Source organism: the organism of the source record quoted next, unplaced genomic scaffold (assembly GCF_019419815.1).
Source record: "Pyrus x bretschneideri cultivar Hongxiangsu unplaced genomic scaffold, Pyrus_bretschneideri_v1 Contig38, whole genome shotgun sequence".
Taxonomy (NCBI): Eukaryota; Viridiplantae; Streptophyta; class Magnoliopsida; order Rosales; family Rosaceae; genus Pyrus; species Pyrus x bretschneideri.
In genome coordinates, this window is record NW_025999701.1 from 731717 (window position 1) to 803805 (window position 72089).

General features: G+C 38.5%; 5 protein-coding genes across 6 annotated transcripts in view; 2 read left to right on the plus strand and 3 right to left on the minus strand.

Moving 5' to 3' along the window:
• The first annotated feature begins 6160 nt into the window (after positions 1-6160).
• Positions 6161-8671, plus strand: LOC103941311 ((-)-alpha-pinene synthase-like). Its single transcript, XM_048564134.1, has 7 exons — positions 6161-6317; positions 6467-6743; positions 6836-7208; positions 7374-7592; positions 7688-7826; positions 7911-8159; positions 8246-8671. The coding sequence occupies exons 1-7, from the start codon at positions 6186-6188 to the stop codon at positions 8537-8539; spliced, it is 1683 nt and encodes a 560-aa protein (XP_048420091.1). The 5' UTR covers positions 6161-6185; the 3' UTR covers positions 8540-8671.
• Positions 8672-23943: 15272 nt separating this feature from the next.
• On the plus strand, positions 23944-33381 carry LOC103941313. Its single transcript, XM_048564085.1, is given in 19 exon segments — positions 23944-24575; positions 24577-25309; positions 25419-25538; positions 25906-26054; positions 26148-26358; positions 26496-26739; positions 26836-26983; positions 27070-27367; positions 27431-27494; positions 28414-28473; positions 28519-28687; positions 29087-29192; positions 29995-31380; positions 31511-31648; positions 31831-31988; positions 32081-32291; positions 32380-32623; positions 32701-32848; positions 32935-33381. Coding segments are annotated over 19 exon segments (5442 nt in total). The 5' UTR covers positions 23944-24023; the 3' UTR covers positions 33238-33381.
• Positions 33382-43203: 9822 nt separating this feature from the next.
• On the minus strand, positions 43204-50762 carry LOC103941310 (monooxygenase 2-like). The gene is made up of 6 exons (XM_048564126.1): positions 50481-50762; positions 45194-45474; positions 44854-44916; positions 44555-44735; positions 44201-44426; positions 43204-44106 (listed from the first exon to the last, which is right to left on the minus strand). The coding sequence occupies exons 2-6, from the start codon at positions 45415-45417 to the stop codon at positions 43580-43582; spliced, it is 1221 nt and encodes a 406-aa protein (XP_048420083.1). The 5' UTR covers positions 45418-45474; positions 50481-50762; the 3' UTR covers positions 43204-43579.
• Positions 50763-55992: 5230 nt separating this feature from the next.
• Positions 55993-62135, minus strand: LOC103946545 (monooxygenase 2). Of its 2 annotated transcripts, XM_048564128.1 has the most exons (7): positions 61869-62135; positions 58347-58405; positions 57882-58234; positions 57542-57604; positions 57243-57423; positions 56889-57114; positions 55993-56794 (listed from the first exon to the last, which is right to left on the minus strand). In XM_048564128.1, the coding sequence occupies exons 3-7, from the start codon at positions 58103-58105 to the stop codon at positions 56268-56270; spliced, it is 1221 nt and encodes a 406-aa protein (XP_048420085.1). In that variant the 5' UTR covers positions 58106-58234; positions 58347-58405; positions 61869-62135; the 3' UTR covers positions 55993-56267. The 2 variants fall into 2 exon arrangements, with proteins under 2 accessions (XP_048420085.1, XP_048420084.1); XM_048564127.1 differs by lacking the exon at positions 58347-58405.
• Positions 62136-70152: 8017 nt separating this feature from the next.
• Positions 70153-72089, minus strand: part of LOC103946544 (monooxygenase 2-like) — a 2317-nt gene continuing 380 nt past the window's right edge. The window contains exons 2-5 of the mRNA XM_009357261.3: positions 71763-71825; positions 71464-71644; positions 71110-71335; positions 70153-71015 (exon numbers count right to left, since the gene is read on the minus strand). Of these exons, the coding sequence (XP_009355536.2) occupies positions 70489-71015; positions 71110-71335; positions 71464-71644; positions 71763-71825 (997 nt within the window). The 3' untranslated portion in view covers positions 70153-70488. The remainder of the gene's footprint in view (positions 71016-71109; positions 71336-71463; positions 71645-71762; positions 71826-72089) is intronic.

Sequence of the window (72089 nt, forward strand, 5' to 3'; positions counted from 1 at the left end):
ATTCCCAATCCGTAAGTTTCTAATATCCTCAAATATTACGTACTATAACGTATTAAAGTTTGGTGACGATCCAACCGTTGGATTGTCGAATCATAAAATGGTCAAGTGACGTAGTATTCCATACTAGGTTCAAACTATCAAACTATAACAAACGGTTATCAAATTGACATCAGAACATTAAATTTAACTCAAAAAGCAGCGTCGGCCCACTGGCCATGCGCTGCCGCACGTGGCAGTCGGCCGCCTCGACTCACCGAAAAATTCAACTAATTTCAAAAATTCTCAAAATTTACAGGAATGAAGATCTAAACGAGTAGAGCAAGTTTTATACGTGTGGCCAAGTCTAATTTAGCCAGGATAAGCTTCAAATCACCACGAACGTGCTGGAACCCTAGAATGGGTGTTTCTTGATTCGTCCTCAAATCTAGTCAACCAATGATTAGGCATTGTTCCTGAGCTCAAGGGAAGTTGTTTGATGGTGGAGATCGACAATGGTGGCTTTAGAAATGGCAGATTGTCGCTGTAGAACCATCGCACCCATCGGTGCGATTCTTCACGGACCTGAGCCAAATTTTATAAGTCTTGGGGTGGAATAAGTAGAGGGAGGCTGTGGAATGATGTTGGGGTGTCAGATGGTGTCAAACTTGCTGGAAAACATCGGAATCATCACAGGAAGTCGGGTCGTTGAAAACGGATCACGAGTCAAGGGGAAAGGACTGAGTTCCTCTCCTTCTCTCTTCCCTCCTTTCCCTCATTTCTTCCCTCTCTGGTTGGTCATTCTCTCTTCTCTTCTTTTCCGATTGGTTGGTCTCTCCTCTGCTTTTCCCTTATTGGCAGCACCCTCACCTTTCTTCTTTCATTTCCTTCTGATTGGGCAGCCCCCAATCCCTCATCTTTCCTTTCTTCCTCCTCCCATCCATCTCTCTCACTCTCTGCACTCCTTATCCAAATGTCCATATGGCTCCCTAAAGCATGCCATGAAAATATCTTCCACATATGAAATTTGTCAATTTGTCCTCGGTATTCGATGTTTCGTAAAATTTTAACCATAACTTCGATTTTGATTCTGCTTAAATCTTCGTGTTCGTACTGACGAACACTACGAGGATTCACTAAAATAATATTTCGTATGTCTCACTATATGTTGGTTAAAGAAAGTCAATACCCTCGCCTCTAGGGCATTTTCGTCAAATCACTCTTTTAAAATTAATAAAAATGTAAAAATTAGGGATGGATTGTCATATATCGGATATGTGATGAAAACGACACGAACATGAAAAACACCATATAATGCCTAGTCTATCTGCCACGTCCAACATTATGCATATTTCACGTCAGGTAAGACCAGATCAACAATAATTAGTCCAAATGATAATGTTAATTATTGAATATATATCGTAAAGAACTTTAAGGGAATGAATCCTCATAGATCATCTTTGTAAAATGTTAGCCAAATCGAGAATATTTGAGACATCTAATTGAATTCAAAGAAATTGACAAACATTTTGTTATGTAAGAAATAATGAAATTTCATCGTTATAATTAAACAGGCAAATGATTTCATATTAAATTGAAATTTTAGAAGGATGAATTATGAATCAAGATTTACAAAATAGAAGGTTTGGATCGTTGAAGTTCGACGTGAAGTGGACCCTACTACTAGTACCCATCTTTACCCAAAAATGGGGATCTCTTTGGATAAAGGATAACTCTAGATATCACTATGTTTGTTCCTTCCCATATTGAGGGGGCATATTGCGATTATGAATTTTATATCGAGAAAATAAGGGACTTTGCATGTTGACAAGTGATGAATTATTTTCTATATTGCCATTGATTTTACGACAGAGCCTCAACTTTCTTCAAAGCGAGCATGCAACAATTAACCCGTTTTATAGAAGTTATTCTCCATTGCGTTCAAAAACATCACGTACTAGACTAATTGAAGGGCTAAAAGAAATTTTATTAGAACCCATATAACCTATTTCTACATCCAACTTATTCTCTACACGCATATTATTTTTAATTAAACAATCAATATCTCTTCAAACTCAAAATTTACCACCTAAACTACCCTCATAATCCCAATTCATTATATAAATTTTTTCTTAACCCATTTAGAAAACAAATGCATTAGCCTGTTGGTAGTAAATGGGAAAGTCAACATAGTTCTAACCTGTTTGAGTTGCAGGATTTTGTGAAAACAATGCTTGTAGCATGCAAAGCTCCATGGGAAATTCTTCTGAAATTACGTTATTATTCAATATAAAAAGGAAAAAAATTGAAAAAGTCCCCAACCGGGTCAGTGAGTCTGTTAACTTTGTGTTTCTTGAGATTCAACAACCATGTACTTTGGCACCTATAGAAGCTGAGAATAGATAGATTTAGAACCCAGAAGAAGCAACCATAATACCACCATCTGCCATTTCTTCACTGAGAAAATTGCCTGAAAGGAGTACCCCTAGACTTTTGAACCCATCAATATCTTCAATGCCCTGGTGGCACAGGTCAATCTGTTTTCAGAAAACGAGAGGAAGGCAACTATTTCAACAAAAAAATCTCAATATGTATTTGTCCCTCAAGATTATTTGCAGTCAGTCGAAGTGCTTTGATGGTTTGCATGAGTAAAGGTTTATTGGCAAGAGACCATCAAGGTGATTATTCATAAAATCGAGTTTACTCAATTGAGTAAGTTCAGAGAAATCAAGGCCCCAGATGTTACCTGACCTGTAGGAATGTGCATGTAGAATTAGTTGAATATGCATTTAAATTTTTTGTATAATTCAACGAACAAATGTAGAGATATGCATGTAGAATTGGTTGAATAGCAGTTACAAAGACCACACTCAACATTGATGCCTACACCTTTGAACTTTGAAAATCTAAGTTTGAATAAAAATCATGTAGCGAATCTGTTAGTAATTATGCTGTGGATTTGAAATGAAAAAACTTGTATATATCTATTCATATCTTGATGGATATAAAACTTTAAAATCATCATTCATTGGTTAAAAGAATTTGTCTTTCTCTACCAGACAATTTAAGGTTTTAGCTAGAATGATTGTAGGATAAGTTGCATAATGGTTGGGTTTGATGTGATGGTAATGTTGAATTATTAGGTGTGGGTTTATTGATAAATTTTAATTTTGTTGTTAATTTTATATTGTTCTTCATGGTAATTATGCAATAAAGTAAAATAATTATGCTAATTATAATGCTTTTAGCTTTAATAATGCACTAAAGTGGAAAAAGGACAAACTACTAAACACTCGCAGCAATGGCTTCATATGCCTTTTAATATCCAAGTATTACATGACACATGGCATGGCGAAGCTGTAAGGAGGTGAGGCCACGCATTTTCTCGCCGGAAATCAAGCACAGGAACGACGGATCCGACCCCGTCGGAAAACCTGCAAACCCGTGAGGCAATCCTTTTTTTATTCAAATTACCCAGGCCGACCTTGATCAAATCTTCGAACTCTGATGCAGTCGTAGCAGCGTGCGGCGTTATAAGTTTCTGGTTCGGAGGTGCGAAGAAGACGCTCTCAATTTTTTATCTTTGTTAAATCTAAATTCAAAGCGTGCGTTAAAATTATTTGTACTTTTTAAAAGTCAAAACGTGCGTTTTATCAAAAAGAGGCATATCCTATATATATCTTAAGTATATTACAGTTTTTTGTTTTGTCCTACCAATTTTTAGATTCTTCCCTCAAGAAAGTACAAATAAATCAATATAATCTTTTTTTCTGTTATTAAAACATTAATATAATTTTAGTCCTTTCATTTATTGTAATTATTTGTCATATGAATGATAAAGTATTTAGTCTCCACCTAATTATATTACGCTAATGTCTTTGTTTCCTCCCCTAATAAACTGCTAACATCTTCTTTCTATTATGGTAATTTTATATACGTACTGCGTTATTTTTCTACAAAATATATCATATCCTAAATTAATTACTAGATATTTCTGTGAAAATATATTTTTTTAAATAAACGATATTATTTACATTAATATAATCCAACCATTTGGGTTAAAACCTAAAACTTTTAATCGAGAAACATGTTTTTTGCTCCAACCCTTTTGAGTTCAATTTTTAGCCCTAAATCATTAAATAATGAAATTTAGATTTTTAAAATAACTTTTTTTAAAAAATTATGTTGAATATGCTAATTTAATTTTATGAACATTTGAATCTAAAAATAATTAGATTCCGATAAATATTTTAAAAAAATCACTAAACTGACGCTATGAAACTTGTGGAACACTATAAAAGAATATGAAAGACATGAAATTTTTTTTTTAATTATTTTGGCAGTTGGATTTAAATTTAGATAGTTAGATTTTTTCTTTACAGCTAAATTTGTTCAAATTAGATTTTAGCCATTGAATTCAATGAATTTATAAATATAAAACAAAAAAATATATATACATGATGGGCCAACCCACTAACCCGGGGAAAATTCTGGGCTAAATTTGCCCTAAAAAATGAATTTTGGGTTAAAACTCAAATTTGACACAAGGGTTGGAGCAAGTTGGGGTAAGTTTGAAACCTAAAATTTGAGTTTTACTCCAAGGGTTAGGCTTAGCTTCACAATGGCTTAGCAATAATGTGGTTCAAAATCACCTTTGGTGAGAATCAAAGTTAAGACCTCTCACTCACAACTGAAGACGAATACCACTAAACCGTAGCAATAATATGTTTCAAATTCGCATTTAAGATAAAAAAACGATATTTAAAACCTTAAGTTTCATACTTAGTTCAGTTTGAGCTCAGATTCATTTGATATGTTTTGTAAAAATTTCAAGAATTTGGGATGTGAGCTCAAACCAAACTTGATTGTTCTTCAACTGGCTCACACTCAATCAAAGTTTTAAAATACGCTAGGCGCTAGTCGGGTGGCGGGTTAGGGCCTAACTTCTAGGCGGCTAGGCAGACTAGGTAGATTTAAGTAAATGCATTATATTTCATGTAAATAAGTGTCTATTTATACTATATATATATATAATTTCATCATAAATTACAAAATAGAATGATATATATATTACGAAGTATTGGAACATAATGAAAAAATGGGGAACAAGCATATAATGTGTGTTCATTTAAGTATTCAACAAGTCTTTTACAATTCATTGAGAAAAATAAAATTCAAAATGAAAGTTATCTATTTTCTGTCTAAGTGAGTCACAACTCAGGTGGGTGTCGAGGTGAGTCTAAATGGACTAGGCGGTCCAGAGGGGCATTTTAAGTATTACCTATGAATTAAAGGCATCCCACTCAAAAAACGTGGGATATATATGAGGATATCCAAAACGTGGAAGGGACCAGATCCATTGCCATTCGCAAGTATTATTTACGAATTAAGGATAAAATTGAGATTATTGCATGCTTTACAGATATATCATGTGATTTAAGAATGTCCAGCTTCTGCTATGGTGAGTGTTATTAAATTCTATATTTGCTCGCCTACCTGCACTAACTTCCTTTCGAAAAGCTTTTACGCGGTTTTGAAGGGTCCTACTTTTGATTGACCCATTCAAGCCACGAGGGTAATTTATTGTTTTAAAAATTCTCGTCTAATGCCGTCTAGGTTCTATTTAGGTGATAAGCAGCAAGTCACTGTTCCAATTAATCCCTAAGCGTTTGAAAATTAATAAAGGACATCTGGAACTGCTTAGACATCTGGCTAGCCAGCTTAGGTCATAACTCTCACTTAGACAAAAAATTAATAAAATTTTAGTTTGCATTTTATTTTTTTCAATAAAATGTAATAGACCTGTTGAATACTTGGATAAATACTAATTATATGGTTCCCTGTGTTTTCAATATGTGCTAATGCTTTATAATCAATATGTTATTTTATTTTGTAATTTATGTATCCAGTACTATGATGTATTTTTTTTTTAAATATAAATAGTCATATACAATAAATTTACTTAAATCCGTCTAGGTAAGGCGTAAGTGCTAGGCCTGACTAGTGGCTAGCATCTTTTACAACATTGAGTTCATCCAAAATAATAATAAAAAAAAGCCACGAGAACATTGAGTTCATCCAAATAATAATTAAAAAAAAAAGCCACGAGGTTACCTTTTGGATTAAATTCTATATTTGCTTGCCTATAAATACATGATCGTCCACGCATTCTTCTTCATATACTGACTAAAATTCTCCAACAGGAAAGCATGGCATTAATCCAGGATTCAGCAGAAGCTCAATCACAAAATGCTAAGCCTGAAGTTGCCCGGCAGACGGCAAATTTTCACCCAAGCGTTTGGGGAGATCAGTTCATAAATTATGATGATTCCCAAGACATTGTAATACATATTATGAATGCATGCACGCACATTATCTTCTACAATATCACAGCAGTTTTTTGACATTATGAGTTATGATATAGTGTGTGGCTATTTTTAAATACGTAAAATTTACACTTTCTAATAGAAGCGGACTTTACCATTTGCAGATTACTCAAGCTCAAAGTCAACAACAGGTTGATGAACTCAAAGAAATTGTGAGGGAAGGATTCACAACTAGTGCAACTGATTTTTCACTTCAGCTAAAGTTGATTGATGCAATTCAGCGCCTTGGCTTGGCATACCATTTTGAAAGAGAAATCGGAGAAGCACTTGAACGTATGCATTCTACGTTTGATGATGACCATGGCAACGATGATGTTGATCTATACACTGTTGCTCTTGGTTTCCGGCTGCTAAGACAACATGGATATAATGTTTCATGTGGTAGGTGTAAACAAATTAACTTAATTAGTTAATTTCAGTTACTATTAAAACTTTCTTAATTCTTTTGTCCCCATTTTCTGAAAATCATGCAGCCATATTCAACAATTTCAAAGATGAAAGTAGTTACTTCAAGGAAAGCTTGATTGATGACATGTCTGGTATGCTAAGCTTTTATGAAGCAACACATCTGAGGGTGCATGGAGAAGACATATTAGAAGAGGCTCTAGTATTCACCACCACTCACCTTGAGTCAGCAGCAACCCGTGTAAGCAATCCACTAGCTACACAAATAACTCAAGCCCTAGAGAGACCTCTGCGAAAAAGTCTAGAGAGATTATCTGCGCGACGTTACATTTCAATCTACCAAGAAGAAGCTTCACATAATGAATCTCTTCTGAAACTTGCAAAGTTAGACTTCAATCTTGTCCAGCCTTTGCACAAAAAGGAGCTTCAAGAGATCACTAGGTAATTAAGCTGATCTTATTGGTTTGCAAGATGGCACCAAACACACACACACGCACGCACGCACGCACACACACACAAGATGGCACCAAACACACACACACACACACACACACACACACACAACTTTCAACTTCGAAGTAATTAATAGTTAAGTAATATGTTTAGGTGGTGGAGAGCACTAGACTTTGAAAGGAAACTGCCATTTGCAAGAGATAGGATGGTAGAGTTGTACTTTTGGATCGTCGGAGTGTATTTTGAACCCCAATACTCTGTTGGGAGAAAAATTATGACAAAAGTGAGTGTCTTGCTCACAATATTGGATGATATCTACGACGCATTTGGTACATTTGAAGAGCTCGTAGTCTTTACTGAAGCGATTGACAGGTTTGAGACATTTAAATAATAACTATCTGTTAAAAATTATCAAAAACTGCTACTTTATTCCAATGATTACGATGATGATTATGCTAGCGCTTCAGGTGGGATGTCAATTGCATTGATGAACTCCCGGAATATATGCAAACATTTTATCATGCACTTTTAAATCTCTACAATGATATTGAGGCAGAGATGGCCAAGGAAGGAAGAACATACCGAGTTCCATATGCAATACAAGCTGTATGTAGTACATAAACATATGCAGAACTTTCCTTTTAAACTTTTTTTCCTTCCTGGTAAATTAACATAGCCTTGGCTCGTCAGATGAAAGATCAAGCTCGATCCTATTTTAATGAGGCCCGATGGTTGCACGAGGGACGAGTTCCAAGCATGGAGGAGTATATGCGTGTTGCAACAGTTTCGATTAGTTACACCTTTCTTACAACCATATCTTTACTTGGCATGGGAGATGTTGCAACGAAGGAAGCATTTGAGTGGTTGTTCACGGACCCCAAAATTGTTAGAGCTGCAAATACAATTTTTAGGCTCATGGATGACATTGTTTCCACAGACGTACGTATAATTTATTAGCTTGTTGTGCGATTATTTCAAAGCAGTAAGATCCTAAGACAAATTAATTTTGGATTTAATTTTTGCAGTTTGAGAAAGAGAGAGGGCATGCTGCTTCTAGTGTTGACTGCTACATGAAGCAATATGGGGTGTCAAGGCAAGAGACAGTTGATGTTTTTCAGAAGCAAATTATGGGTTTGTGGAAGGATATAAACGAGGAGTTCCTTAGACCAACTTCTGTGCCAATGCCTATTCTTATGCGCGTTCTCAATTTAACAAGAGTAACTGATCTTCTTTACAAAGGGGAAGATGGATTCACACGTGTGGGAAAGGTGACAAGAGATAGTGTTACTTCAGTCTGTATCGATCCTGTGCCACTATGAGTTGGTTTCGTTGCTGTTAGAATATCGATGTTTTATGATGTTTCCTTGAATAAGGTGACCTATGTACTTTTTTATTTTGATGAAAGATCAACTCATAAAGCCCTTAGGCACAACAAGAATAAGGCCAATAAAAGCCCAAATAAAAAGCATAAACGATTGGCGTGAGTTAGTAGTTTGGTTACGAATATAATTATTATTATTGTATTTCCTAAATTTATTAGGGTCATTAACTATTACTTGGACTACAAGAGATGTGAGTATATGTATTACCTCCAAGATGGAGAAGAATATATAGAAGAATATTGGAGCCCTAGAATTATTTTTAATTGGCTATTAGAGGAGATTTCGACGTGTCTCTATAAACCCTAACCCTTGTTGCCGACTTGGAGATCTTGTGGGCTGGAAAAATAGCAACCTGCAGTAAAACCAAAGGTGATCTCGAAACAAGAGAATCACCTTGAACCTAAATCCTAGGAACCTAACCGCATCAGTAAAACCAAAGATGATGATATCGAAACAAGAGGATCGCCTTGAACCCAATCCTAGAAACGTAATCGCATAACTACACTACCGTTTCTTCTTTCAATGGCAGAAAGCCATGCAACAATTTCTACCATGGGGTGAACCATTGGGCTTGCTGTGCTGACACACAGTGTGGGCTGTTTTGGGCTTACGGAGCCTGGAGCCCACACTCCAAGCAAACTGAAGGCAGGTGCGATGGTGCCAATATTGTCAGCAGACTGGGCACAAGTACGCTTAGTCCACCAGCAATACTCAATGATGATGTACAATCGGACCCAGAAAATCTACGCCCGCAGCTTTCATTATTGAATTTGATTTCGTACCAAGAACAATCTGATGATCTAGGTAACACAAACATAGCTTTATTTGCATTTGCTAATCTAGATACATGTTGGATCATTGATTTAGGAGTCATTGATCATATGACTTATGATCGTACTCTTTTTAATTCGACAAGACCATCACTACGGGATAGTATTGTCACTACTAATGGTCGTATTTCCCCACTTAAGGGGACGGGTTCAATAGCACTCACTCCTACTCTTCTCTCTACACAACTACTTACTTGTTCCGTCACTCTCTAGCCATTTTTTATATTTGGGACAGGTCGCTAAGCAATTAGACTGTGTTGTGCTAATGTTTCCGTCTTACCGTTTACTTCAAAATATCCTAACTGAGGCAATCATTTGGGCATGTTACTAAGAGCATGGTGTTGTACTATGTTGATGATGTTGCACAAGGACGTGTACATCAAGTTCAAGGTTGTAATAATGAAAGGTTGAAGACTGTTCAGTTGTGGCATCGTAGGCTAGCTCATGCCTCTTTTGGTTATTTACGAAAATCATTTTTAGTAATATTTCAGTTTCTTCATTGAACTGTAATGTTTGCACGCTAAAAGCCATCAAGCCTCTTATTCTTCAAGTTTAAATCAAAGAACAAGGACGTGTACATCAAGTTCAAGGTTGTAATAATGAAAGGTTGAAGACTGTTCAGTTGTGGCATCGTAGGCTAGCTCATGCCTCTTTTGGTTATTTATGAAAATCTCTTTTAGTAATATTTCAGATTCTTCATTGAAGTGTAATGTTTGCACATTAGCTAAAAGCCATCAAGCCTCTTATTCTTCAAGATTAAATCAAAGAACAATTTTGTTTGAGTTAATTCATTTTGATGTGTGGGGCCATCTCTGGTTACTACTCAACACAGTTTGCGTTGGTTTCTAACATTTGTTAACGACTGCACTAGAATGACATGGTTGTACCTCATGAAAAATAAATGCGATGTGGTTGACATCTTTAAAAAATTATATCGCATGGTCAATACTCAACATTCATTCCTTGTTAAAGTGCTTTTGTCAGACAACGGTGGTGAGTATCTTAATCAAGATTTTTCTTAGTTTTTTTACAAAAAAAAGGGCATTCTTCATGAAACTATGTGTCCTCAAACCCCATAGCAAAATGGAGTTGCCAAACGAAAAAATAGGCATATATTTGAGATTGCTCGTGCTCTTCATATTGGTAGCTATGCACCTAAGACATATTAGGCTGATGTAGTCATCTATGCTATTGATCTCATTAACCGAAGCCATCACATGTTCTTTCTTTTAGAACACCCTTGACTATGTTGTCTGATCATGCTTTCCTCCCCTCCACCTTCCATCTTGAACCTCGGGTTTTTGGTTGTGCGGCATATGTTAATCTTCATAAAAATAAAAGAAGCAAGCTTGATCCATGTGTGATGCGGTGTGTGTTCCTTGGCTTTAGTCCTCAATAGAAGGGATATCAATGTTATCATCCATCCACTCGACATATGTATGTCACCATGGATATTACCTTCTCTGAAGGTGAATTATTTTTGCCTTCCCGCCATACTTCTCAGGAGGAGACAACCTTAATTAAAGATTATGGCGGATTTGGTGTGGTGGAGTAATACCACATGTTGACTTTGAGCCACCTACAAAACATGCTAGCCTAAGTGGGTCGACTGACCACCGAGTCAATGTAAAAGACATCATAGATGATGATGCATGTGCTGGAGAAAGTGGGTTGCAAGACAGCCCAAGTGGGCGAAATGGATTATCTTCTAATTATGAACAAGCTGGCGTCAAAAACCCATTTGGGCGCGATGATTATGCTGCACATGGTAGCTTTTAAAGCCCATTTAGGTCTAATGATAACGCTACACTTGGCTGTGGTGAAAGCCCATCTGGGTGTGAAGATGGCTTGATTAAGACCATGATAAGTGGGTTGTTTGATGTTGCCAGCCCACGTGGGCATTTCCCTGGACATGTTGGAATTGAGACAAAAGAATGCGGTGGGCCTTCTAATGATGATGACCACATTGAACCCATAACAAATAAGTCGGCTGATACTGCTAGCCCACTTGGGCTTCTCCCTGCTTTTGTAACCTGCCTAAATGGGCTATTTCGTACTTCTGCCATCTGCCCAAATAGGTCCACTACTATTTCCCCGAGTAACATCTCAAATGACAACTCCTATCACACTCTTCCAATACCAGTCAATGATTCAATGGATATCCTTGAGGTAAATACTCAATTAGAAATTCGTAAACCACTCTATTTGTCACCTCCTAGACAAAATCGAGGAAAGTCACCATATAGGTATTCTCTAGAAGAGAAGGTACGGTACTTTATTGCAAACTATGTCTCCATTCATCGACTCTAGCTGAAATACCATATGCTTGTTCAACAAATGGACACTATCAAAATACATACCAGAGCGGAAAAAGCCTTGAATGACACAAAATGGACATAAGTAATGCAAATTGAGATGGAGGCATTACAGAAAAATAATACATTAAGCGTGGTTACACTTCCCAAGGGAAAAAAAACCAGTGGGATGCAAATGGGTGTTCACTATCAAACATAAGGCCGACGGAACAATCGATAAGTACAAGGTGAGGATTGTGCCCAAATGATACACACAGACTTTTGGTGTTGACTATCAGGAAATGTTTGCTCCATTTTGATATGAAAAATGCATTTTTGCATGGGGATTTAGAGCAAAAGGTCTATATGGATTTTCCTCCAGGATATGGTATTGCAAACTCTGGTGGGAAAATGTGCAGACTTCGAAAGGTGTTGTATGGTCTCAAGCAGCCGCCTAGAGCATGGTTTGGGAGATTCACTTTAGCTACGAAAAAGTACAGATATTGATAAAGGAACTCATATCATACTTTATTCACAAAGCGCAGGGATGGTAAAGTTACTTTGCTCATTATATATGTGCATGATATAGTTGCAGGTGATCAGATGAATAAGCATCTGTTTTCGGAAGAAATCGAAGAATTTCTTGGATACGAAGGAAATTGAACAGCTACAGGGGTATTTGGCCTCCAACTTTGAGATGAAAGATCTAAGGGGACTTAAGTACTTCCTAGGTATTGAGGTTGTTAGGTCTCAAGAATGGATTTACTTGTCACAACGTAAGTATGTGTTGGACTTGTTATTCGAGACTGGTATGCTGGCATGTAAACAGACAGATACTCTAATTGTGCAGAATTATCATCTTGCAATTTATCAAGATCAAGTCCCGACAAATAAAGAAAAGTTTTAAAGATTAGTTGGAAGATTGATTTACTTGTCACTTACATGACTTGATATTGCCTATGTAGTAAATGTGGTATGTAAGTTCATACATGAATCTAATGAGGATCATATATGTGGATTCTTAATAACTTGAAAGGGCCTCCTGGAAAAGGGTTAATGTACAGAAAACATGGGCATACGAAGGTGAAAGGATATACCGATGCATATTGGGTTGGAAATAATACTGATTGGCAGTCTACGTCAGGATACTTTATGTTTGTGGCTAGTAATCATTTGACCTGGAGAAGTAAGAAGCAAAATGTGGTGGCAAGGTCTTCGGCCGAGGCTAAGTATAAAGGAATGACACATGGTAATTTTGAGCTTATATGGCTTCGGATTCTACTCACTGAGGTAGGGTTCAAATCTGATGCAGCATGATAGGACCAAACATGTTGAGGTAGATAGACATTTCATAAAAGAAAAGCTAGATGTTAAGTTGGTTGACATTCTGCTCATGAAGATAGAAGAATATTGGAGCTCTAGAATTAATTTTGACTTAAAGTACAATGGACAGTGATGACGATACAAACTAGGAAAAATAAAAGTCTACCTAGAAACAGACAAAAGCTATTAACACTCTAAATGGTGACCAAAAGAAGGGGAGGCTAATAGAACTTAGTTATTTGATTGCATGAAAATAATTACTTGATATTAGAATAATTAGGCTTGGCATGAGAGCTTGAGGTGCAAAATGGTGTGCCTTAGGCGGTAGTCGGGTAGTGGGGAGGGCTAGCATTTAAGGGCCTATGCGGGATCCTAAGCGTATTTTGTATTTTTATTTAATTTGTTATATATTATAAGTTATATGTGTACAATTTAAAACTCTTGCCCATAACTTTTGTTGGACCTTTTATTCTCATTAAATAAATGAAAGGTTGGGTCTTATATTCCTAGTTTTAATAGAAATTTTACCTGCTTAAAATAAAAAGCCAAACCAAAGCTTGTTAAAGTTGCTAAGTTAATGTCGTCGTCAGCCATCTCTGTAATTGCAGAGCCATAACTTCTCTTCTACAACTTTCTCGTCTTGTAGACTATCGACAAGTCCTCTTTTATTACATGCAGAGGGGGATGATGGAATCAGTGAGACGCAGACTTCTTTCTTTGTGAGTCGTGAGTTATGAGTCTCGTGATAGATTGTTTTTCCCAAGTTGCAATGGCCGCCCAATGTCCGCCTTACACCGCCTATTACCCTTGCTGATTTCATAAACGATATCAGGTTAATCACGACGGAGCACCGCCGCCTAGGCTCTAGGCAGCTGCATAAACCACTTTTCAGAACACTAGTCACGACGGAACAACGATGCTTGATTAGTCTGACGGGGAAACATGTTTTGATGCAGGAATAAATTCACTAGAAGACGTGTCTTGGTGCAGGAATAGAGGTCCACGGTATACTATGTCTTCATGAACTCCTAGACTTTTTAGAGACAATTATCATGCACTTTTGAATCTTTTGATTAAAGAGCAGAGGACTAAACCTCTTCTTCTCGAAAGATAATGGCAATGAATCATAACCAACACCAAAACCCGCAAAGCCATTCACGTTTGTTGGATGTTCAAAACGTCCTTCTCTGTTTTCCGTGTTGCTGTTGGAACAAAATTTTTTTTTTGGGGGGGGGGGGGGGGGGGGGGGGTGTGGGTGGGGAGTGGAGGAGGTTGTGTCTCTATTTCATAGGAGAAGTAGCCAAAAATGTATTTCATCAAACAATTGGAGGGCAATGGTTGTCGGTTTGAGCGGTGTCTGCAGGTTGAAGACGGTGTTAGGATTGGCTTCGTGAATATGGTGACTTTTCTCTCAAAAACGCCTCTTTTCTCCCTGGAATGCCGGTCATCCATTCTTCCTCCCCTCACTCCCTCCTCTCTCCCACTTACCATTATCGCCCCCACACTTGCCATTATCGCCCCAACTCCCAACTCGGAAAAACATACTAACCCAAACCAAATCCAGAAAATCATACCATCTCATCCTAAACTTAGAAAATAAAATCATACCACATCCCCACCTTCTCTCGTCTCTTCCACCTATCCTCTCCAGCCAATTCCACCATCCTCACCTCACTCTCTTAGTCCCAAATCTTATCGGATTGTCATGCTCATTTCCGTTGAAAATGACTTCTGTCGATTTTACAATCAAAACAACTATCGAAACTACTTAATCACCAGGAAAGGTGATGAACTCCGACGACAAGCTTAGAGGGTGACGGGGGTGGAGCGTAGAGGTTGGGGACAACCATATCATCGACATTTTCAACTCCAGATTCGGTGAGATTCAACCGGAATCTCACATTCAAATAGTTGGGGATAATTTCCTTGGTGTCAGTGGATTGTCTGTCGCTAATCAATGGAGAGACTACTTCCAACGTGTCTATGGGCGACCGAGAACATAAGGAAAACTGAAAATGCTAACGGCACCCAAGTGGCACAAATTTGAGAAGGATCGTCTTTGACGGGGTTGGGAGCACGGAGCGAGGGAGAGAGAGAGAGAGAGAGAAAGAAGAAAAAAGGGCTAGAGATTGAATTATGGTGGGTTTTCAGTGATGAAAGGTGAGATTCGAGGTCGGTTTTGGGTGTGGATACAACTAGGTTGGATCAGCGAGTGGCCCGTCGAGTGCGACCCATGTATGATGCAATCTTGATGGAAGACGTGGTTGGACTTGATAAGTCGACGATAGAGTAGATGATGAAGAGAAGAGGGATAGAGATGCGAGGAGAGAGGTGGTCGAGTTTAGGAAGCTGACGACAGAGTAACGAGGGAGAGAAGATGGAGATAGACGCGATGAGAGAGGATAGGGTTTATTAATAATTTTTGTTTTTAGATTAAAAATCTTAACTTATTAATATTTAATTGATTTTAAAATTCAGTTGTGTCACACCGTGATTCTGAGATACACTTGGAATCGACGCGCGATGGAATGATTGTAGCGGTACAATATAAAATACATAAAGTCATTGAGACTCATACATATAATATACATCAGAGCTCAGCAGAAATAACTTACAACAAAGGGTGGCAATACCTACTTTCGAGTGCACTGCCCATATAGCTACACTGCCTGCAAACCTCTTCTTTAACCGCTACCCGTTAGTCTACTAAATAACCCTACGTCGTAGGAATGGCACACCGGGTATATCAAAAACCGGATAAGCTATGAAGCTTGTGTGAGTAACAATAATACAACATATGTTAAAATAAATAGCATCAAATGATTAAATGTCAAAGTAGTGCTACGTCCACACATGACATTTCTTTTGTATACCGTATCAACCGTCAGTATCATCACTGTCAATATTATTCCGACATTCTCTTTAGATTGTGACTCACCACTCACCTTTCATCATTTCCAAGTAATCACAAGGGTCTAATTGCCACATATTTCATAATTTAACCATCATACGCCTCATTATTACGTATAGGACTGATTATTCAATTCTGAATCTCACCATACATCTATCGAGATAACATTCAGTCACCACACAACCCAATGTTGTGTAGGAATGACACACCATAAATACAATCACGTGTAAGAATGAGATCGGTATCTTTTTCATGATTTCATCTCTTTGTTATGAGTAGGAATGAATCATATCCGAAACCATTGTCCTTTAGGCAACACTATCATGTAAACTATTTTATTCAATCGTCACTTTCTAGATTGAGCAACATAGGCTTTCAATCTCATCTTTCATATATGTAACAAACAATAATCTAGGGCTATAGAGAGACATAGTTCAGCCGAAGCCTATAATAGGCAATCAATTAGGATGTGGTCCCGCATTGCAGATTAACCAAGCAGAACCATCTTGAGAACACTATGTAACCCCTCATAGCAGATTAACCAAGTAGAGTTACTCTTACGGATACTAATAGGTAGTGATCACCCATTGCGGATTAACCAAGCATAATCACCCCTAATTATGTATGGCCATACCTAAGTAATAAGGATCACCCATCGTTGATTAACCAAGCATGATCCTAAAGTATGGTCCCCCATTGCTGATTAACCAAGTAGGATCTATGTACCACTGCTACATGGTGCAAATTTCGATTCTATCCCACATTACCCCATGTATTGGGTTAACGATCTTATACTAGCCCTTACATATCACAATCATTTCAAGCATAACATATAGCATAGTAGCACCATCAAGTAAACATAGCATAGTAGTACACATTTCTATATAATCATTTGGAAATCCATGTCATATCCACATAGTATATAACAAGGAATTTCATGGGTAATAACCATATCACATAATATTAATGTCGCTCACTTGGGTTATTTGCACTTCTAGATTCACCAACTCCGCCTCCAGGAACCTAATACAATACACAAAAACTCACTTAGGAAACTTAATAAGACCAACACATAAAACGAGGCCATGTGCCACTTGCACATAAATCGAGACGCACGTCAACAGGGAACGACACATCATCATGATGAGCCAACTAAGCTCCGTTAAGCCTCAACAACATTCTAAAAATAACAACACGCTAGAATAGGGTACATTGACTAAAAAGCCAAATGTCGATCAAAGGTCTTCTAAGGTCAACAAAACTAGGTTATTCAATTCGGAAGATCCGCTCACTGGATTCCCAATCCATAAGTTCTCAAAGGTGCAACAACTAATAATTAGGGTGCTCACAAAATTGCACGACGATCCAAAGGTCAAATTATCGTCAATTACAAAAATTGTACAATGGTACAATTATCCGAAAAATTGAATAATCGAACCATCGTATCGAATTTCAACGAACGAACTTTAGATAAGGGCTTAGGACATCAAGAACATCTCTCCAAAATTCATAAATTTTGACTATTCCCCATGTGTTGCCACACGCGCCGCTGTGCGTGGTGGTTTCTAATGATCAGAAACCCACTTTTTCAACTAATTCCAAATTCTTCCAAAATTTATAGGAAGATAGAGCTCAACAAGAGGAACAAGTTTTATACCGGCCATGAAGTCCAAAAGTGGACGGAATAGGGTCAATTTTGCCGATAAAGCTGGCAGGTGCTTAAAGCTTCCCCGCATCGATTTGCCACCTATGGTGGTCCAACGAGGTCAAGTCTGGTCGAGATTTACTCTTGGGATGATGGGCTACAAGTTCCAAGTGGTGGAATCAGCCATCGCTTTGCCGATTCACCGAAAAAATAAAAAGGGGGGCCAGAGCACGGTGGTTAATCAAGGTGGTTCTTCGATGGATTTTGTAGAGGGAAGTGAGATCTTCAAGATGGCTGTGGTGGAGTTGAAAAATACCGCCGGAGTTGGCCAGAATCGGCATCGAAAAGTCATAGGTCAATTGGGTTGGGTTTCTGGGCTTTTGGGTACAATTTCCCGAAATGGAAACCTCCAAGAATCTAGGTATCCTTTTATGGAAGCCCACTATTTATGGTAAAGTCTAAATAACCAAAATATCCTCCACTTTAAACATTTCTAACTTCTTCGTTATAATTCGAAATTGAGATCCATTTGTGCCTACGTGCTCGTGGAATCGAAATCTACCTAACCAACTCAAGAGTTGACCAAAAAGGTCGAAAAAATTGGAAATAACTAAAGCACCCTCACTTCGCTTTTCACAAAATCGGAGAATTAACGAACTAACTTCGATTAAATCTCCGATATACGTTTAAAAAGAAATAAAATACTAATTTTGGGGACAGGATATCATAAGTTGGGTGAAGAGATGTGTCACATCCCGGCTCGGGCCCCCACCATATCTCAGGCTTGACTCCACCGTAGCACGATATTGTCCGCTTTGGGCCCCAACCACGCCCTCATGGTTTTGTTTCTAGGAAGCAACCCGACTTATTTGTTAGCATTGATTTATTGAGCACATGATTATTTATATTGCTCATGAGATGATGTGTCGTGGTATATTTATGGATTTACTATTGATATACTTTTGATTTTACATTGATACGTGGTATGATTGTTTTTTTGGGAAACTATGCAGATGTTACAGCGAGGGGTTATAACGATTTAGAAGTTTTTTTTTAAATTTTATTTCCAGGGCCACTCACCCTTGCTTTGTTTCGACCCTCTAGGTTTTTTTTTTAGTTGAGCTTTCTTATCGATGAGGATTCGTGGCAAATCTTGGTATTGGAGATTACCTTTGATGGTATTATTCTCAATCCACTCTACTATACTTTACTTATACTCTGACATCACATATGAAATTGGTTCATTTCCGTTCATAGCGCACTCTCATATTTAGGCACTTTTAGATTTAAATTTATTCACATTTTCCCACATCACTATACTTTATGGCTTCGTCACCTTATTGGTGTCTGCCAACGCAACTCCATTTGGAGTTCAAGTGGACTTTCTGGGTCGAGGTGTGTCAAGTGGGCCCCGTACCTGTCACGTCATCACTTAACAACGAAATTGATAGAAAATTTAATAGAGATCTGACATTGCAACGAATTCATAAGTTAAGGTATAACATTGCAATGTTTAAAACATGAGGTATAAGATTATGGTTTAACCCATAGTTAAGGTAGTTTTGTGTAATTTACCCTTTTTTTCCTATGAGAAAGCAGGCCACATGAAAATAGTTGCCCAAAATACAAAACTTGGCCTGCCAAGCAAGAAACAAAGAAAGGTAAAAAAGTTTTTGTGTATTTTGAGTCTAATTCAGTTAACATACCTAGTAATGCATGGTGGCTTGACTATGGCTCTTCTATTCATGTCACGAATTCATTGCAGGGCTTCACAATAAAGAGAACACCAAATAAAGATGAAGTGAAATTCTCGGTGGGTAATGGAAGAAGGGTTCAAGTCAAAGCTTTCGGGACTGTTAGATTTAAGTTAGAATTTGGATTTAGAAAATGTTTCTTATGTACCTTTCATGAAAAAGGAAGTTAGTTTTAGTTTCAAAACTTGTTTTGTTAGGGTATTATTTTACTAAATAATATTGGTTTCAACATTTTTTATATTTTATAGTTCTTCTCATATTGGCGCTGGTTTTATGAGTAACGGTATGTTTTAAATTTAAACTAAATGTCGATAATGTAGTCTTTAATGTTGAAAAGAATCCCTCAAAACCCCTATAATCATCTCACCTTTGGCACAAAAGGCTTGGCCATTTTTCAAAAACATGGATGGATCTTTTAATCAAAAATGACATTTTACCACCCTTAAACTTCAATGATTTCGAAATTTGCATAGAATGCATTAAGGGAAAATGACTAATTCAAGAAAGGAAGGATCAACCAAAAGCAAACAACTTCTGGAGATCATTCATACATACATTTGTGGTCCATTTCCTACAAAAACAATTGATGGGAACAAGTATTTTATAACCTTTATAGATGATTTTTCTCGTTTTGTTTTATATACTTGATCTCTAAGAAGTCAAAAGCTTTTGAAGTTTTAAAATTTTTTAAAATTGAAGTTGAAAACCAATTGGAAAGAAAGATCAAAGTTGTTAGGTATGATAGAAGAGGCGAGTATTATGGCAAGCAAAGTGAAACTGGCAGACAACCAAAACCATTTGCATTGTATCTTCAAAGTCATGGCATTGTAGCTCAGTACACAACCCTTGGGACACCTAAGCAAAATAAGGTCTTAGAAAGAAGAAATAGGACGATGATGGACATGGTTAGAAGTATGATGTGCAAGGTTGATTTGCCATTATATCTATGGGGAGAGGCAATCAAAACTACCAACTATATTGTTAATCGAGTACCTAAAAACCCTTTTCAAACTTTCGACATACATGTAAAAAACCTAGTCTAAATCGCTTACATGTTTGGGGATGAAAAGCCGAAGCCAAGATTTATAACCCTAATGGCAAGAAACTTGATCCCAAGACACTCTTGTTACTTCATGGGATATGCTGAGAGATCTAACGAGTTTCGATTCCATTGCCCTAATCACAACATGAAGATTGTTGAAACTAGAAAGGCATTATTCTTGGAGTTACAGATGGATACTGATTCAAGTATTAGAACTAATGATTTTGTTTTTGAAGAAGAGGGAGAAATGGGGAATGGAGAAGAAAATGAAATGTATCATCATCAGCCTACAATAACAGTGGTTGAGATCACTGATCTAAGCAAAGAATGTGACACTGATGATGATCGAGCCATGAACTTAGAAAATGAAACTAAAGCATCAACCCATGGAGAGTAACAACCAAGAGTGGGTACATCAAATATTGAAGCAGCAGTTGTAGTTGAGAATGATCAGCAAGGACACCAAGAAGCTAAAGCTGTCAATAATATTTCGTGCCTTGCAGAAAGTCAACTAGGGTTAGAAAATCAACACACTCAGGTGACTTTGTGTATATGGCAGAAATAGAATTCAATATGTCAGAGTTCGATGATCCAAAGAACTAAAAAGAAGCTATTTCGAGAATAAAGGCAGACACGTGGATGGAAGCTATGAAAAGTGAGCTTTCTTCATTGGAGTAAAATGAAGTATGAAGTCTTGTAGAGCCAAGTGAATAAGTCAAACTAATAGGTTTTAAGTGGGTATTTAAAACCAAAAGGAACTTAAAGGGTAATGTAGAAAGACACAAGGCAAGATTGGTGGCTAAGGGGTTTACTCAGAGAGAGGAAATTGATTATAAAGAAACTATCTACTAAGGATGCTTTCAGAGTTGTAATGGCAATAATAACTTGTTTTTACATCAAATGGATGTAAAGACAACTTCCTTGAATGGTGAATTGGAAGAGGATATCTGCATGGTGCAACTAGAAGGATTAAAAGAGGAAGGGAGAGAAAACAGGATTTGCAAGTTTAAGAAATCCATTTATGGATTGAAACAGGCATGGTACTTGAAGTTTCATCGTGTTGTCAAGGAACATGGCTTCGCAGAAAATCCATCTGATGCTTGTACATATTTGAAAATCTATAGGAGCAACTTATGATACTTTATGTGGATGATATACTGCTAGCATCCAATTGCTCATGTCTTTTGGATGACACCGAGTCTTTCTTGCAAAGTAACTTTGAAATGAAGGATCTAGGTAAAGCATCGTATTTTTTGGGGTTGAGCTCAAAAGAGATAGAGAAAGGGGAATGATGAGACTGTCTCAAAAGCGTTATATAGAAAAAGGTGTTAAAGAGGTTCATTATGACTTCATGTGGGACCACTGAGATGCCAATATCAAAGGGTGACAAGTTAAACAAAAGCCAATGTCCCAAGAGTGCTATAGAGAAGGATAACATGAAGGAGATACCATATGCTTCATTAATGGGGAGTCTAATTTGCGCAAGTTTGTACGAGGGCGAATCTTACATTCACAATTAGTGTCCATGGAAGTTTTCAATCCAATGCAGGTGAAGCACATTGGAATGTAGGAAAAAGAGTTTTAAGATATCTCCAAAGAACCAAGGACCACATGTTGGTTTATAAAAGGGCTAATAGATTGATTTTGGAGGTAGTGATGCTGATTTTGCTGGGTGTCCAGATGACCTAAAGTCAACATTGGGTTATGTTTTTACAATGGGAGGAGGAGCAGTATCATGGAGGAGTGTCAAGCAAGACATATTTGCAGCCTCAACAATGGTAGCTGAATACTTGTCATGCTATGAGACAGTTAATCAAGCTATATGGTTAAAGAAATTTATCATGGGACAATTTCTCTTGCAGTTGGCACGTAATATTGCCGTATAGTATTTCCCCCGACCAACTACTAGTCCTCGTCAATATGTAAGTATCATGAATTTTTCATTCTTATTGGAACAGTAATTGACGAAGGATTTTGATTTGTTTCGGGCATGGAGATTGTGGAATGAAGGGAATTCTTTCGAACTGACTGATGCATGCTTAGGAAGCTCAGGCACACTATTGAAAGTGTTGCGTTGCATCCACATTGGTCTCTTATGTGCGCAACATCATCCTGACGATAGGCCAAGCACAGTGTCTGTGGTTATAAAGTTGGGAAGTGAGACTACTTTGGCTCAGCCGAAACAATCTAGTTTCCTCATGGAAAAGGAATCACATGAAGCATGTCCTAATTCAGGTAAACAGTCAGCTTCAACCAACGAATTGTCGATCCTGCTTTTGGAGGCCCCATAGGGATCATTTTATTCATCGTAGACTAGATCTATAAGCATTCGTATCAGACATTTGTTCAAAATAAATTTTGAGAACAAAGCAGACAAAGGTATATGAAAGCATATATTTATGAATCATTTGGTGTAAAAATGCTTAATATTCCAACGTTTTGCAATAGGGCCTTGTGGGCTAATGCTTGTTGAACAATATATGACACTTAAAACGGCCCAATCCGTCAAGCAGTTGAAACCAATTGGTTTTATATTTTTATACTTTATCTTTTTTTTTTTATAAATTTCACATCAAGAAAAAAACGGATCTTGCATATACTTATAAGTAATAGACTATTCCAACCTCAACTTTGTTCAAAAAGAGAGAGCACAACATTGTGGAAACATATATTACTCATTGCGGAACAAAACCCAATTGCCACCAAGTTTACAAGTGAAACATCAATTAATAAATGCACCACATGGACCCCATTTTATGCATTCTATTTTCAACAATATCCATGCAATAGGCGGCAGCGAACTAAATATTATAGGATTTGGATCCTCTCCTAAGCCAATGGAGAGGATCCTCCTGACCAACTATCGTGGGTCGTTGGATTTTTATCCAATGGTTACAAACAAAGAGATCCCTTTAAAGTTATAATAATTATAGTCGTTGAATGAAAATCAAACGACCCACGATTGTTGGTTAGGAGGATCCTCTCCATTGACTCAGGAGAGGATCCAAATCCAATATTACAAGGTTATACTATTTACACACTTATTTTTACCAATTTTTATGGCTCAAAGCTTCCTCCATCACTTGAAACTAATGTGGTTCCATCAACGATAGATTGCGAGGGTGTAATGTTGTGAACAAAATAAACATCAACCTGGTACAGTGTTAATTAGGCAGAAAACAAACATGACCCGTGGAAGTTTTGTTCCCGGCCTACCAGTTTCATACAAGTCAAAGATAAGATTAAAAAGGATTCTTGTGGTTGATAATTTGGGAGAAGGCCATATACCAACAACTGCGACGAATTGACACATATGTAGTTAATAAGACCCTAGTGTTTTCTCTCTTCAGTCTTCTGGAAGGCCAAAAGTGCGCACGGCTACCCTCTGTTGACTGGTAGGCACGTCATCTTTATAAAATCCAGGGCAACCGTTGATCATTCCAGATTCTGCTATGTTGGCGAAGGATAAGCAATTAAGCATAATAATATATCCACAATTATTTGTCGTATGCATTTGGATGGAAAATGACTGAATCACAACAGTCTTTTTGTTCTGATTATATCTTCGACTTGAAGAATACGATTACCATTAGGCATTGAGTTCAAAAACCAAAGGAATTCAATGGGGGGTTTTGGTTTTCTGCTCATCTGTACTAACTTGCTCCTTCTGCTGTCCACAATTTCCTTTGCAGTTGACAGCATTGGTCCATCGCAGTCTATTCGTGATGGCACGACCTTGGTTGCAAAAGGTGGAAGCTTTGAGCTTGGTTTCTTCAGTCCGGGTAGTTCCAAGAACCGTTACTTGGGTATTTGGTATAAGAACATCCCGGTCCAAACTGTTGTTTGGGTGGCAAACAGATGCAACCCCATTAATGATTCTTCCGGCATGTTGACGATAAACGGGAAAGGGGATCTTGTGCTGTTGGGTCAGAATAAGAGTGTAGTTTGGTCAACGAGCTTAGTTGAAGAGCCCAAAAGTGCAACGGTAGAGCTCTTAGATTCCGGGAATTTGGTGCTAAGAGATGCAGGGGCAGGAATCTATTTATGGCAAAGCTTTGACTATCCATCTGATACGTTGTTACCAGGAATGAAGTTGGGATGGGACTCGAGGACGGATCTAAATCGTAATTTATCAGCATGGAAAAACTCAGAAGACCCATGTCCGGGAGATTTCATTTGGAAAAACTCAGGACAGCTCGAGATGGAACGTCATATACCCCGAGGCATATTTTCTTAAAGGCACTGTAAAATACTATCGTTCTGGCCCATGGAATGGCCTAAGATTTAGTGGTGCACCAGAATTAATGCCTAATCCACTTTATAGTTTCAACTTTGTGTATAATGACGATGAAGTGTACTACATGTACACCCTTCTAGATAAGTCTGTAATCTCAAGATTGGTTATGAACCAAACCACGAGTACGCGTGATCGCTTAACATGGATTGAAGCGGAAAAAACTTGGAGGGCATATTCAACGGTACCTAGGGACATGTGTGATCATTATGGCCTCTGTGGAGCCAACGGAAATTGTCTCATTGGTGAGAATCCAGTCTGCCAATGTCTAAAAGGATTCAAGCCTAAGTCTCAAGAAAGATGGAACTTGATGGACTGGTCTCTAGGATGTGAGCGCAAGAAGCCCCTGAGTTGCCAGGAAAAACATAAAGATGGGTTTATCAAATTGTCCGGCATGAAATTGCCAGAAACTACACATTCTTGGGTGAACAAAAGTATAAATCTGAAGGAGTGCAGAGCGAAATGCTTGAACAACTGTTCCTGTATGGCTTATACAAGCTCGGATATAAGAGGAGGTACTGGCTGCGCCATCTGGTATGGTGATCTAATAGATATCAGGCAGTTTTCAGCTTCTGGACAGGATATACATGTTCGAATGCCAGCTTCAGAGTTAGGTAAGAAACTTTGTAACATGAGTTACTTTTATCTTCTTTTTTTTTGTTTAAATAATTCATTGGCTGCAATTTTAATTTATCTTTATTGCATCTCACAATCATGATGAAGAAAATGATGACAAGGCGAAGAAAGCAATTATAGTTGGAGTTCTCGCAGGAGTAGTGTTTTCTGGAATGCTGTTACTTGGATGTTATTATTACTTTCACCGAAGAAAGACAGAATTAAAAGGTACATTGACCGTCTTTGCAAATCATTTGTGAACGCTGTTTGATTTTACTTGGATGAGTATTTGAAAGAAGGGAAGTTAGATTTCTATGGTGTATCATTTGCGTATAAGGGATATGGTTAAACTAGTAAATATTTCATCTTCATAGTGCCTGTATGAGCTTCAGTTTGCTTACTCTTACTTGTGAGCGGATATCTAAATATTCACCGATGTTCGATTCTTATTGGATGAGTTTAATTTGGTTAGAAGAGATATGGTTAAACCAGTACATATTCCATCGGCATATGTAAGTTTTAGTTTGATAAGACATACTTATATGCTATAGCTGAGCTAAAATTAATCCCATTTCTACCATATGAGAGAAAACAGAAATAAGAGAAAGGGATCGGAACAATGAAGGGGAACCAGAGGGGGAACTGGAGCTTCCGGTCTTTGACCTGACCACATTAGCAAGTGCCACCGATAACTTTTCAAGTGATAACAAGCTCGGAGAAGGTGGCTTTGGACCTGTTTACAAGGTAAATTTTTAATTTTGTTCATAGTAAGGGCCAAATGAACAAAGAATTACTTCATTCCAAGTTTCTCAATTTCGAAATACGGTGAATTTCCAGGGGACGCTAGCAGATGGACAGGAAATTGCTGTGAAGAGGCTTTCGACAAGTTCTGGCCAAGGATCGAGTGAGTTCATGAATGAAGTCATACTGATTGCCAAGCTCCAGCACCGAAATCTTGTAAAGCTTCTTGGATGCTGTGTTCAAGGAGAGGAGAAAATGCTGATTTATGAATACATGCCCAACGGAGGCCTTGATTCCTTTATTTTTGGTTTGTATCTTCGGAACCTTATAAGTTTAGACAGAATTAACTATTATTTTTAATAGCTCTAGAATAATTTCATAAATAGATTTTGGAGCATTTTTTTTTTATATAGAAATAAAATTCGATTTTTGTTAAACTGCCAGATAAAACCAGAGAAGAACAAGTCTTAGATTGGCCTACGCGCTTCAACATTATTTGCGGAATTGCTCGCGGTCTGCTCTACCTCCATCAAGATTCCAGGCTAAGGATTATTCATAGAGATCTCAAAGCAAGTAATGTTTTACTTGATAATGAAATGAATCCAAAAATTTCAGACTTTGGATTGGCTAGAACCTTAGTTGGAGGAGATCAGGCTGGTGGAAATACAAAGAAAGTTGTTGGAACATAGTAAGCTTGTATTACCCTGTTTCTATGATCTACTTCTAATTTTTACCAATGGTTTATTTTGTTCTTACTTCTATATGATGTTTGTACTTTCTACAGCGGTTACATGGCACCTGAATATGCAGTCGATGGACTATTTTCTGTGAAATCGGATGTCTTTAGCTTCGGTATATTGATGCTAGAGATCATTAGTGGAAGGAAAAACAAGGCATTCTACAATAAAAACAGCCAGAACCTTATTGGGCATGCAAGTATCAGGCTTAAAATTTCTTTGTCTTACATATTAGACCCTATTAAATGTGTAATTGATGAAGGAGCTTTGATGTTTTTCAGGCATGGCAATTATGGAACGAAGGCAGGCCTTTGGAAGTGATTGATACAGGTTTAGGAAATTCGAGTTCTCTATCGGAAGTGTTACGTTGCATCCATGTTAGTCTCTTATGTGTTCAACATGAACCTGAGGATAGGCCTAGCATGGCATCTGTGGTTATAATGTTGGGAAGTGCTGGTGCATTGGCTCAGCCTAAACAACCTGGTTTCTTTATCGAAAAGAAAGCATATGAAGCAGGTCCGTGTTCAGATAATCAAACATCTTCTACCAACGAATTATCAATCACGCTTTTGGAGGCTCGTTAAAGATCGTTTTATTCGTTGTAAAATTGGTTCATACTGCTTATTTAGCTGTTCGCCTCAGACTACATCTATATGCTTAGCTATCAACTACTGTTCAAAATAAGCCTTGTCTACAAAGCAGCAAAGTTATGTGAAAATATAAATGTATGTAGTAGCTAGTAGGCTCCATAAAGTCTTTTTGTTCTTAGATTACTGTCTCTCGTCGATCCTTGTTAGAAGGCGATCCAATAATTTATTTCTGTTAAGAGAATTTAGACTGTCATCTTTCTTACGGAAATGAAATGAACTAACTCGAAATCAAGTTTGATATTTAATTACAAGAAATTTCACGTTTGTGACTAAAATGTTGCTTAGCGTCCTGTATGGTCATATTTACAAGTGTCAGTTTTGTACAAGTTAAAGACAAGATTAGAAATGATTCTTTTGATTGATAATCGGGCTAGAAGACCATATAGCGACAACTGCTAAGACTTCGTTACATAATTGAGAAGCCCCTTGTGGTTTCTCTCCCGGAGGCGGGCACGGCCAACCTCCGTTGACTAGTATGCAAGTCGTCTTTAACAAAACAGTGCAATGGTTGATCATGCCGATGTTGCTGTATTTGCGACCAATATGCATAGTATCCACAAACTAGGCAAGACCCGGTCTTTGCTCAGCACCACTGCTACATCCATCCTCGTTCAAACGTCAAATAAACGTGGAAATTGTAGACTTTTTCAGGTTTAAATCCAATTGTAATTTTATACAATATTTTTAAAACATTTCAATTCCATACATTTACTATTATTTCATTTTAATTTCATATATCCGTTAATTGTTAATTTGATCGTTAAATGATGATGTGCCAACTGTGGATGTCACATTCTTGTTGATGTGGCAGTCAAATACGTCCACGTAGACTAAAAAGTAAATTACAAACCGGACTGGGATCACCTCTGCATCTCAGCCTACGGAGCAACCTGACTAAAACATCTCATCCTTCCATTTTCATCTTGCCTTCTTTTGCGCGAGAATTTTTCAATATTGATTACTTTCTGGCCACAGGATCAAAAATGGAGGGATGGAATGTTTTGCTCAGTTTGCTCCGGACGCTGAGATGCGGAGGTGATTCCAGTCCATATAAACCACCCCTTCAAACTTGGTACCCAGCTATCCAGCTGGTTCTCGCCGGAAAACGCAGACCATGGCTGCTGCCGTGACCACGACGTCGAGCCCAATCTCCGACGACCTAAATCTCGCGGTTCTTCCTCCCTGCTACCTCGCCAACATTGAACTTCTTCCCTACCATGACCACCATGTGGGTGTCGAAGACAGAAAGGTAACTCCGCCCCGCCCCACCCCACCCCCACATTCCTCTATTTTTTTCTCCAACCACCAACACTGTAACAACCAATAATCCATTCTTCAGCCAATAGTTGTGCATCATTGCAAACCCACAACCCAAGCCTCTTAATTTCCCACAAATGGGGATTTGAGATTTCGTCTCCAGGACAACCATTTCGTTGAATTGGGATTTTTTTGGGGTTCTCTCTCTGCAACCCAAGTTTTATTTGCTTCAGAAAGCCATGGAATTTTTCAATCAACGGCGGTTGTGATTTCACTAATTTGTGAGAGCAGTGTTTGTGGTAGCTAGCAGGGCGAAGGCGAGGGTTTACGTTAGTTGGGAGAAAAGTGATTTTAGCTGTTTGATTTCTAACGAGGATGGGTGGGGTCACAGATAGACGGGGGTGGGAGGAGTCGAAGTATTAACGAGGAAGGGTGGCTCGACGAAGCTGGCGGGTGGATCTGGAAGAATGGTGGCCGGCGGGAGTTGGTGTCATCGGGTAATTCCAGTTGCGACCTGATTCAGCGAGAGTTTGAACCAAAAACTTCTTGGATCGGGCATCGCAGCGGGACATCCAATCCCCACCCACCTACCATCATCTATAAGTTCACCTTTCCCTCTGTTCCCACTGATCTCGACGAGCTCCGCCGTCAAACGGCTATGCAGCTGAATGCGCCATAGGTCACATCGCCGGAGCCGCCGTGGCGAGGCCGTGGATTTGAGGATGAGGAGGGCGGTTGCAAGGCTCCAATTTGCGACGACGGCGGTGCTAAGGGGGTTAGAATCGAGAAGAAAAAGGCGAATTACTCGCCGTTGAGGAGTGATGGTAACAATGGTGTGAAGTCGCCGAGGCTCCAATCGGCGATGGCAGTGTTGGATGAACGATGACACAAGAACAAATTTCTGGGTGAGGTCCACTTTATTTTAATTTAGGTTTATTTATAAATTAATTTTTAAATATTCAATTATTTTTTATTTGCCGATCAAAAAAATGGATCGTATATTTGTCACATCACTCTTAACAGTCAATTTAACCGATTAAGTAAGGGTTGCATAAAATCCAAATGAAATAGTAGTAAATATATGAGATTAATATTTTAAAGTACAACGAGATCGTAATTAAATCCTTGCAGCAGTTTGCTACTGGTAGGGTCTCACGAATTGACGCGTCCATCAATTAACATTAATATAGATGAAGCAGAAAGCGACATAAAAATTAAAAATTAAAAAAATCTAGTTTTGACGGGGCCAACCATGTTCTGACTTCTGCACGATTATTTGCCTGTCTGAGGTGGGATGAAAAACGACTGATCCACAATGGTGTTCTCTTCTTGATTATATCTTTAACTTGAGCGACGCCATTACCATTAAGGGAGAGAGCTCAAAGAACCAAAAGAATTCAATGGGGGGTTGCGGTTTTCTGCTCATCGGCACTAATTTCCTCTTTCTGCTGTCCACAATTTCCCTTGCAGTTGACAGCATCGGTCCATCGCAGTCTATCCGTAATGGAACGACCTTGGTTTCAAACGATGGAAGCTTTGAGCTTGGTTTCTTCAGTCCAGGTAGTTCCAGGAATACTTACTTGGGAATTTGGATCAAGAATGTCCCGGTAAGAGCTGTTGTTTGGGTTGCAAACAGATGTAAACCAATCAACGACTCGTCCGGCACATTAATGTTAGACATAACCGGCAATCTTGTGTTGTTTGGTCAGAATAAGAGTGTTGTTTGGTCGACGAACATAGTTAAACGCGCCCAAAGTGCAACGGTGCAGCTATTAGATTCTGGAAATTTGGTGGTAAGAGATGTGAAAGATGGAAATTCAGGAGCCTACTTGTGGCAAAGCTTCGATTATCCGTCCGATACACTGTTACCAGGAATGAAGTTGGGATGGGACTTGAGGACCGGTCTAAAACGGCGTTTGTCAGCATGGAAAAATGCAGAAGACCCGTGTCCAGGTAACGTCACTTATGGGATTGAAATGGAACTTGAAGCATACCCGCAAGCATTTATTCGGAATGGAACTGCAAGGTTCTACCGTAGTAGCCTATGGAATAACCTGACATTCTGTGGTGCACCAGAAAAGCCTAGTTCCCGTTTCGCTTTCAACTTTGTGTACACTGACGATGAAGTGTACTACACATACAAACATAAAGTTCAGATCATCTCAAGAATAGTTTTGAACCAAACCGTCGGTAAATGTGCTCGCTATTATTGGGATGACATAGATCCACGTTGGGGGGAGTTTTCGTCGAGGCCTAGGGAGCAGTGCGATCAGTATCACCTCTGTGGAGCCAATGGAAAATGCACTTTTGACAATAATCAGGTCTGCCAATGTCTGAAAGGATTTAGGCCTAAGTCTCAAGGAAAAGGGAACTTGACCGACTGGTCTCTTGGATGTGTGCGCAACAAACCTTTAAGCTGCCAAGAAAAGGATAAGGATGGTTTTCTTAATTTCACTAGCCTAAAGTTGCCCGATACTACGCACTCTTGGGTGAACCGAAGTATGAATCTCAACGAATGCAGAGCAAAATGCTTGGGCAACTGTTCTTGTACGGCTTATACGAGCTCGGATATGAGCGGAGGTACTGGCTGCGCCATTTGGTTTGGTGATCTACTAGATATCAGGGAGCTTGTGACTGCTGGGCCGGATCTATATGTTCGATTGTCAGCGTCAGAATTAGCTTTTGGTAAAAAGTAACAATAGTTGCTTGTTAAATGCATTTATCTGCCATGTAGTTCACTTACTTTTCCGTTGCGTTTAGGGAAGATTTACATTTGCTTCTACAGAGTTAAATGGTAGTTCACCTTCCTTCTCAGGTACTTCATCCGGCAACCATGAAGAAGGAAATGATGGTAAATGGAAGACACCATTGATAGTTGTAGTTGCAATCACAGTAGTGTTTTCAGGAATTCTGTTGGTTGGATACATTTGGCGAAGGAGGAAAAACCTAAGAGGTTAGTAAACTAATCCGACCATCCTTGCTTAACACTTTCTGGTTTTAGTTTATTGTATACTTGATATGAGCATCTGAGAGAAAGAGATGAAAAATTTGTTCCTATTTAAATTGATTGAACTAATATTTATTGCATCTTCATATATATTTTTCATTTTGCTTACATGAAGTATATCACAACAGAAAAAACAGAATTAGAAGAAAGAGATCAGAGCAATGAAGTGGAAGGAAAAGAGAACCTAGAGTTCCCACTCTTCAACTGGAATGAAATAGCTAGTGCAACAGAAAACTTTTCAACTGAAAACAAGCTAGGAGAAGGTGGCTTTGGACCTGTTTACAGGGTAAATTTGTAACTTTCTTTACAGCAAGGCTCAGGATAACAAGGAATCACTATAGTGAATTTTGCAATATTTGATGCAGTGTTAATTTTCAGGGAACACTAGCAGATGGACAAGAAATCGCAGTGAAGAGGCTTTCTAGAAGTTCTGGTCAAGGATTGGATGAGTTCATGAATGAAGTCGTACTGATTGCCAAACTTCAGCACCGAAATCTGGTAAAGCTTCTTGGTGGTTGTATTCATGGAGAGGAGAAAATGCTGATTTATGAATACATGCCCAATGGAAGCCTAGACTCCTCAATTTTCGGTTTGGACCTTTGGAACCCTATAAATTTAGTTAGAACTAACTGCATTCGTATAGGGCACTGAAGTTGGATTTTTTTTGAACTTGACAGATAGAACCAGAGAAGAACTACTCATAGATTGGCCTAAACGTTTCCACATTATTTGCGGAATTGCTCGCGGTCTCCTCTACCTCCATCAAGATTCCAGGCTAAGGATTATTCATCGAGATCTCAAAGCAAGTAATGTATTGCTTGATAATGAGATGAATCCGAAAATTTCAGACTTTGGCTTGGCTAGAATATTAGTTGGAGGAGATCAGGCTGGTGGAAATACAAACAGAGTGGTTGGAACATAGTAAGTTTGTATTACCCTCATGGACTCACCAAGGTTTATTTTGTTCTCACTTCTAATGATGTTTCTACTTTCTACAGCGGTTACATGGCACCTGAATATGCCGTTGATGGACAATTTTCTGTGAAATCCGATGTCTTTAGCTTCGGTATACTGGTGCTAGAGATCATTAGCGGAACGAAAAACAAGGGATTCTACAATAAAAACAGCCATAACCTTATTGGACATGCAAGTATCAGGAGTAAAATTACTTTTTCTTACATATTAGAGCCCATTAAATGTGTACTTAAGGAAGGAGCTTTGACGTTTTTCAGGCATGGCGATTATGGAACGAAGGAAGGCCTTTGGAAGTGATTGACACAGGTTTACGAAATTCGCTTTCTCTATCGGAAATGTTACGTTGCGTCCATGTTAGTCTCTTATGCGTGCAGCATGAACCTGAGGATAGGCCAAGCATGGCATCTGTAGTTATAATGTTGGGAAGTGATGGTGCATTGGCTCAGCCTAAACAGCCTGGTTTCTTTATCGAAAATGAATCATATGAAGCAGGTCTGTCTTCAAATAACCAAACATCTTCTACCAACGAAGTATCCATTACGCATTTGGAGGCTCGTTAAGGCTCCTTTTTTTTTATTTTGTTTTAAAATTGGTTTGTACTGTTATTAAGCTATGCATCTCAGATTACATCTTCGCTGTCAATTTATCAACTATTGTTCAAAATACTCTGTAACATTATAAATTTATGACTTGGATCCTCTTCATTCTTGCGGAAAATGAAATACACCAGCTAGAAATCAAGTTTCCACAATCATAACGCGTAAATTTTAGAATTTTAATGTAAATGAACCTGTATATTACGGCATCCCTTAAGAACTTCATACCCCTTCCGGACCCTGCCTGCTGGCCCGTCATGCTAAATATGATCCTGCAATTGAGAAGGTGAAATGCCACCTTCTTTCTTCAACGCATTTTCCAATCACATTGTCCATCTCTTTTGGCACAAGTCTTCCATTTTGTATGAAGGATGTCCCCATGTATCTGCCTAATACCACTGCATCTTCCGATGCCTAGCAACCTCCTCGTCCTAAATCAGGTGTCATGGAAAGCATGGCGTCTCCAGCCACCGTGATGTTTTGCTTGCCTAGATTCCCCAATACTACCTGCCACGGGTACCTGAACATTAGTGGAGCCCATGTCAATGTTGAAAGATCTGAGTGCTGCAAAACGTCTAGATATATAGGAGGAAAGCCCTTGGCATAATTCTGAATCACTTCCCTCTTGTAACTTCGGGCTCCTCCGCCAGATTTTCCCGTACAATAACAATAGAAAGAGGCACGGTGTTTTGGTAAGTGCGCAATTGGTTGTTGTTAGAATTCATATCAGAAATTGTAATTTCACAGGAAAATAAGCAATCACAGACATGAACAATCTCAGAGAAAGCTAGATTTCTAGAAAGAGAGGGAAATGGAGTTTTTAGAGAGAGAAGTTCGTTGCTGCACAAATCATGGCAGTGCACACATATTCATACATTCCCAACGGAAATATTTCCATTTACATGTATTTGGATGGCATCACAGCCTTACATTTGAGTCAGCAATATTAGCATGACACTTGTCCTAATCTGAGACATATAAGTCCTACAAACAAAGATTAAATCAGGACCTTACACTTGGCAAACTTAATTGAAGCAAAACATGGTTGCTATGAATTAAATTAAAGAAAAACTAATGAAAATAACTTTAAAACTTTGAGTTTTAATTAAAATGACAAAAAGGTGTTGTAAGTGAATAGTACCAAGAGTGACTTTTTATTTTCATTAAAACTAAACAGTATCGGGAGTGTTTCGTTAAAACTTCCTTAAATTAAACCAGTGAAGAATTTGCATTTCAACATTCCCTTCTAAATTGTTAATTGGTTTAACTCCCAGCAGCCCTCTCAAATAATTGAATCGATCTTTTGGTAGTGCCTTTGTGAATATATCAACTACTTGCTGCTCAGACTTGCAGTATCTTTGATCAATAACACCATCTTGCAAAGCTTCACGAATAAAATGATACCTGCAATTGATGTGCTTAGTCTTTTGGTGAAACACTGGATTTTTTTTTGTGATTGCAATGGCATAAGTATTATCTACCATCAATGGTCCAGCTTCTGTTTGCAATTCTCCAAAGTCTTTGAGCACAAACCTCAACCATATAGCTTGAGTAGTTGCCTCACTTGCACTGACATACTCAGCTTCTATTGTGGAAAGGGCTACACTATGTTGCTTGATTGATGCGCAAGAAAAGACACCACTACCAAAGGAGAAAGCATAGCCAGAGGTGTTTTTCATGTCATCTTGGTTCCCAATCCAATCACTATCACTGTACACTATCAACACTACCTCATTTCCTTTTTGATATTCAATACCATAATCAATTGTACCTTGTATATACCTCAAGACTTTTTTGGCTATCCCATAATGTTTCTTAGATGGGCAATGCATGAATCTCATTAGTAAGCTAGCTGCAAATATTATGTCTAGCCTTGTAGCAATTAGGTTCAACAGATTTCCCACAATTTGCCTATATTGATTCTCATCTGTAGGGTCACTGTCATTATCTATGCATAATTTATCACTTGTCACCAAAGGGATACTCAAGGGCTTGCATTGTTGTAATCCAAACTTATTCAATAGAGTCAATGCATACTTCTTTTGACTTATGAAAATGTTGTTTTCAATTTGTATCACAGCCATACCAAGAAAATGATATAAAAGTCCCAAATCAGTCATTTCATACATTCTCAACATCTCTCATCACCACAACCGATCATCATCCCACCGCCGTTGCCGCAACCACCTCCCACCATCATCACTATCATTTTTGCCGCCACCATACAACATCATTACCATCAACACCACCACTCACTCATCATACCCTCCACCACCACACAACATCATCACTGCTACCGTCATCACATTACCATTATCACCACTGCTACCCACTATCGCCTTTGCTGCTTCTTACCATTATCCTTGTCTTTAGGACCACCACCACTAGCACATTTGCTAACTACCATCTCTCATTCATATATTAATGATCTAGAAACACATTAAAATTTTCGTGTTTGAATTTCCTTCTTATGCTGGGTTAGCCAAATAAAACTAATTATGACTATACTTGATCACTTGGCCGTGGACTTAGGAGGTTTCTTTAGCTCATGTTTCACGTATCGAAAAGCCAGTCATATTATTCCACGTTAGCTGAGCACTATAGTATAGTTAGATATTTTTGTGAACACTCAACAAAGCGTGAGTCCACTCACTATTCTCATATTGTCGCTTCCATCTGTTATTTCTCTTTGTATAATCAATGTGCTATCCACACACTGTATTTTACTTCTTATACATCCCTTATTAATTTATATCAGTTGATTTTCTTCAATTCATTTAATTTGACGGTCGAAAATTAGAAGGGTGTATGAAAAGTAAATAGGATGTGTGAATATCACACCCTTTTAATAAACTCCTGCTTGAGCTACACGGGCAACTCTAATTCTTTCGGAAAAAAAAAATCATGATTTATTTTAGAATTTTTAATAATATTAAATTATTACAAACTCATCACACAACCCAAAGTTGTATAGAAATGAGATTCAACTTGCCCATCATGCAACCTTCAGTTGTATAGGATTTCTCACCCCCGAAACCGGAGTTGGTAAAAAAAATAAACCACATGCCTGTTGCGCGAATAAAAAGTAAAAACATTGAATTAACAGTGAAAAATAAAATCCCTTCTTAATTAAAAAAAACCTGATTAAAACGGATAAAATGGAACAATTCAAATTAAGTTCTTAGCTTAATAAATTAGTATATTTATTTAAAATATAAATTGTCACATATTTTTTTTTTGTTAAAATAAATTGTTATTATGAGTAGAAACTCTACACTCTATTTACTAAGATATTAAATCCAAAATCCAAAATTATGTGATCGCTTGACCCAAAATCCAAAATTTCTACGTTTTAGTCTACTTTAAAATTTATTTATAGATAAAAAGATCAAGTTTCAATTTTTTTTTTTTTTTTTTTTTTTTACAATATTTGAGTTGAATATCATCCAATTAGAATTGATAAAGACATGACTTGAAAATCAATAGAAATTTCGTCTAAAAAAAATCAATGGAAATTCTTTCATTATAAAAAGTGTATTTGTTAACTGACGTGTACTGGGGCCTGTTAGCCGTTAGTGGATTCAATCAATGTTTAAAATATCAGTATGGTCAAAATACAGATATGTAAAGTTGTAGAAATACAAACGGATATATCGATGAAGACTCACGTGTGAGACTAATGAATTTAACTTTTACCATCTTTTTTTGTTAGGCCAAAGGGGAATCTTCAGGAGGGACAAAGCCCAGGAGAGAGAACAACCATCCGAAAAAGGAAAGTACCAAAGAAACAAAACAGAGCGGCATACAAAAATTAGAAAAAGGGAGGAAAAAGGGTCTCGCCCAGAAGCCAAGACGGGGGAGAAACAGCAGAGCACAACGCGAAAGCGGGGCAATGGTCCAATCTACTATCCTCACCCATCTCAAGTACACATAGCTTAAGAGGGGCAGGGGAGACCATCTTTGGGACTAGAGAGGACGGGGCCTTACGATCGAAACATCTGAACGCATCCCTCTTTTACAATGCCAAGCAACCCAATTGGTTGCAAAACTCGCTTGACGAGGAATCCACCGCCAGCTAATCGAATGAAAGCGATGAGTGGGATTCCGAATTTCGATTAATAGGGGAAAGATGGTCCAATTTCCCTTTTTGAAGTCACCCTTGATGCCTCTAATGAGCTCCTGCGAATCCGATTCACAGGCCGCATCTTGGAAATTGTTATCGATCGCTGAAAGGACAGCAAGCAGAGGCCTTGGCTTCAGTTTCGAGAGCAAAAGAAGACAAACAAGGTTTGGATGCGCCCGCAATAATATAGCCGCTGGAGGTCCCAAAAGTCACCACATATCTGGTGGGAACTCTGACAATTGCCCCTACAGAGATCAAGTATTAAGCATTCATTATTAAACGACAATATCTTGGAGCATCCTAAGATTGCTGCTTTCCTTGATTATAGGAGTAGATTGATATTTGTAAATCATTCATAGTTGACTTCCTAGAATAGTCTCTTGTATCATAGTATGAATTACGTAGTCCATGTAAGGTAGAACTTGAATGTGAATAAACTACCATTATTATTATCTACTTGCTTGTTCTGAAACCCAAAGAACCAAAACCCTAGCAGCTTTATAATTTTAACATGGTATCAGCGCACCGTTTCTGGTGACTCTGAATATCGAACGCTTCCGCACACATCAAACAGACGGTATCACCATGAGTGAACCGGCAGACAATCCAAAACCAACAGAGATGGCTACTGACGTCTCGAATCCGTTCTTCCTACATCCCTCTGATCAACCTGGGAATATTTTGGTCTCTAAAACCCTTCAAGGTGACAACTACAGCACATGGTGCCGTGCTATACACATCAGTCTAAGCGCGAAGAACAAACTGGGCTTGGTCGATGGAACCATTGACCCTCCTGCTGAAACAGACAAGCAATTTGCATTGTGGCAACGATGCAACGACATGGTCCTTGCATGGATTCTGAACTCTGTGCATGAAGACATCGCAAGCAGTGTTTCTTACTACACATCAGCAGCAGATGTGTGGGCAGATTTGCATGATCGCTTTTCTCAGGGAAACGATTCATGTGTTTACCAAATTAAGAGAGAGATTGTTGAATACAGATAGGAGCAACAATCGATCTTAGTTTATTACACGAAGTTGAAATCACTATGGGATGAATTGACGTCCTATAATGAGCCTCCAACGTGCATTTGTGGGGGCTTGAAGAAAATTAATGAATGAGACGAGAAGGAAAGGGTGATGCAGTTTCTCATGGGATTGAATGAATCCTATGATGCAGTACGTGGGCAAATCTTGTTGATGCAGCCGCTTCCAGACACTCGGAAGACATACTCTCTTGTCCTACAACAAGAGAAGCAAGTAGAGGTATCTCTCACTCGTAATAATAATAATTTGCATGCTATGAATATGACAAGCAACAAGGAACCCGCTGCACAACGAGGAAACTCAGGGAACCCATCTTTTAAATGCTCCTATTGTGACCAAAAATACCACACTGTGGATCGTTGCTTCTATCTTTACGGCTTCCCGCCGGGGCATAAATACCATGGCAAGAAAATAACAACCCCCAACAAGAAGAAGCATGCAGCCAACCAAGTACAAATTGATGATAAAGCCACCAAAGTTGGTGACCAGCACTGCAAGGGAACCACCAGTGACGGGCCAAAGTTTACCACTGAAGAATACAATCAAATCATGGCAATGCTTAAGAAAACCAACCCTGACGGTAACCCGCAACACTTTGCAAATGTCGCAGGTACATCTATGTCTAATATGTCCAAAGTTTTATCCACTCAAACCCACTATTAGATCATTGATAGTGGGGCAACAGACCACATCTCTCATTCACCTCACTTACTAGAGAAGAAAGCTTTGTCCATATTTGATTCTGTACAAATGCCGAATGGGGGAAAGGCAATTATAGAATCTGTTGGTTCAGTTCAAGTCACTCCTTCTATTAAAATTGATGAAGTGTTGCATGTGCCTAATTTTCGCGTTTATTTGTTATCCGTTAGCAAACTCACCGAGTCCTTACACTACATAGTGATTTTCTTTCCCACTTTTTGTGTGATACAGGACATGGATACGAGGAGGACGATTGGCCTAGGCAAGCGATATAATGGGCTCTATTACTTGTCGCAAGAACAAAACCCCTACCTTGCTCACAACGTAAGCCGACATTCCAACCTTTGGCACCAACGCTTAGGCCATCCATCTACCGATCCCCTTCAAGTTTTGACCAAGCAAGTTCTAACCATCATGTTTGATTCTAGCCATTCATGTGACGTTTGTCCTCTTGCCAAGCAAACTCGGTTATCTTTTCCATCAAGTTTTATTTCATCTAACGCACCTTTTGATTTAATACATTATGATATTTGGGGACCTCATCGAGTCAATTCCCATTCGAGGGCTCGATATTTTTAACCATTGTTGATGATTATTCTCGTTATACTTGGATTCATCTTATGCATTTAAAGTCTGAAACACAAGGGTTGTTATGTTCTTTTATCGCTTGGGTTCAAACACAATTTAATTACATGATTAAAACCATTAGGGCAGATAATGGGGCTGAATTTACTTCCTTACGACCTTTCTTTGACACCAAGGGTATTGTGTTCCACACATCTTGTCCCTCAACTCCCCAACAAAATGGGGTCGTTGAAAGGAAAAATCGCCACCTCTTAAATGTTGGGAGAGCACTTAGATTTCAAGCTAATTTGCCTCTATCCTTTTGGGGGGAAAGTGTTCAAACAGCTTGCTACTTAATTAACCGTTTACCCACACCTCTTTTCCATCACAAAACTCCTTTCGAACTCTTGCATCACACACCTCCAGATTTTACCCACCTTCGAGTCTTTGGTTGCTTATGTTATGCCACAAATCTCACCCCCGCCCATAAGTTTGATCCTCGTGCTCAAAAATGCATTTTTGTTGGATACCCTCTTGGTCAAAAAGGTTATCGTGTTTATGACCTTACTACACAAAAATTTTCCACTACTCGTGATGTTGTTTTTCACGAAGATTAATTCCCTTTCATCTCTCAGCCACCAGATCACCAAACCGATAGTCTAGTCTTACCTCTTCCTACTACCACCATTGATCTTCCCAGCACATTACCTTTGTACCTTCCCTCGTCGCACGCTGACAACCCCATGGCTCCTCAGCTTGACACGTCCATACCACCTCCCACTATCACCCCTCCCATAGACCCACTTATTCCTGAGCCCAACCCCCCACATTCATCCCCTCCTATGCTTCTCACTTCACCGACACCACCTTCCCCACTTCCCCTTGCCCACCGACACTCTCACCGCCCCACCAAACCTTCTGTGCGACTCCAGGGCTACCACTTATATCACGTCCAATCGCTTGCTCCTGGTTCTAACTCCTCATCCATGTCAGGTACTCACTATCCCTTATCTCACTATGTTTCCTATGCTCACCTTTCTTCATCCCATCGCTCCTTTGCTTGTGGTATTTCTGCCCTTGTCAAACCAACCACTTTTGAGCAGGCTCATGGTGATCCTCAGTGGCAAGCTGCCATGCAATCTGAGCTTCTTGCCCTTGAACAAAACAACACCTGGACTCTCACTCGTCTTCCACCAGGTCATCAAGCCATTGGTTGCAAATGGGTCTATAAAATTAAGTACAACTCTGATGGTTCCGTCGAACGTTATAAGGCTCGCCTTGTTGCTAAAGGCTTCACCCAACGCGAAGGTCTTGACTACACTGAGACGTTCGCCTCGGTTGCCAAGCTTATCACTGTCCGTTGCCTTCTGGCCGTCGCCTCTGTTAGCCATTGGTCTCTCCACCAAATGGACATCCAAAATGCCTTTCTCCATGGCAATCTTGAGGAAGAAGTGTATATGCAGTTGCCTCCTGGTCTTTGTCGGCAGGGGGAGCATAATGTATGCCGACTCAACAAGTCACTCTACGGGCTCAAACAAGCCTCCCGTAGTTGGTTTTCCACATTTTCCACTGCCATACATCAAGCCGAATATCAACAGTCCAAGGTCGATTACTCTTTGTTCACCAAGGTAGGTGATCACTCATTCACAGCCGTACTAATCTACGTCAATGACATGATCATTACAGGTAATGATGAAATGGCTATTCGGGATCTCAAACAATTTCTCCACACTCATTTTCGAATCAAGGATCTTGGACCATTAAAATACTTTCTTGGCGTAGAAGTGGCTCGGTCTTCTCAAGGCATCTCCATCTCTCAACGGAAATACACGCTGGATATTCTTAATGAAGTTGGCTTACTTGGTGCAAACCTGCAAAATTTCCCATGGAAGAAAACTTAAAATTATCTCCAACAGATGGTCAAGTTCTTCATGATGCCTCGAAGTATAGAAGATTTGTTGGTAAACTCATTGACCTTACAATCACCAGGCCCGAGATTTCATACTCAGTCCATATACTCAGTCAATACATGCAACAACCAAGGAAACCACATCTAGAAGCAATTCATCGTCTCTTGCGATACTTAAAAGGGGCACCTGGACAAGGACTTCTATTTCCTTCAAATGGGGACTTAAGGTTGATTGGTTATTGCAATGCCGATTGGGCTAGATGCTTAATTACAAGAAGGTCAGTCACAGGTTATTGTATATTTCTTGGAGGTGCATTGGTGTCTTGGAAAACTAAGAAACAAACTACGGTTTCTCGATCTTCAGCAGAAGCAGAGTATCGTGCTATGGCTTCTGCCACATGTGAGCTTACATGGATGAAATATTTATTAGTTGATCTACGAGTTGAACATCATATGCCGGCAAAACTATATTGTGACAATCAAGCTGCTCTGCATATAGCTACCAATCTCGTGTTTCATGAGCGCACCAAGCATATAGAGATTGATTGTCATGTTGTTCGTGAGCGCATTCAATCAGGGGTCATCACAGCTGTTTACGTTCGTTCTGGAGCACAGTTAGCCGACATATTCACCAAGCCACTTGGACAAGCTATGTTTCGATCCTTGCTTGGCAAGATGGGTGTGATCGACATTCACACTCCACCTTGAGGGGGAGTATTAAACGACAATATCTTGGAGCATCCTAAGATTGCTGCTTTCCTTGATTATAGGAGTAGATTGATATTTGTAAATCATTCATAGTTGACTTCCTAGAATAGTCTCTTGTATTGTAGTATAAATTACGTAGTCCATGTAAGGTAGAACTTGAATGTGAATAAACTACCATTATTATTATCTACTTGCTTGTTCTGAAACCCAAAGAACCAAAACCCTAGCAGCTTTATAATTTTAACATTCATGTCTCGCTTTGTCAGCGCCCTCCTACAACTATTAGGAGAAGTAGTTAATTTTTGCTCAAATATTTGTAAAGACATTCTTGTCTAGCTTTGTGAAACGCTTAGTATTCTTTAATGTAGCAACATCTAGCTCACATGGATAACGATGGCACATAATACTTGTGTTGAATTCGATACTAGTTGTGGTTGAATTGTTGTGTGGCTACTTCTAATCCTTCCCTTTAGCGTAAAATATCCACCCCACTTTGAGTAGAACCTTTGTATGAAAAAAATGTAGCAATAACTGTAAACATCAACACTTGTCTTTACATATTAAACTGATGACATGGTAGATGATGAAGGAGCTTTGACATATTTCAGGCATGGCGATTAGAACGATGGAAGCCCCTTGGAAGTGATTGATAAAGGTTTAGGAGATTTTCCTTCTCTATCGTACGTGTTAAGTTGGTAATATCATTGTTAACCCAACAATAACAACCAAATGGCTACTACCCTTTGTAGTTGGGAACTAATGGTGCATTGGATGAACCTAATCAATCTGGTTTCTTTATCGAAAGGGAATAATATGAAGCACGTTCATCTTCAGATAATCAAACATTTTGTACCAACAAATTATCCATTGCTCGTTTGGAGGCTCGATAAGGATTGTTTTATTTGTTGTAAATTGGTTCATACAGTACTAGAATTCAGCGCAAAGCACACTGTTTTTGTAAATTGTGCCTATTTCCATTTAAAAACAACTAGCATATACTGCTTATTTAGCTATTGATCTCAGACTACATCTATGTGCTTTGCTATCAACTACAATGCAAAATACACTTTGTCAACAAAGCAGCAGAGGTATGTGAAAGTATAAATTTATGTAATAGCCATTAGGTTCCATAAATCTTTCCTGTTCTTCTTAGATTCCTCTCAGGTCGATCCCTGTTGAAAGGTCATCAATAATATAATGCCGTAGAGGAGGGAAGCTTGATCGTCTTCTTTCTTGTGGACAATGAAATGCACTAGCTAGAAATCAAGTTTTCCACAATCATAATGTGAAAGTTTAACAAGTTTACGGAAAATGAACCCGTAAAATATGGTATCCCTCAAGAACTTCAGAACTCCACCAGACCCCGCCTGCTGCATCCATCCTGATAAATATGATCCTGCAATCAACAGCGCGACACGCCACCTTCTTTCTTCCACGTATTTCCCAATCGCACTAACCATCTCTTTTGGCACGATTTGTCCATTTTGTACAAAGGATGTCCCTATGTATCTGCCCAAGACCACTGCATCTTCCAATGCCACGCAACCTCCTTGTCCTAAATCAGGTGTCATGGGATGCATGGCATCACCAGCCACCGTGATGTTTTGCTTCCCTAGGTTCCCGAATACTACATGCCACGGGTACCTGAACATTAGTGGACCCCATGACAATGTAGAAAGATCCGAGTGCCGTACAACGTCTAGGTATATAGGAGGAAGATCCTTGGCATAATTCTCAATCACTTCTCGTTTTATAACTTCCGGGTCATTGGAAGGATCCGCCCCTACAATAACGATAGAAACAAGTGTGGTGTTTTGTTAAGTGTTCAGTTTGTTGTCTATCACGAATTAAAACAAAGGGAATGGTTTATTTTGGACCTTTAGCCAGACATGTGGTAAAGAACCAATAGATCTCTTTGTCATTGAGGGGAACAAAACCAGCCTTTCTGTTAAGTCCTCCATATTGCTGCACGTTATTGTCCAATCCGTGGCCTTGAGGAAACACAGCCAAGCCACGAACTCCTGATCGACCTGCATACACTGGTTCGGCAAGTCCTAACGAGCGGGCAACCACTGAGTGAATCCCATCGCAGCCTATCAGAACCTGTAGCGGATGATCATCCAATTAAAACAGAATATAATGGAAAGAAAAGGATAACTTAAAGTACTGCATTCCATGAGTGACTCTCTTATTCTACTACTTATAAACAGTGTATTTTGGTTACTATATACCTTTGCTTTGATTATTGTCCCATCTCCAAAGTGAATAACTGAAATGGACGAGCCTTCATGTTCTTGGGTCTCGATAGCAGTAAGTTTGGAAGCGAAACGGATGGAATTTGGTGGTAACTCATCTGCCAAAGCCTTGAGTAAAGCTTTTCGGTGTACTGATCTTGGTCCAACTAGGTCATTTCTAAATTTCATGTAAAAGATTGACAACAATCAAGTCGGCAATTTGCATTCCTAAATTCCTAAAGCAGTACATACCAGCTGTAAAACTGAACAAATAAACAATACTATGGTTCGCTTACCCATTGGATGCGGGAAAAGAAATTTCTTTGATTTCTCCGGTGTCAATGTTAGTTACATATCCCCTGCCAGACAACCATTCCCAATGCATAAATAAGTTGAATTTTGAGTTTAAACATGGTTCATGTGGTTAAGTTGACTCTGTTAGAAATTCCCGACAGTAATTGTAGTAGTCTCGTTGACTTTCAGCTTGTAATTATAACAGCGATCAGCTTCATGCGTGTCTGCATATGTATTAGTCTTACTGACTTTGCATCCAAACATTAGTTTTCTATGTTTCTTTTCAGACAGAGATATTTTATTTAAACTAGTCTAATACTTGAAGGAGATTCGAGCACTCACTTTTTTATTGTAGCATAAAGAGAAGTGAGGTGGTGGGAAACACCCAAGGCGTCAAGGGCACACCAAGCGTTGGGGAAGAGGGTTAAAGCTGCACCGGTGGTTCTGAGGCCGTCTGATTTCTCCAACACCAACGCTTTAACTCCAGCTTTCTTGAGCGCCACGGCAGTCGCCAACCCTGCTATTCCTGCCCCTACTATCACCACGTCCTCCACTCTTGCCATCATCGATCTTCTCTCTCTCTCCTCTTCTCTGTCTCTCTCTCTCTCGGAAGAATGTATGAACTTGTTGGTAAAAATGCCAAAAGCCAATACGATGCTTTTATATTAGACCCAATGAGAAGCAGCAGCCAAGTAAAAGAATGAAATTGTTGAAAAGTAATGGACATTTATGTTCACAAAATATGAAGATATCCATAGAAGATTGAAAATTCTATACGCTTCATACCAAAAGCCAATTTGGTGTTTGCCACTTGGATTTGTATATTTCCGATTCTAGGTTGGAATAAAAACTAAACTTTCCACCCACAGAAACCATTTGAACTTTTTTAGGTCAATCAAACCATTTAGACTTGAAAAGAATTAATAGTAGGGAAATGTGAGGGTGGAATTATGACTCATTGGATTTATTTATATATAGAAATTACAACACCAAAAAAACCTAGTGCAAACACAATAGAGAATAGAATAATTATATGAAAAGAATCCTAATCACTGTATTTTTTTGGACATGAAAAGACAATCATACCCTTTTTTATACAAATATTTTTTTATTTTGTTATAAACATATTTAACTAAAGAATTATAGAGCAAGAGAGAGGTGCGGCAAGCAAGATAGAGAATTTGGTGGATTATGATGTATGTATTATCTCGTACTATTGTGCCTCTTTTATAGTAGTATAAAGGTAAATTTCTTATCTAATAAGTATTACAACTTAAACAAGATACTGCCTAAAAAATATAATAGAATCCTAAAAAAATTTCGTATTGTTTATACAATCACATTTCTAATCGAGGCTACAACATATTTTTCATAATAAAAAAATAAGAGTTAATTACAAAAAACTACCTCAACTATGGGTCAAATGACACTTTCATACCTCATCTTTTAAAATTGACAATGTCATACCTCATCTTACGAATTTGTGTCAATTTTATACCTTCCGTTAGCTTGGCCGTTTATTTCTCAGTTAAATGCTGACGTGGCTTGATCCAGGACCCATTTTTATTAAAAAATTATTAAAAACAAAAAAAATCATTTAATATTATTTAAATATTAAAATAATGAAGAAAAGTTATTAAAAAAAAAAAAAAAAAAACCAATTCGTCCCTTCCCCCCTCTCTCCCTTCTCCCCATCTTCATCTTCTTCCCCTTTCTGCACCTACAACCCAGAAAAACAGAAGAGAAAAAAAAAAAACCAATTTGTTTTCCCTGCTCCTCACCCCTTCTTCTCCCTACACCCACGCACCCAACCTCCCCACCTTCGCACCCCACCCTCTGCACCCAACCTCGCACCCACTACCTACAACCCCAAAAATAAAAAAAAATAAAAAAAAAACCCAGAAAAAAAACCCATTCTCCTGGGCGAGGAGAAAATGGGCGGCGGGGGCACCGAAGGGGGGGGGGTGGGGGAATGGGTGTGGAGGGGAGAGTGTCACGCCCCAATCCCGACATACGTCCAGAATTGACACGTGGCGTCACCAAAATTCCGTATCTATCATATCCCACCTTCGGGATATGGGCAAGCACAACTCAATAATCGAATCACATAGTTATTTTTCGTATGCTTTATGGTTGCATCTAACCTTCCCGTTAGACTGCCTACGTACCCTAAACAGGGATCAAGCCATTCGTAGTTCGTCATGCACAATAATTGACATATAACACAGTCCAATTAAGTCGAAAGGTATAATGTTTTTCAATCAATCAATAGAACTCGACGCATGAAATTACTTGACTCAGGGTTACATAACAACCCATCTGAAAATCATGATTTCCCCTCCATCAATATATAGGCAATTATGTCACAACATGATACCGCAATTCACAACATATATCATTTCAAAGAACCAACGATGTACAACACCATTCTCGAGCCAAATATATCAACAAGTCTAATCATAACAATAACAATGATATCCAACATAACAATCCCACATGACAATTAACATTTCCACTTCGTCCATCACATAAATCATCACGTTTCCCACATAAATTCGCGTTTCATAGCGTGTAACATATTTAAGAATTAACAAAGTACATATTATTCTTTAGAAATATTAATCAACTAAAATACTCATGATAACTCCACTCATATCCAATGTCATTCCATAATCACATCGATCAATAACACATACCACAAGTCGAACGCAAAGCTAGAGCAACACAATTCAGTTGAAGACTACATCTTTGGAAAAGGGGATTTTGGACCACCCAACGGACCAAGGCTCCAAAGGGGATTTCGGACCATCACTCAACGGAATCCAAACAAACTCGGTTCCAATCCACCTAACCGAATTGAACGGAAGTCCAAGAAACATAACAACGGCTCGAAGGAACAAGACATGATTCAATTACCCAATTCATGAAACTCAACGAAACGAAGCAATATTTGAGTAAAATCCACATCACAATGGGTCATCGGTCATTTACTAGACCTCACATCTCCCAAGCAATTCAATATGCATTACAATCATGTGTCATAACCATTTCCAATACCCAAGTTACATCACATTTCACTTCATCATACTAATCACTATACTTCCAACATTATATTTCAATACATAGCTTGTAACATATCAAGGAATCACGAAGTACAATATTAACATTTAATTACGTTAATCAATCAATGAGATAACATATCATTTCACGAATTTAATTAAAGAACTCTACATAATTCCCAATTTGGGTAAAGAATAATAACATGGTAATTCTAATTAATATTCACAATATCTATTGTGGATAATTCCCATCTACTTGAATTTAGGATTCTAAATCACCTTACGGAATGAACAAGAGCAAGGATTCCGGACCACTCAACGGAATCCAACAACATTGGGTTCTGGACCACTCAACGGAACCAAAATATCAAGCGATTTCTCATAATCTACCCAAACCTGTCATATGTAAAGTCAATGCCAATATTATGGAATTGGTGCACTGGCAATTCAGGCACTCAGATAAGCTGAGAGGCTCGGGTGAGGGACAATAAAATAAGCATGTGATACAATAATAAACCCATCCATCAATCAAAATTTATAAACCTTGAATATAAATCTTTCATAGGAAATCAATACCAAACTTTTGAAAACTCCGAGGGAGGCACCCAAACATCCAAAAGTTCATTTCAAACAACCATAACATCTCACACCCATATTCACATACACACAACGAAAGTAGAATTAGGCGACACTGTTCATCCAAAGCCTACACTTTGCAACCATCTCAAACTAAACTCCATGAACTAAGGTGGATACGATCCCGAACCATCACTCAACAGGATCGCGGAGTAAGAGGGATTCCGGACCATCACTCAACGGAACCCAAACCAAGATACGATTCCGGACCGTCACTCAACGGAATCGCGGAGTGAAGTAGGAAGGATTCCGGACCATCACTCAACGGAATCCAAACCAGGATACGATTTCGGACCATCACTCAACGAAATCGCGGAGTGTAATGTGTAACACCAATCGATAAAACAAGACATGGATCAAGTTACTCAAGATACAAAGACTCAACGAAACGAGAATGAATAATGACACGAGGGTTGAAACATGTTTCGAAGCAACGAACCCCATAACAATGGATTAATGGTCCACTATTAGCTCTCGCATTTCATCACATCAATCCAATCATACAATACAAACCATATTTCCAATCCACAAGTCAAATCATACTTACTGAAAATAGATCACTGGCCAGAAATAAAATAACACTTCAATAGAATTCACATTTAATTAACATGGGTCTATGGCGTATGTATATATAATTCACATTTCAATATGCAATTCGAATCACTTTCCCACAAATATTACCCATCCATAATCAAACCACATTTAATAAAAATAGATCGATGGCCAATTATAAAAGAATCACATTTTAATAGCTTAGTTTGGTTAGTAATGTGTGCTACTTGTATTTATACTCTTGATTGTACTTTTGTGTTACGATTAGGCTCTTCAAGGGAACAAAATTAATATTATCTAAAGAAAGTACACTGATTATGGAATCTACCACTCAAATAATATCACTCTATTAGTAGTAAAGAAGATTAGAAAGGAATCTGGAAAAGAAAATAGGTGTGGCAAAAAAAAGTACTCTACTTCTCCACAAAATCTGCAGAAAACAGCACTATTAGACCAAGTTTAGGCTTCATTTGGAACATTCCAAACTAAACCAAATCATGTGATATTATATGAGTTTTGAAGCTTGTGTTCTGTACTTTAAAAACATACAAAGTTTGCAGAAAACGGAGCTCTAAATTGGAAGTTATGCCAAAAGGAAAAATGGAGTCTTGAAACTGGAAACCCAATTTTCTGCTGCTGTTTGGCAGCCCACGACCCAAACTTAAAGAAAGTTTTGATCAACCAAAACTCAACGAAATTGAGTGAAAACAATTGGGTTACGATCATGAGCATATGTACTTTCAACACACTAAAAATTTTCTCCAAAGGAGCACATAAAGGCCTAGAAATTAAGAGCCAAAGAAGGCTACTCGAAACTTGAGTTTTCTTTGCAAAGAAATCAATTTTCTGCAACTTACGTAACAACCCACTTCCAATTCATATAACAAATCCCAAAATACTTCCAGGTAGTCCAGAAGTCATGTACATAACATCCAAAACTAACATGACTCAAAATTAACAAGAAATTGACCTTTTGAACCAAACTCTTGATCAAGAAATTTGATCTACACACCCAACAATTGAATCTTTGGAAACCAAGCTAGACATAGGTTCACATGGTCACTAGAAGGTATTTAAAACCTAGACAATACTCGTGAAAGATCCCACGCACCGCCACACGCGGTGGAAGTCAAGATGGAGGGTTTACAATCCCGAATTTCAACATTAACTAGAGGAGCTTAAATTTACGTGGTAGCTAGAGCTCAACAAGGGAAACACTTTTCACAACTAGGCCAACGATAAATTCTAACCGGAAACCGTTCAATTTCACCGGAGAAAACCGGAATTCTAGGTGTTCTAAACAGCCAACTCTAAAACGAATACGAAAGCACAAACTAAGCATACCCACTTGAAGATTATGAAGAGTAGATGAAGTTTCATACCTCACTCGAAGGAAATCGTTGCCGGAATCGCCGGAAAGATGATAAATCCGCCGGCAAGGTCGTGGACTTTGCGACCTCGAACTGCACGGATGGAAAAAGAAATGGGAAAATATAAAATCACAGAGATGTAGAGCTCGTTAAGAGCTTTCCAGGGACACCAAGATCATCCAAAACGGAGCTCGGATGAAAAAGATACAAGCGGGTCAAGTTTGGTGGGTTTATGAGTCAAATTTCCCCCTAAAACGGTTTTGTGCGGTTTCCATTTCCCATTTTCTGAAATTCCCCCTCCTATTTCTGAAGGTTTCCCCCCAATTTATAGCATTTTGGTAATATTACCAAAATGCCATCAACTTTAAACGACTCTAACTTCTCCGTTCGAACTCGGAAATAAGATCTGTTTACACCTACGCGCTCATGGAATCGAACTCTACCTAACCAATTCAAGAGTTGACCCAAAAAGTCTAGAAAATTTGACATGACTAAATAACCCCTCACTTCGTTTTTCTGAAATTTGGAGAAATAAAGAACTAGTTCTAATCAAATCTTCGAAATACGTCAAGAATAAAATAAAATAATAATTTTGGAGACGGGATATCACAGAAAGGGTGGGTGCGAGGGGGGCGGACGAACTGTGTTTTTTTTTTTTTTTTTTTTCTTTTCTTCTCTCTTCTTCTGCTTCCCTCTTCTTCTGCGTAAATTTTACAATTTTAATGTAAATGAACCTGTAAATTACGGCATCCCTAAAGACCTTCATACCCCATCCGGACCTGCTGGCCCGTCATGCTAAATATGATCCTGCAATCGAGAAGGTGAAATGCCACCTTCTTTCTTCAACGCATTTTCCAATCACATTGTCCATCTCTTTTGGCACAAGTCTTCCATTTTGTATGAAGGATGTCCCCATGTATCTGCCTAATACCACTGCATCTTCCAATGCCTAGCAACCTCCTTGTCCTAAATCAGGTGTCATGGAAAGCATGGCGTCTCCAGCCACCGTGATGTTTTGCTTGCCTAGATTCCCCAATACTACCTGCCACGGGTAGCTGAACATTAGTGGAGCCCATGTCAATGTTGAAAGATCTGAGTGCTGCAAAACGTCTAGATATATAGGAGGAAAGCCCTTGGCATAATTCTGAATCACTTCCCTTCTTATAGCTTCGGGCTCCTCCGCGGTGTTTTGGTAAGTGCGCAATTGGTTGTTGTTAGAATTCATATCAGAAATTGTAATTTCACAGGAAAATAAGCAATCACAGACATGAACAATCTCAGAGAAAGCTAGATTTCTAGAAAGAGAGGGAAATGGAGTTTTTGGAGAGAGAAGTTCGTTGCTGCACAAATGATGGCAGTGCACACATATTCATACATTCCCAACGGAAATATTTCCCTTTACATGTATTTGGATGGCATCACAGCCTTACATTTGAGTCAGCAATATTAGCATGACACTTGTCCTAATCTGAGACATATAAGTCCTACAAACAAAGATTAAATCAGGACCTTACACTTGGCAAACTTAATTGAAGCAAAACATGGTTGCTATGAATTAAATTAAAGGAAAACTAATAAAAATAATTTGAAAACTTTGAGTTTTAATTAAAATGATAAAAAAGTGTTGTAAGTGAATAGTACCAAGAGTGACTTTTCATTTTCAATAAAACTGAACAGTACCGGAAGTGTTTCGTTAAAACTCCCTTAAATTAAACCAGTGAAGAATTTGCATTTCAACATTCCCTTCTAAATTGTTAACTGGTTTAACTCCCAACAGCCCTCTCAAATAATTGAATCGATCTTTTGGTAGTGCCTTTGTGAATATATCAACTACTTGCTCCTCAGACTTGCAGTATCTTTGATCAATAACACCATCTTGCAAAGCTTCGCGAATAAATGATACCTACGATTGATGTGCTTAGTCTTTTGGTGAAACACTGGATTTTTTTGTGATTGCAATGGCATAAGTATTATCTACCATCAATGGTCCAGCTTCTGTTTGTAATTCTCCAAAGTCTTCGAGCACAAACCTCAACCATATAGCTTGAGTAGTTGCCTCACTTGCACTGACATACTCAGCTTCTACTGTGGAAAGGGCTACACTATGTTGCTTGATTGATGCCCAAGAAAAGACACCACTGCCAAAGGAGAAAGCATAGCCAAATGTGTTTTTCATGTCATCTTGGTTCCCACTCCAATCACTATCATGGTACACTATCAACACTACCTCATTTCCTTTTTGATATTCAATACTATAATCAATTGTACCTTGCATATACGTCAAGACTTTTTTGGCTATCCCATAATGTTTCTTAGATGGGCAATGCATGAATCTCATTAGTAAGCTAGCTGCAAATATTATGTCTAGCCTTGTAGCAATTAGGTTCAACAGATTTCCCACAGTTTGCCTATATTGATTCTCATCTGCAGGTTCACTGCCATTATCTATGCATAATTTATCACTTGTCACCAAAGGGATACTTAAGGGCTTGCATTGTTGTAATCCAAACTTATTCAATAGAGTCAATGCATACTTCTTTTGACTTATGAAAATGTTGTTTTCAGTTTGTATCACACCCATACCAAGAAAATGATATAAAAGCTCCAAATCAGTCATTTCATACATTCTCAACATCTCTCATCACCACAACCGATCATTATCCCACCGCCGTTGCCGCAACCACCTCCCACCATCATCACTATCATTTTTGCCGCCACCATACAACATCATTACCATCAGCACCACCACTCAATCATCATACCCTCCACCACCACACAACATCATCACTACTACCGTCATCACATTACCATTATCACCACTGCTACCCATTATCGTCGTTGCCGCTTCTTACCATTATCCTTGTCTTTAGGACCACCACCACTAGCACATTTGCTAACTACCATCTCTAATTCATATATTAATGATCTAGAAACACATTAAAATTTTCGTGTTTGAATTTCCTTCTTATGCTGGGTTAGTCAAATAAAACTAATTCTGACTATACTTGATCACTTGGCCGTGGATTTAGGAGGTTTCTTTAGCTCATGTTATACATAACGAAAAGCCAGTCATATTATTCCATGTTAGCTTAGCGCTATAGTATAGTTCAGATATTTTTGTGAACACTCAACAAAGCGTGAGCCCACTCACTATTCTCATATTGTCGCTTCCATCTGTTATTTCTCCTTTTATAAGCAATGTGCTATCTATACACTTCATTTTACTTCTTATACACCCCTTATTAATTTATATCAGTTGATTTTCTTCAATTCATCCGATCTGACGGCCAAAAATTAGAAGGGTGTATGAAAAGTAAATAGGGTGTGTGAATATCACACCCCTTTAATAAACTCATGCTTGAGCTACACGGCCAACTCTAATTCTTTCGAAAAAAAAAATCATGATTTATTATAGAATTGTTTAATAATATTAAATTATTACAAACTCATCACACAACCCAAAGTTGTATAGAAACGAGATTCAACTTGCCCATCACGCAACCTTCAGTTGTATAGGATTTCTCACCCCCGAAACCGGAGTTGGTAAAAAAAATAAACCACATGCCTGTTGCGCGAATAAAAAGTAAAAACACTGAATTAACAGTGAAAAAAAAATCCCTTCTTAATTAAAAAAAAAACCTGAATAAAACGGATAAATTGGAACAATTCAAATTAAGTTCTTAGCTTAATAAATTAGTATATTTGTTTAAAATATAAATTGTCACATTTTTTTTTTTTGGTCAAAATAAAATTGTTATTATGAGTAGAAACTCAACGCTCTATTGACTAAGATATTAAATCACATTGTTGTTGATCATAATAAATGTAAATTATGTGATCGCTTGACCCAAAATCCAAAATTTCTACGTTTTAGTCTACTTTAAAATTTAATTATAGATAAAAAATCAAGTTTCAATTTTTTTTTTTTTTTGACAATATTTGAGTTGAATATCATCCAATTAGAATTAATAAAGACATGAAATCAATAGAAATTTCGTCTAAAAAAAATCAATGGAAATTCTTTCATTATAAAAAGTGTATTTGTTAACTGACGTGCAGTAGGGCCTGTTAGCCATTAGTGGATTCAATCAATGTTTAAAATATCAGAAAATACAGATATGTAAAGTTGTAGAAATACAAAAGGATATATCGATGAAGACTCACGTGTGAGACTACCATCTGTTTTTTGTTAGGCCAAAGGGGAATCTTCAGTAGGGACAAAGCCCAGGAGAGAGAACAACCATCCGGAAAAGGAAAATACCAAAGAAACAAAACAGAGCGGCATACAAAAATTAGAAAAACGGGGGAAAAAGGGTCTCGCCCGGAAGCCAAGACGGGGGAGAAAAAGCAGAGCACAACACGAAAGCGGGGCAATGGTCCAATCTGCTATCCTCACCCATCTCAAGTACACATAGCTTAAGAGGGGCAGGGGAGACCATATTTGGAACTAGAGAGGATGGGGGGCCTTATGATCGAAACATCTGAACGCATCCCTCTTTTACAATGCCAAGCAACCCAATCGGTTGCAAAACTCGCTTGACGAGGAATCCACCGCCAGCTAATCGAATGAAAGCGATGAGTGAGATTCCGAATTTCGATTAATAGGGGAAAGATGGTCCAATTTCCCTTTTTGAAGTCACCCTTGATGCCTCTAATGAGCTCCTGCGAATCCGATTCACAGGCCGCATCTTGGAAATTGTTATCGATCGCTGAAAGGACAGCAAGCAGAGCTGCCTTGGCTTCAGTTTCGAGAGCAAAAGAAGACAAACAAGGTTTGGATGCGCCCGCAATAATATAGCCGCTGGAGGTACGAAAAACAACTCCCAAAAGTCACCACATATCTGGTGGGAACTCTGACAATTGCCCCTACAGAGATCAAGTATTAAGCATTCATGTCTCGCTTTGTCAGCGCCCTCCTACAACTATTAGGAGAAGTAGTTAATTTTTGCTCAAATATCTGTAAAGACATTCTTGTCTAGCTTTGTGAAAGCTTAGTATTCTTTAATGTAGCAACATCTAGCTCACATGGATAACGATGGCACATAATACTTGTGTTGAATTCGATACTAGTTATGGTTGAATTGTTGTGTGGCTACGTCTAATCCTTCCCTTTAGCGTAAAATATCCACCCCACTTGGAGTAGAACCTTTGTATGAAAAAAATGTAGCAATAACTGTAAACATCAACACTTGTTTTTACATATTAAACTGATGACATGGTAGATGATGAAGGAGCTTTGACATATTTCAGGCATGGCGATTATAGAACGAAGGAAGCCCATTGGAAGTGATTGATAAAGGTTTAGGACATTTTCCTTCTCTATCGTACGTGTTACGTTGGTAATATCATTGTTAACCCAACAATAATAACCAAATGGCTACTACCCTTTGTAGTTGGGAACTAATGGTGCATTGGATCAACCTAATCAATCTGGTTTCTTTATCGAAAGGGCATAATATGAAGCACGTTCATCTTCAGATAATCAAACATTTTGTACCAACAAATTATCCATTACTCGTTTGGAGGCTCGATAAGGATTGTTTTATTTGTTGTAAATTGGTTCATACAGTACTAGAATTCAGCGCAAAGCACACTGTTTTTGTAAATTGTGCCTATTTCCATTTAAAAACAACTAGCATATACTGCTTATTTAGCTATTGATCTCAGGTTCCATAAATCTTTCCTGTTCTTCTTAGATTCCTCTCAGGTCGATCCCTGTTGAAAGGTCATCAATAATATAATGCCGTAGAGGAGGGAAGCTTGATCGTCTTCTTTCTTGTGGACAATGAAATGCACTAGCTAGAAATCAAGTTTTCCACAATCATAATGTGAAAGTTTAACAAGTTTACGGAAAATGAACCCGTAAAATATGGTATCCCTCAAGAACTTCAGAACTCCACCAGACCCCGCCTGCTGCATCCATCCTGATAAATATGATCCTGCAATCAACAGCGCGACACGCCACCTTCTTTCTTCCACGTATTTCCCAATCGCACTAACCATCTCTTTTGGCACGATTTGTCCATTTTGTACAAAGGATGTCCCTATGTATCTGCCCAAGACCACTGCATCTTCCAATGCCACGCAACCTCCTTGTCCTAAATCAGGTGTCATGGGATGCATGGCATCACCAGCCACCGTGATGTTTTGCTTCCCTAGGTTCCCGAATACTACATGCCACGGGTACCTGAACATTAGTGGACCCCATGACAATGTAGAAAGATCCGAGTGCCGTACAACGTCTAGGTATATAGGAGGAAGATCCTTGGCATAATTCTCAATCACTTCTCGTTTTATAACTTCCGGGTCATTGGAAGGATCCGCCCCTACAATAACGATAGAAACAAGTGTGGTGTTTTGTTAAGTGTTCAGTTTGTTGTCTATCACGAATTAAAACAAAGGGAATGGTTTATTTTGGACCTTTAGCCAGACATGTGGTAAAGAACCAATAGATCTCTTTGTCATTGAGGGGAACAAAACCAGCCTTTCTGTTAAGTCCTCCATATTGCTGCACGTTATTGTCCAATCCGTGGCCTTGAGGAAACACAGCCAAGCCACGAACTCCTGATCGACCTGCATACACTGGTTCGGCAAGTCCTAACGAGCGGGCAACCACTGAGTGAATCCCATCGCAGCCTATCAGAACCTGTAGCGGATAATCATCCAATTAAAACAGAATATAATGGAAAGAAAAAGATAACTTAAAGTACTGCATTCCATGAGTGACTCTCTCATTCTACTACTTATAAACAGTGTATTTTGGTTACTATATACCTTTGCTTTGATTATTGTCCCATCTCCAAAGTGAATAACTGAAATGGACGAGCCTTCATGTTCTTGGGTCTCGATAGCAGTAAGTTTGGAAGCGAAACGGATGGAATTTGGTGGTAACTCATCTGCCAAAGCCTTGAGTAAAGCTTTTCGGTGTACTGATCTTGGTCCAACTAGGTCATTTCTAAATTTCATGTAAAAGATTGACAACAATCAAGTCGGCAATTTGCATTCCTAAATTCCTAAAGCAGTACATACCAGCTGTAAAACTGAACAAATAAACAATACTATGGTTCGCTTACCCATTGGATGCGGGAAAAGAAATTTCTTTGATTTCTCCGGTGTCAATGTTAGTTACATATCCCCTGCCAGACAACCATTCCCAATGCATAAATAAGTTGAATTTTGAGTTTAAACATGGTTCATGTGGTTAAGTTGACTCTGTTAGAAATTCCTGACAGTAATTGTAGTAGTCTCATTGACTTTCAGCTTGTAATTATAACAGCGATCAGCTTCATGCGTGTCTGCATATGTATTAGTCTTACTGACTTTGCATCCAAACATTAGTTTTCTATGTTTCTTTTCAGACAGAGATATTTTATTTAAACTAGTCTAATACTTGAAGGAGATTCGAGCACTCACTTTTTTATTGTAGCATAAACAGAAGTGAGGTGGTGGGAAACACCCAAGGCGTCAAGGGCACACCAAGCGTTGGGGAAGAGGGTTAAAGCTGCACCGGTGGTTCTGAGGCCGTCTGATTTCTCCAACACCAACGCTTTAACTCCAGCTTTCTTGAGCGCCACGGCAGTCGCCAACCCTGCTATTCCTGCCCCTACTATCACCACGTCCTCCACTCTTGCCATCATCGATCTTTTCTCTCTCTCTCCTCTTCTCTCTCTCTCTCTCTCTCTGTCTCTCGGAAGAATGTGTAAACTTGTTGGTAAAAATGCCAAAAGCCAATACGATGCTTTTATATTAGACCCAATGAGAAGCAGCTGCCAAGTAAAAGAATGAAATTGTTGAAAAGTAATGGACATTTATGTTCACAAAATATGAAGATATCCATAGAAGATTGAAAATTCTATACGCTTCATGGTTGCATCTAACCTTCCCGTTAGACTGCTTTATGGTTGCATCTAACCTTCCCGTTAGACTGCCTACGTACCCTAAACAGGGATCAAGCCATTCGTAGTTCGTCATGCACAATAATTGACATATAACACAGTCCAATTAAGTCGAAAGGTATAATGTTTTTCAATCAATCAATAGAACTCGACAAGCATGAAATTACTTGACTCAGGGTTACATAACAACCCATCTGAAAATCATGATTTCCCCTCCATCAATATATAGGCAATTATGTCACAACATGATACCGCAATTCACAACATATATCATTTCAAAGAACCAACGATGTACAACACCATTCTCGAGCCAAATATATCAACAAGTCTAATCATAACAATAACAATGATATCCAACATAACAATCCCACATGACAATTAACATTTCCACTTCGTCCATCACATAAATCATCACGTTTCCCACATAAATTTGCGTTTCATAGCGTGTAACATATTTAAGAATTAACAAAGTACATATTATTCTTTAGAAATATTAATCAACTAAAATACTCATGATAACTCCACTCATATCCAATGTCATTCCATAATCACATCGATCAATAACACATACCACAAGTCGAACGCAAAGCTAGAGCAACACAATTCAGTTGAAGACTACATCTTTGGAAAAGGGGATTTTGGACCACCCAACGGACCAAGGCTCCAAAGGGGATTTCGGACCATCACTCAACGGAATCCAAACAAACTCAGTTCCAATCCAGCTAACCGAATTGAACGGAAGTCCAAGAAACATAACAACGGCTCGAAGGAACAAGACATGATTCAAGTTACCCAATTCACGAAACTCAACGAAACGAAGCAATATTTGAGTAAAATCCACATCACAATGAGTCATCGGTCATTTACTAGACCTCACATCTCCCAAGCAATTCAATATGCATTACAATCATGTGTCATAACCATTTCCAATACCCAAGTTACATCACATTTCACTTCATCATACTAATCACTATACTTCCAACATTATATTTCAATACATAGCTTGTAACATATCAAGGAATCACAAAGTACAATATTAACATTTAATTACGTTAATCAATCAATGAGATAACATATCATTTCACGAATTTAATTAAAGAACTCTACATAATTCCCAATTTGGGTTAAGAATAATAACATGGTAATTCTAATTTATATTCACAATATCTATTGTGGATAATTCCCATCTACTCGAATTTAGGATTCTAAATCACCTTACGGAATGAACAAGAGCAAGGATTCCGGACCACTCAACGGAATCCAACAACATTGGGTTCTGGACCACTCAACGGAACCAAAATATCAAGCGATTTCTCATAATCTACCCAAACCTGTCATATGTAAAGTCAATGCCAATATTATGGAATTGCTGCACTGGCAATTCAGGCACTCAGATAAGCTGAGAGGCTCGGGTGAGGGACAATAAAATAAGCATGTGATACAATAATAAACCCAGCCATCAATCAAAATTTATAAACCTTGAATATAAATCTTTCATAGGAAATCAATACCAAACTTTTGAAAACTCCGAGGGAGGCACCCAGACATCCAAAAGTTCATTTCAAACAACCATAACATCTCACACCCATATTCACATACACACAACGAAAGTAGAATTAGGCGACACTGTTCATCCAAAGCCTACACTTTGCAACCATCTCAAACTAAACTCTATGAACTAAGGTGGATACGATCCCGGACCATCACTCAACGGGATCGCGGAGTAAGAGGGATTCCGGACCATCACTCAACGGAACCTAAACCAAGATACGATTCCGGACCGTCACTCAACGGAATCGCGGAGTGAAGTAGGAAGAATTCCGGACCATCACTCAATGGAATCCAAACCAGGATACGATTCCGGACCATCACTCAACGAAATCCCGGAGTGTAATGTGTAACACCAATCGATAAAACAAGACATGGATCAAGTTACTCAAGATACAAAGACTCAACGAAACGAGAATGAATAATGACACGAGGGTTGATACATGTTTTGAAGCAACGAACCCCATAACAATGGATTAATGGTCCACTATTAGCTCTCGCATTTCATCACATCAATCCAATCATACAATACAAACCATATTTCCAATCCACAAGTCAAATCATACTTACTGAAAATAGATCACTGGCCAGAAATAAAATAACACTTCAATAGAATTCACATTTAATTAACATGGGTCTATGGCGTATGTATATATAATTCACATTTCAATATGCAATTCGAATCACTTTCCCACAAATATTACCCATCCATAATCAAACCACATTTAATAAAAATAGATCGATGGCCAATTATAAAAGAATCACATTTTAATAGCTTAGTTTGGTTAGTAATGTGTGCTACTTGTATTTATACTCTTGATTGTACTTTTGTGTTACGATTAGGCTCTTCAAAGGAACAAAATTAATATTATCTAAAGAAAGTACACTGATTATGGAATCTACCACTCAAATAATATCACTCTATTAGTAGTAAAGAAGATTAGAAAGGAATCTGGAAAAGAAAATAGGTGTGGCAAAAAAAAGTACTCTACTTCTCCACAAAATCTGCAGAAAACAGCACTATTAGACCAAGTTTAGGCTCCATTTGGAACATTCCAAACTAAACCAAATCATGTGATATTATATGAGTTTTGAAGCTTGTGTTCTGTACTTTAAAAGCATACAAAGTTTGCAGAAAACGGAGCTCTAAATTGGAAGTTATGCCAAAAGGAAAAACGGAGTCTTGAAATTGGAAACCCAATTTTCTGCTGCTGTTTGGCAGCCCACGACCCAAACTTAAAGAAAGTTTTGATCAACCAAAACTCAACGAAATTGAGTGAAAACAATTGGGTTACGATCATGAGCATATGTACTTTCAACATACTAAAAATTTTCTCCAAAGGAGCACATAAAGGCCTAGAAATTAAGAGTCAAAGAAGGCTACTCGAAACTTGAGTTTTCTTTGCAAAGAAATCAATTTTCTGCAACTTACGTAACAACCCACTTCCAATTCATATAACAAATCCCAAAATACTTCCAGGTAGTCCAGAAGTCATGTACATAACATCCAAAACTAACATGACTCAAAATTAACAAGAAATTGACCTTTTGAACCAAACTCTTGATCAAGAAATTTGATTTACACACCCAACAATTGAATCTTTGGAAACCAAGCTAGACATAGGTTCACATGGTTACTAGAAGGTATTTAAAACCTAGACAACACTCGTGAACGATCCCACGTACCGCCACACGCGGTGGAAGTCAAGATGGAGGGTTTACAATCCCGAATTTCAACATTAACTAGAGGAGCTCAAATTTACGTGGTAGCTAGAGCTCAACAAGGGAAACACTTTTCACAACTAGGCCAACGATAAATTCTAACCGGAAACCGTTCAATTTCACCGGAGAAAACCGGAATTCTAGGTGTTCTAAACAGCCAACTCTAAAATGAATACGAAAGCACAAACTAAGCATACCCACTTGAAGATTATGAAGAGTAGATGAAGTTTCATACCTCACTCGGAGGAAATCGTTGCCGGAATCGCCGGAAAGATGATAAATCCGCCGGCAAGGTCTTGGACTTTGCGACCTCGAACTGCACGGATGGAAAAAGAAATGGGAAAATATAAAATCACAGAGATGTAGAGCTCGTTAAGAGCTTTCCAGGGACACCAAGATCATCCAAAACGGAGCTCGGATGAAAAAGATACAAGCGGGTCAAGTTTGGTGGGTTTATGGGTCAAATTTCCCCCTAAAACGGTTTTGTGCGGTTTCCATTTCCCATTTTCTGAAATCCCCCCTCCTATTTCTGAAGGTTTCCCCCCAATTTATAGCATTTTGGTAATATTACCAAAATGCCACCAACTTTAAACGACTCTAACTTCTCCGTTCGAACTCGGAAATAAGATCTGTTTACGCCTACGCGCTCATGGAATCGAACTCTACCTAACCAATTCAAGAGTTGACCGAAAAAGTCTAGAAAATTTGACATGACTAAATTACCCCTCACTTCGTTTTTCTGAAATTTGGAGAAATAAAGAACTAGTTCTAATCAAATCTTCGAAATACGTCAAGAATAAAATAAAATAATAATTTTGGGGACGGGATATCACAGAAAGGGTGGGTGCGAGGGGGGCGGACGAACTGGTTTTTTTTTTTTTTTTCTTTTCTTCTCTCTTCTTCTCTTCTTCTGCTTCCCTCTTCTTCTTCTTCTACGGGTTAGGTGGGCCGGGGGGGTGGGGTTGGGTGGGAGGGGACGGGTTTGCTGCTTTTTTTTTTTTTTTTTTTTTTCCATCTCTCTTCTTCTTCTTCTTCAGGGGACAAACTGGGTTTCCCATTGTTTTTCTTTTTTTTTTTTCTTTTTTTTTTTTTTTGTTGTTTCCTTCTTCTTCCTCCTCCTTTTTCTTCTTCTTCTTCAGGGGAACAAACTGGGTTTCCCATTGTTTTCCTTTTTTTTTTTTTTTTTTTTTTTTTGTTGTTTCCTTCTTCTTCCTCCTCCTTTCTAGGTTGCAGGGGGTGGGTTTGTGGTGGGGGGAGGGGGGATGAACTGGGTTTGGTTTGGTTTGGGTTTTTTTTTTTTTTTTCTTCTTCTTCTTCTTCTTCTTCTTTCTCCTTCTTCTTTTCTGGGTTGCAGGAAGATGATGGGGAAGAGAGAGGGGGGAGATGCACGAAAGGAGAGGGAAGATGATGGCTAATGTTTTTTTTTTTTTTTATGTACTTTTTTATTATTATTTTAATATTTAATTAGAACTTATAAAAAAAACGTTTGTAGAAATTCATGCATTACAAAAAAAAAAAGTAATACTAGATAAATTAAACTTGTAAACTAAATATGTAAACAAAATTAAGTGGCACCAAAAATTTCTTTGGTGAAGCCAAAAGGAGTTTTTTCTTTTTTATTTTGGTAAACACGCCAGGAGGAGTTCGGTTTTGAATAGATGACTGACTGGCCGGTAGTAGGGCCCCTTGACCATTGGATTAAGTTTAGCTACAACGCTGATGCACGAATTAACTTTTATGTTGACAACGACCATTCACAATCATATAACGTGTCTGTGTTTGTTGAAAAGTAACTACTCTTCAATTTAGTAATGTTTTGCCAACATGACAACGACCATTCACAATCATATAACCATTGAGTAGTTTGCTTGATTGACACGTTTTTTTTAATTCACTAACGCTTGGAAGGTGTCTTTAGAAATTATACATGACATAATATGTATGTCATGTTTAGTACATCGTGAGGCTCATTTCTCTATTTATGACAGTTATTCGGCGTCTTAAATGGTAATAGATGACATAAGTTTTTATTTTAATGTCGCTTACATGACGCTCATTCCTTTATTTATGACACATGTTCCACGTCTCAAATTGAAATAGATGACATGTTATTTTAATTTAATGGAGCTTGTCAGGTTCTTTTACAAACTATGCATGATACTGTGCGTATGTCATATTTAGTATACCGTGACACTCATTACTCTGTTTATGACACTTATTACACGCCTTAAATGGTAATAGTTGACACAGGTTCTTAATTCAATGACGCTTGTTAGGCCTTCTTAGAAGTAATACATGACACTCTTCAATGTCATAAAAAATATTTTTAAGACACTCACAAAGATAACACTAAACCATTGCGTCACAAAACTTTTAACATGACCAATAAATGGCGTTGTGACAACCCGTTCCAAATTTTACATTTTTAATTTATTTTAAAAGCGTGAGTTTACGAAATTGCCCTAGAGGCAAGGACTTTGACTTCTGTTGACCATTGACTTGAGAGATGTGGGACTTATTCTTTTAGCATATCCTCGTAGTACTCATTGGTATGAACGTATAGGCGAAAACCGTTTGCGAGTTCGAATTATAACGGTATACTTATGGACGTTTGAAATTGGTTATTTAAATATTTGAATTCCCACCTTGTGGGATTAGTGGACCAATTAAATTAAAGGGACAAGGAACCAATTAGAACATTTAAAGTGAAGCTTGCAGCCAATCAAAAAGGAGGAAGAAAAGAAAAGAAAAAAAAAAAAAAAAAAAAAAGGGAAAAAGGCTTCCCGTGCACCCATGTCCGCACCACCGCGAGGCCATCTTCCAAGGCCGATTCCGGCCAACTCCGGTGGACTTTTTCGATGCCACCACCACCATTTTGAAGCTCTCATTCCCCTCTACAAAACCCACCCAAGAACCACCTTGATTAACCATGGTATAAGGCGGTTTGAGGCCACGAAAGTTGACGAAAATCAATGGTGCTCCGGCCACCCTTTTCGATTTTCCGGCAAATCGGCAAAGCAATGGCCGATGCCACCACTTGGGCTTTGTAGCCCATCATCCCAGGAGCAAAACCCAACCAACCTTGACCCCGTTGGACCACCGTAGACGACGAATCGACGTCGGGAAGTTTTAGGCACCCGCCGGCTTCGTGGGCAAAATTGACAATCTTCCGTCCACTTTTGGACTTCGTGGAAGGTATGAAAGTTGCTCCACTCACTGAGATCTTCATTTCTGTGAAGTTTGAGAATTTTTGAAAATAGTTGGATTTTCCGGCGAGTCGGGGCGGCCGACCGCCACCCGCGGCGGCGCGTGGCCAGTGGGCCGCCAATGCTATTTTTAGGCTATGTCGAATGTTTTGAATTCAGTTTTGTCATTTGAATGACGTAGGTTGATCGTTGGAACCTAAATTCGTTATGATACGTTACTTGATAAAAATGTGAATCGATGATCCGACCGTTGGATCGTCACCAAAATTGGATATATTATAATACGTAATATTTAAAGATCATAGGAATTTACGGATCGGGAATCCGACTTACGGATCTTCTTGAATTGGATTTGTAAGTTAGTAAAATAAATGTTCACGGCCATTTGTTTTAGGCAATTGGCGGAGATCTGACCGTTGGATCGTAATGAAATTTTAATATGTTATTCTAGAAACATATTGTGGATCGTTGGAAGTTGCGGATTGGAAATCTGATATGCGGATCTTCCGGGTCAGGTTATACAGGGTTGTAAACCCTACCGTCGATCTTTGATCGACGGTTGACTTGTGGTCAATGGGTCTCAAACTATTTTAGAATGTCGTTGAAGTTGTGTTTTATGTGAATTACATATTCTACGGATAAGAGTTCTGAGATGTGATTTGATAATTGGTCACAGGGACCAATCATTCAGGACGTCTCGATACGTGCGCTAGAGAATCATAGCGTGGACTCCAGGTGAGTGCATCTTTTCCTTTTTTATCGTACATATTATTGAGAGTTATATCGACACCTTTAAATTGATTAGGCATATTACTTTCATATATAATTATTGTGAATGCTTGAAGTACTATGTGAACTACGAATGGCTTGATCCCTGTTTAGGGTACGTAGGCAGTCTAACGAGACGTTAGATGCAGCCATAAAATATTCGAGACAAAAGCCTTGTTTGGGAAATTGAGTAATGCGAAGGAAATTGGTTAAGGCAAGTTTTTAGTTTTATGAATTAGTTAGTTAAATTAGTGTTAATTGGGTTGTCATGAATAATTATCCTTGAAAATAAGTAGTTTGGGAGTAGAGCGTTATTGATTGTACACTTCACCTTATATTGTTTATAATTGAAAATGCTATGGCATGGTTGAGTAGTAGATTGCATCATGGTATATCCATATGTATATTACTTGCATATAATTATTGAGAATGCTTTCAAGTGCAAAGGTGAACGCAGGACACCCATGTAAGTTCAGGTGAGTTATGATATTAGTTGAATCGATTGCGTTATAGCATGACTATAGTTATGTGTTAGGCAACTTCGATATTGTCGTACTGGTTGCCATGAGTTGCACATGTTATATTGAGATGCATTGAGAGCTCATAAACCTGCACCCCGGTGTTAGTGCTCCCGCCCAGAGTAGGGCATAGTCCTTCACGTGTTGTTCACCTCCCGCACCACACGCTCAGCTTGAATACAAGTTAGGTGCACAGTCCTGTCGTACAGACCACTATAGGTGGTTCCGACTCCCAGGTGACCCGCGATTATTCGCCCAGTCTTCACGTGATCGTAGCACTTGAGTGTATTTATTTACACCCAGTCCTGTCGTACAGACCACTTTAGGTGGTTCCGACTCGTGTGCAGGTATACTTATTGAGCTATTGGCTAGCCATGATTGACGAGATGTGGATAAGTCGTACAGGTCACTATAAGTGACTCCGACTTACATGCTAGCCAGTATTGACGAGATATGGATAAGTCGTACAGGTCACTATAGGTGACTCCGACTTACATGCTAGCCAGTATTGACGAGATATGGATAAGTCGTACAGGTCACTATAGGTGACTCCGACTTATATGCTAGTCAGGATTGACGAGATGTGGATAAGTCGTACAGGTCACTATAAGTGACTCCGACTTACATGCTAGCCAGTATTGACGAGATATGGATAAGTCGTACAGGTCACTATAGGTGACTCCGACTTACATGCTAGCCAGTATTGACGAGATATGGATAAGTCGTACAGGTCACTATAGGTGACTCCGACTCACATGCTAGCCAGGATTGACGAGATATGGATAAGTCGTACAGGTTACTATAGGTGACTCCGACTTATATGCTAGCCAGGATTGACGAGATGTGGATAAGTCGTACAGGTCACTATAGGTGACTCCGACTTATATGCTAGTCAGGATTGACGAGATGTGGATAAGTCGTACATGTCACTATAGGTGACTCCGACTTATATACTAGCCATGATTGACGAGATACGGTTAAGTTGTACATGTCATTTTAGATGACTCTGACTGATATATCACTTTGTATTGATCTAGTTCATTTGGCCTACTTATTAATGTATGGTGGATTTGATGGCAAACCGTGGTTTTGGTCATTTCCGAGTATGGTTTGGATATATGTATATATGTTGTACTGTCTTACGGAAAACGATACGGGTTTTACATTTAGGGGCATTACTTTTAGAGAGGTAGTAACTTTGGGAAGCTTGGTTTTATTGCTTACTCACACCTTCTGTTTGGTGCCCTCCGGGTTTTAGCTGCTGAGTTTGTATTGACAAAAATCTGTGGCGAATCTTAGTATTGATGGATATTTTTGAGGGTATGATTCTTACTCACATTACTGTACCTTACTTATGCTCTGACATCGTGCGTGAAATGGATTCGCTTCCACTCGAAGCGCACTCTGGTATTTAGACACTTTTGGAATCGAATTCATTAACTTTTTATACACTATCACATTTTATGGCTTCGTCACCTTCCAGGTGTCGGCCAGCACAGCTCGATTCAGGGTCCAAGTGGACTTTCTGGGTCGGGATGTGTCAGGCGTCATGTATTAAAAATTTGTAATAGTGAACAGTGGCAGACGAATCGATTGTTCCTTAACTTCCCTCTTTAAACAATATTGGGAGTCTTCATATTTTCTATATTGCTCCAACATGCATTACGAGTCAATGCCCGTGCCATGTTTCGTTCAACATAGCATTAAATCCGTAAAGAATTAGTCTTAAAATCAAAAGGCTACTCTTCCTTAAACTTGACATAAACCAGTAGGCAGGAGGCTCAAGAACACCGGCGGAGCTACATTAAGGGCTACTCTGGACTGTAGCCCAGGTAGCTTTGAGTAGAAAATAAAGTTTTACATGTAATTTTTATTGATTTTTGAATGTAGCCCACTATATATTTAGTCACTGTTTCAAATTTTCTATGTTTAATTATATAATACAGTTTACAAACTTTTTTTTTTCTTTTTCTCACATCTTTTTTCTCATTGCTTCTTGTACATGTAGAAGTTTGAATTTGTTTGAATAACGAAAGTTCTTAGCTCACTTGTGAAAATTTTCTTAAGCTAACTGACACTGTAAAAAATATAATATCAAGTTTCTTTGTTTATAAAGATTTAAATCTTTAAGCTAGCTCATCCGGTGAAAATTTTCTAGCTCCGCCATTGATCTAGAACAAAAGCTCCATGGGTTATCTTTGTTTTTCATTTTCGTTTATGATCACAACTAAATTGCTCTTCCTGTTATTCACAGTTTCCTTCGCAGCTGACTGCACTGCTCCCAACCAAACCAGTCTATCATCGTAATGGCACGACCTTCGATTTCAAATGATGGAAGCTTTGAGTTGAGCTTCCAGTTAACTCAGTTAAGTAAGTTGTCTCTTGTTAGATATATTATCACGTGACTGTGTGCCCAAGGTTTTCTTTCCTTCATATGTGGAAGGTTTCTCTTGTAAAAAATTTAATATTCTCGTCTCGTTATTTAATTGATTTGTTTTTCTGCTAGGTCGTAGGATTGAAACTGTACATCAATTCCGCGGTCTGAACAATTTTAATTAGTTGAATTTGTTTTTCTCAGTTCATCCGTGTCTTTAAAGATACCAAAGACAAGAGTAACTAACATGTTAGGCGAAAGCGAACTTGGTGTTCGCCACTCGGAATCGTATATTTTAGATTTTGGGAATCAACCACTCAACCTTCCACCAAAAAGACGCCATTGAAATTAATTTCTTTTGAAATCTCTACTTTTAACCTTTTATTTATTTATTATTATTATTATTATTATTATTTTAAAACTTTCTTTCTTCACGAAAAGTCTCTTTTCATGCATTGACGACATAAGAAGTGCTTGTGTAATGTCGTGTTAAACAGAAAAATTTTAGATGATTGACAAATTAGAGAACATCCTTTGAATTATCGATACTTTAGATGATAGATATGATAGCATAGCACATCAAAAAAGGAATTTCCCTTGCTCTCGTTTTCTTGTGCAATGTTAATACACCACATGGCTTTAATGGTGTTTCTCTTCGCTTGTAAGTGTGATGTCTTAAGTTCAATTCTTACTAAAAACGAATTTGAAACACGTTATTACTAGCTCATTGTGAGGCTAAGCTCACCTCATTTCCTTAATCTAGATAATATTGTCTATTAAAATATATATATATATATATATATATATAGTTTTATATTCCACGCCTTAGTTAGTTTTGTCCACGTTAAACGAAATACAATTATGTAGTGTTACGAAAATTCTTTTCAAATGTTGGGGCAGTGTTCTAACCTTGTACTATTTATATAAAAAACACTCTTTATTTTAACTAAATTTGGGTTCCAAATCTTTTAGAAAATATTGTGTGATATGGTATGACCACGTATGTACTTAACTCAATATTTTCCATGTGTTCAAGTTTTGTACAAGTGAATTTGGCACTGAATTTTCATCCTTAAAAATTAATAGAAGATAACAAAAAGCAAAATATTGAATAAAGTTGAGATTCCACTATAAAACCAATTGGTAATATGAAGAATAGCATTGTTAATGCTCAAAATTGGGAGGTCAACCCTTGATGGGTGTGGGAGGAATGGCAATTTAACTCGTCAAACCCAATCCCTGTTGGAGGGAGAGAAGAGTGTGATGGCAAGGAGAGAAAGAATTTGGTGAATTTTAAGGTGTGTATTATCTCAACCCATTGTGTCTTTATTTATAGTAATAGGGAAGGTAAATCTCTTACCCTTAGGTATTACAACAAATTAGGACACTCCCTAAAAGATATCATAGAATTACAATAGGATTTACATAATTACATTCCTAATTTAATTGACTGCAACACTCCCCCTTGAGTAGGTAAATAATCAAACAAAACGTCGCATCAAGTCTTCAGTGTTGAAGTAAGTTCAGTTGGTGAAGTCGTCGGCACAATGGGTGAATGCGAGTGTCAAATTAACGAAAGTATACATTGGTAGTAAAACTCACAAAACATCACTATGATAAAACCCAGTATGGGAGAAAAACTCATAGACAAAGTAGAAACGTGAGAAGTATGCATAATGTCAAAACTAAACGCTTGCGGGACAAAAGTAGAAAACCTCACAAAGGTATGACCAGCCCATAGCTACTGATCTCAGACTACATCTATGTGCTTTGCTATCAACTACAATGCAAAATACACTTTGTCAACAAAGCAGCAGAGGTATGTGAAAGTATAAATTTACGTAATAGCTACTGGGTTCCATAAATCTTTCCTGTTCTTCTTAGATTCCTGTCTCTGGTCGATCCTTGTTGAAAGGTCATCAATAATATAATGCCGTAGAGGAGGGAAGCTTGATCGTCTTCCTTCTTGTGGACAATGAAATGCACTAGCTAGAAATCAAGTTTTCCACAATCATAATGTGAAAGTTTAACAAGTTTATGGAAAATGAACCCGTAAAATACGGTATCCCTCAAGAACTTCATAACCCCACCAGACCCCGGCTGCTGTATCCATCCTGATAAATATGATCCTGCAATCAACAGCGCGACACGCCACCTTCTTTCTTCCACGTATTTCCCAATCGCACTAACCATCTCTTTTGGCACGATTTGTCCATTTTGTACAAAGGATGTCCCTATGTATCTGCCCAAGACGACTGCATCTTCCAATGCCACGCAACCTCCTTGTCCTAAATCAGGTGTCATGGGATGCATGGCATCACCAGCCACCGTGATGTTTTGCTTCCCTAGGTTCCCGAATACTACATGCCACGGGTACCTGAACATTAGTGGAGCCCATGACAATGTTGAAAGATCCGAGTGCCGTACAACGTCTAGGTATATAGGAGGAAGATCCTTGGCATAATTCTCAATCACTTCTCGTTTTATAACTTCCGGGTCATTGGAAGGATCCGCCCCTACAATAACGACAGAAACAAGTGTGGTGTTTTGTTAAGTGTTCAGTTTGTTGTCTATCACGAATTAAAACAAAGGGAATGGTTTATTTTGGACCTTTAGCCACACATGTGATAAAGAACCAATAGATCTCTTTGTCATTGAGGGGAACAAAACCAGCCCTTCTGTTAAGTCCTCCATATTGCTGCACGTTATTGTCCAATCCGTGGCCTTGAGGAAACACAGCCAAGCCACGAACTCCTGATCGACCTGCATACACTGGTTCGGCAAGTCCTAACAAGCGGGCAACCACTGAGTGAATCCCATCGCAGCCTATCAGAACCTGTAGCGGATGATCATCCAATTAAAACAGAATATAATGGAAAGAAAAGGATAACTTAAAGTACTGCATTCCATGAGTGACTCTCTCATTCTACTACTTATAAACAGTGTATTTTGGTTACTATATACCTTTGCTTTGATTATTGTCCCATCTCCCAAGTGAATAACTGAAATGGACGAGCCTTCATGTTCTTGGGTCTCGATAGCAGTAAGTTTGGAAGCGAAACGGATGGAATTTGGTGGTAACTCATCTGCCAAAGCCTTGAGTAAAGCTTTTCGGTGTACTGATCTTGGTCCAACTAGGTCATTTCTAAATTTCATGTGAAAGATTGATAACATTCAAGTCAGCAATTTGCATTCCTAAATTCCTAAAGCAGTACATACCAGCTGTAAAACTGAACAAATAAACAATACTATGGTTCGCTTACCCATTGGATGCGGGAAAAGAAATTTCTTGGATTTCTCCGGTGTCAATGTTAGTTACATATCCCCTGCCAGACAACCATTCCCAATGCATAAATAAGTTGAATTTTGAGTTTAAACATGGTTCATGTGGTTAAGTTGACTCTGTTAGAAATTCCTGACGGTAATTGTAGTAGTCTCATTGACTTTCAGCTTGTAATTATAACAGCGATCAGCTTCATGCGTGTCTGCATATGTATTAGTCTTACTGACTTTGCATCCAAACATTAGTTTTCTATGTTTCTTTTCAGACAGAGATATTTTATTTAAACTAGTCTAATACTTGAAGGAGA

What these genes read in the sequence shown, in the direction of transcription:
- LOC103941311 (XM_048564134.1), top strand. Translation starts at nt 6,186, where the DNA reads ATGGCATTAATCCAGGATTCAGCAGAAGCTCAATCACAAAATGCTAAG. An exon ending in TTTACTGAAGCGATTGACAG is followed by an intron (nt 7,593 to 7,687) that starts GTTTGAGACATT and finishes CTAGCGCTTCAG; the next exon opens with GTGGGATGTCAATTGCATTG. An exon ending in TTCCATATGCAATACAAGCT is followed by an intron (nt 7,827 to 7,910) that starts GTATGTAGTACA and finishes TTGGCTCGTCAG; the next exon opens with ATGAAAGATCAAGCTCGATC.
- LOC103946545 (XM_048564127.1), bottom strand. Translation starts at nt 58,105, where the DNA reads ATGATGGCAAGAGTGGAGGACGTGGTGATAGTAGGGGCAGGAATAGCA. An exon ending in GTTTATGCTACAATAAAAAA is followed by an intron (nt 57,605 to 57,881) that starts GTGAGTGCTCGA and finishes GTTGTCTGGCAG; the next exon opens with GGGATATGTAACTAACATTG. An exon ending in TCTTTTCCCGCATCCAATGG is followed by an intron (nt 57,424 to 57,541) that starts GTAAGCGAACCA and finishes CATGAAATTTAG; the next exon opens with AAATGACCTAGTTGGACCAA.
- LOC103941310 (XM_048564126.1), bottom strand. Translation starts at nt 45,417, where the DNA reads ATGATGGCAAGAGTGGAGGACGTGGTGATAGTAGGGGCAGGAATAGCA. An exon ending in TCTTTTCCCGCATCCAATGG is followed by an intron (nt 44,736 to 44,853) that starts GTAAGCGAACCA and finishes CATGAAATTTAG; the next exon opens with AAATGACCTAGTTGGACCAA. An exon ending in GGACAATAATCAAAGCAAAG is followed by an intron (nt 44,427 to 44,554) that starts GTATATAGTAAC and finishes CATCCGCTACAG; the next exon opens with GTTCTGATAGGCTGCGATGG.